The sequence below is a fragment of the Lissotriton vulgaris genome, chromosome 11 (genome assembly GCF_964263255.1).
Source record: "Lissotriton vulgaris chromosome 11, aLisVul1.2, whole genome shotgun sequence".
Taxonomy (NCBI): domain Eukaryota; kingdom Metazoa; phylum Chordata; class Amphibia; order Caudata; family Salamandridae; genus Lissotriton; species Lissotriton vulgaris.
Genome location: NC_141699.1, coordinates 993505807 through 993577895, shown reverse-complemented (window position 1 = coordinate 993577895; position 72089 = coordinate 993505807). Strand labels below are relative to the sequence as shown.

Here is a 72089-nt window from a genome sequence, read left to right as displayed (position 1 = left end):
CAAATCACATTGTTGGACTGACAGTGTCTTTTTTTTTTTTTTTTAAACTTTATTGATAAGAAGGAGTACTAGTCACATATCAAAATTACATTTACAATTTCACGGTGTCATATCGTAACGTTCCTGTGAACATTCTTAAGTACATTTTTGCATATTGTAGTCATATGTAGTACATTGGTTAATTAGTACCTTCTTCCTGTTAGTCAATGAGAACATTTCTATAATATTACATAGTAAATAAACATTCCCCCCCCCCCCCAACCGGTGTCATCATTGCCGATACAGTTCCAATCACCTCTTCTAGCAGCCATTTCCTTAGTGCTTGCACTGTTACACAGTCTAGTCAAGACACTACCCTTTTGTGCGTTTATTCCGAGAATGGTAGGCCCTCTATTCCACTCTTTCACTCCTCCTCCCCTTCCGAGCCCAGGTCATCCCCTTCTGGCAGCGGGTCACAGATCTCACCCCTATACACATTCCATGCTAGCCATATCTTGTTCCACTTGCGCGGTGCCGCGCGTAGGGTGTAAACTGCCCTCTCTGTGATCATCAGGATGTCCATACCTTTAGCCCATCTATTCGCTGTGGGTAGTTCTGGTGTGCCCCATCTTTGCGCTATATCTCGCTTGGCCACTGCCATGGCCAGTGTAGCCCAGATCAGTTCATATCGGCCTAGGTCATTGGGGTCCCAGATGCTTAGGAGGCATTTGCGAGGTTCCGGCAGTATGGAGATGTTAAGTGCCTGTGAGATTGTGCGCATTATCTTCGTCCAGAATTCACGTATGTGTGGGCATTCCCATAGGGTGTGAAATAATGTCCCCTCCTCCCCGCAGCCTCTCAAGCAAAAGGGATGTGGCGCTCTCTGTATCTTGTGGAGTAGTGTCCTGGTGTAGTATATGCGGTGTAAAATTTTTAGTTGTACCAATCTGAACCTGCTCGAGATTCCTGCCTCTCTCGGGGAGGCCAGCGCCTCATTCCACTCATTTTCATCTACCTCTCCTATTTCCTCCTCCCACCTTTCTTTGAGTTTCAGCGTGGGGTCCTTCAAATTATTGATCAGTTTTTTATATGTGAGTGAGGTCGCGCTTTGGATCATGAAGTCTGTTAGTAGCCTATCTTCTAGCGGGGAGGATTCTGGCAGAGTAGTATTTACTGGAATCGCACCCAGTAGTGCATGTCTAATTTGGACATAACGGAATGTTTCTGTCGGTCCGAGGTGATATTGCTGTTGTAGTTGTGGAAACGGTATTACTGTATCCTTGTCCCAAAGGCCCCCCACCGTGGAGATGCCTATGGAGTCCCAACGCTCAAAGCCCTTACATCCCCTGAGATTACCTAAAGATTTCGTGTCCCATAACGGTGTCATTCTAGTGATTTTTCCTGCCCATCCTAGGCGAGCCTGCGCTATGTGCCATAGGGTCGCTGTGTGTTTGGTCGGACCGATTAGATTTTTAAGTTGTTGTTTATTATAAAGTACTGAGAACATGCATTCCGCCCCAAGTTGTGCCCAATCTGCTCGATAGGCCGGGTCCTCTCTCGGGGTGTGGATCCAGTAGTTTATTACTTTAAGCTGGGCCGCCCAGTAATACAGCTGAATGTTGGGGAGTGCTATTCCTCCCTCGTACCAGCTTTTAACCAGTTTGTCGTACGCTATACGAGGTGGGCCCGTACCCCAGAGCAACGTGGTGACTAGCGCCACGATCTGCCTGAAATATCTTGGTGGTACCAGATGTGGTGTGTTTTCCAAGACATAGAGGAGCCTCGGGAGTGCCATCATTTTGTACAGCGCCGCCCTTCCCAGGAGAGTCAGGGGTAGGGCCGCCCAGTGCTTGACGTCTGCCCGTAGGCGATCTATAGGTGGCTTTAGGTTACTGGCAAAGAAGTCTGTATCTGCCCGCGTGATGACAATACCCAGGTATTTAAAGGAGGTCGTAGATATGGTCAGGGGGCAATCAGCCCTCAGTCTCGGTGCCGGGCCTTTCAGTACGTATACGACTGATTTTGACCAATTCAGGGTGTAACCCGACGAGTATCCGTGTGCATTACAAAGTTCTAGCAGGGCTGGGATGCCTTCGTCAGGTGCCGTCATGTAGACTAGCATGTCGTCGGCGTATAGCGAGACTTTGTCCTCCCATCCTCCTTCCCACTTGATACCTGCAAAGAGGGGAGTAGTCCTGATTTGAATCGCCAGGGGCTCTAGCACCAATGCAAAGAGCAAGGGCGACAAGGGACAACCCTGTCTGGTGCCCCTGCCCAAGTGGAACCTCGGTGAAATGTGGCCATTGGCTACTACTTGTGCGACCGGCTTGGTATAGAGTAGTCGTACCCACGCTATGTATTTTGGCCCAAATCCCATACATTCCAACACCATGAAGAGGTACTCCCATTCCACTAGGTCGAACGCCATTTTAGCGTCGAGGGAGAGGATCACAGCCCTTTCTGAGAGGAGGTGTGCACGGGCCAACACTCCATGTATTCTCCGGAGATTCAGCGCCGTGCTTCTGTGAGGCATAAAGCCTGACTGGTCAGGGTGGATTAGAGTACTTAGGTGCGGTTGCAGACGGGTGGCCAGAAGCTTAGCCAATATCTTTGCTTCGATATTAAGCAACGATATCGGGCGATATGAGGCCCTGTCAGTCGGTGGTTTCCCCGGCTTGGGTATTGCGACAATCGTGGCCGTGCGTTGGTCCAGTGGCAGTTCCATTCTGTCCCTGCTGTCTAGATACATGTTCAACAATGGGGCACTGAGTTCTGGCGCCATTGACTTGTACCATTCCACAGGTATCCCATTTGGACCCAGGGCCTTACCAGATTGTAAAGCCTGGATCGCCAGCTGAATCTCGTCTTCCGTCGGGTCTACCTCCAGGGCTAGCATGTCTTCCTGTGTAATGCTGGGGACTGCTATGCCCGTTAGTGTTGCTGCCGCCATTTGTTTCGTGACTATATGGTCTGGAGTGTATACTGTTCGATAATGCCGAGCCAAGGCGCATACTATTTCCTCTGGATGTGTCAGTGTCCGCCCTTCCTCCGTGTGCAGTGTTGGAATGCCTTTCGTTCCATTCTCCCTCTTGTCCAACCATGCCAGCATTTTACCCGCTTTGTCGCCCACGTCATATATTCTGCACTTAGTGTCTGCAATGTAACCCTTTTCTGTCGCCCTAAGGTGGGCCTGGTTTTTTATAGCGCCACTCACGCCCTTGTAGGGTGTCAGAGCATTTTACATCGCACACACATTACACAGAGACAGTGAATCATACATGTGTGAATCAGTGTCACATATCATCATCCATACTGGTAGACAGTATAGTTTAAGACTGCTTGGTCTGGAGAAGGGCAAACTCAGAATCTAAAATGTAACACCATGGTTGGGGTTGTCTTAACTAATAGGAATTGATTTGTATACAAATGAACCCTTTTTGCAACATTAGGATAATGAAAGACTTGGTAAAAAAACATAATGTTCTAACCTATACTTTGCAGTTGGCATGCAACTTTGATGACATTTAATAGACCGCTATTCTATATTAGGATTGAAAGTAACAAAAGGATCTGTGTGACAAAAGCAGTAACTCACTGAACTATTTACACTATGTGCACTTCTGTGATCTATATGATGCACTTTCTTTGCAGCAGGCATATTAACCCTCTGTGCTACCTTATGATGAGTCAAAATGTCCACTAGACAAAACTCCTTCTCCAGCAGGTATGTTAATCACCAGTTATCTTGACATTTTTATTGTTGCCAGGAAATTACTGGAGGCAAGAAAGATAAAGCAGGTGCTTTAACTTCCTCAATATATTTTAAAGCACAACGCCCCCCGGAAGTCAGCACCAGGTGCCGCGGCACTAGTTGCACCGCCCTAGAGCCAGACCTGGTCTATACTATAGCCTTATATCCCGCCGTAGCGGGCTATACCGGCTATTAAAGGCCCGCTGAATCGTTAAAGGCCCGAGCCGAAGGCGAGGGACTTTAACAAAACTGCGGGACTTTAATTGCAGGTATAGCCCTGCTACGAAGGGCTATAAGGCTATTAGAACATTCTGCCACTAGAGGGCAGAATGTTCTAACAAATTAAACAAAGGGTTCTCGAAGCTCGAGGGGATATAAATCCCCTCGAGCTTCGAGAAGCCTTTGTAGAACATTGGAATGTTGCTTTGTGGGCCTTTACCGGCCCGTAGAAGCAGGGAGCACTCCATTGTCTGCAATGGAGCTCCCAAGATTCCAATATTCTAATAGCCATTATGGGCCCTGAGCTACTCCATTGTCTTCAGTGGAATGCCTGACATTTTTAATGTTCTAACACGTTCTATGCAGCGGGTACTATTTGAATTCCTTTAGTAATGCAGAATAATGCAATGCACCAGTACATTGACTAAAGGTTGTTTCCTCATTTAAACACGCCAGTGTCCCCTCCAAATGAGGGAATCCCCATACATGGACCTATTCCATGGACACATTCAATGGACAATACTCGTACTTGGAAGGGTGCGATGTATCTGCCACGTGAATATATGACGTTACAACGCAAACAATTACAACGCATGCTTTTACATCACAACTACCATTACATCGCATGATTTTACCACGTATGCCAATACCATGCATTTTTAAAACCAACCATTCCAATGCATCCATTACAACACATACCATTACAACGCATGATACTTTTAGGGCAACTGTAGGGTAAGTGTTGGATAGTGTAGGGGTAAAAATTACTATTCCCACTCCAGTGAGTGCAACTGTAGGGTAAGTGTTGGATAGTGTAGGGGTAAAATTACTATTCTCACACCAGTGAGTGCAACAGAAGGAAAGTGTTGGATAGCGTAGGGGTAAAAATTACTATTCCCAGCAACCCCAAACCCCATACTTACCCTAAAACTAAAAAATCTCCATTACTTACCTTATAATGCGTTGTAATGGCATGCGTTGTAATGGCATGCGTTGCAGTGACATACGTTGTAATGGCATGCGATGTAAAGGCACTTGCCTTGTAACAGTTGCGTTGTAAAAGCAGTGCGATGTAATGACTGCGTTGTAATGGATGTTTCCCATGACACACTTGGGACTTTAGGTCATAAAAACAAGGGTGCCGTTAATCCTCTTGCCATTGCTAAAGAGTTATGCAGGTGCTCAGGCTGTCAGCATATGCAAAGCCAACACCTTAGCTGGGGATCGAGATGAAGTCCCAGGATCCCTCTTGGAGGTGGACACTCATGGATGGCATCCTTGCTCACCAGAGCCCTAACTGAGCTCTTCAGGTGGGAAGCTTCATGAACATCCTGAGAGAGGCTGTCACTCTCTGAGAGCGCACCATTTACTATCGGGCGTAGTCACATTGCAGCAGTGTGCAGCGGAGCCCAATGATACCTTGTCAGAACTATTGGGCTTATTAGGATTGCGGATTTTCCGCATCCTCTGGGCCAGCGGAAGCCACCGCCGGCCCGGAGGATGCGGAAAATCTGCAGCAGACCCACCAAAGACCCACCACCACATTAGGATGACTGGTGGGTCCTGGTTTCCGTCCGCAGCTTTTCCGCCGTGGCTGGCTTACAACCGCGGCGGAAAAGCACTAATATATTGATGGTGTCTCTCAGACACCGTCAGCCAGATTAGGATGGGCTCTGATACATGCTTTTCCACGGCGGCTTTTCCGCCGTGGAAAAGCATGTGTAACTTCACTACGGGGGCCCGTTGCGGGCCCCCTAGGTGAAGTGGGGGGTGGGGGGTGCACATGGGGGGTACCTATGGTACCCCCCTGCATTTGTATGCAGAAAGCGGCAGGCACTGCGCGGTGCCTGCCACTTTCTACATACAAATGCAATGCGTGCATTTTTAACATGGCTGCGGGTGCAGATTGAAGCCGCACCCGCCGCAATGTTAAAAATAGAGGATGTGACTGGCAGGGTGGCGGTCACATCCTAATTGCACAGGAGGGAACTCCGCATGCCATGCGGAGGTTCCCTCCTACTCTGGGATCGTGGATGGACGCAAGTCCGTCCGCGATCCTAATGGGCTCCAAAGTCTGACAAGGTATCATGTACTATTTTGAGGCAGGCACTGGGGCTGTTGGCTTTTGCCTGGTGCAATCCGGCTGTCATACAGCCCAGACAGGCGTTGGTGAGGCAGGGCATGCTACCATAAACTCTACTCTGCGACTCCATTGCTCCACTCTACAACACTGTCACCCCTGGGGGTATCTCTGCACTGGGGTGTGAGGTCTAAGTCGAAGAGCCATGGCTTGAAGAAACCACAGGAAGAGAGAAGAAACAAACAGAATAAGGCAAAACAGAGGGCAGAAAAGCGAGCAAGCTGAAAAAGCAAACCAGAGGGCAGAAAAATAAGCAGAAAAGGCAAACTAGCAAAGAGGCGTTTATCATCACCACTGCTCCTTTACACCCCAGAGTCAGGTCACCCCTTCCATTGTTTGTCATTCTCCTTCAGAGAGGCTGTGGTCTGTACTCTTGTTATGCACCCACTTTCCTAACAATTCCCTTAACTCTGCTATTTTAAGCTCTCTTTGCCTTTCTCTCAGCTCTCTCTTGCCCTTGATTCCTCTCAATCTCCTCCTCCAGAGCCGGTGTCTTCTCCCGCACGTTCGCTCCCAATCCCTACAGATTTTTATGTAGAAGCCTGCAAGACAGCGCAGCTGTCTGGTTGTGAAAGAACTTCTTGGGGACATTCTGAAAGTTTCCCTGGGAATTCATTCTCCCCATTGCTTACCGTTGGCTTTGTGCTTTGTAGCTCACATTTGCTTACTTTACATTTGCTAGCTTTATTTGTTTTAGGCTGTCCAGCACATCTTTGTCCCTCCGATGGAGCATAGCCTATTTACCACCTCTCTGACTCGCTCGTGTATTCTTCCACAAATGTTTGCGATCTGTAAACGGACCATTACATTTTGTTCTTATTTTGCCACATTTGCTGCGCATTCGAAGACAGAGGTCAAATTAAAATCATTTCTTGGTAATGAGTCCATGCAGGCAAGTGTTAAGAACAGCAACTTATTAGAAACAGCGTATTGTGTGAGACAATCGCTTTACAGGGGGCAATAATTTCCATAGGGGCATATTAGCAAGGTCAATATCACCGCTTTAGCTGGACTTTTTCCCGCTAAAGCGGCGATATTTTTATCGCTCCTATTAGCAAGCTATCGCTAACAGCAGTTAGCGATAGCTAATAGGCGATAGCTACAGGTTTGGGGCCCGCTTTGCATGTCAGCGATATTTATCGCTAATGACATGCAAAGTAGGCGTACCCATACTGTTAGCGACTGAAAACAGTCGCTAACACAGCTATCGCCTATTAGCAAGGCAGGCGACGCGATAAAAAAATTGCGCTAAGCGCCATTATCGCCATAAACTAACGCCTCCTAAAAAGCTGACTTACCTGTATAGTCAATGGGGGTGGATTATCAGATTAAGCCCCCATTGGCGTTAATGTGAGAATATCGCTGGATTTCCAGCGATATTCTCGCATTTCGCCGATATTGCTGGATATTTTAGAACAATGGCGAAAATGTTGCTAATAGCATGTTTTCTCCGGTAAAATATCCAGCGATAAAAAAAAAGTCACTAACCACTTTTAGCGATAAATATAGCTATTTCTTGCTAATAGGCCCCATAATTCCTCTGACTCACAAATATAATTCCTATACTCCATGCTAACTCATCAGACTTCTTGTTAAAGCTTTGAACAACAAGAAATGTAATCCAAAGAGGCTGCCACAACATAACACAGCTGGAAAGTGTGTCTGCCTATACGAATAGGAACTATATATTAAGTTATAAAAGAAAAACTGCTTTTGAATAAAGAAAACAATCTAAACAGCAGGCCTGAGGAGGAGTCACTCATCTTGGTCTGGTCACATACAGGTACCAGAGGATGAGCTTGCATCATGATCGTGACTGTACACAGAATTCTTTGATGTTCCGGTCACTCAGATAGGCCAAAAACTGAGGCTGCACATGTGTGCGCACAAACACAGACACATTCATAAACACATATGTGCAACAAATCTAAAACGTGCCCATTGTAAGTGGCTGCACACAGAGGCTTATCTCGGTACATAAATACACCAGAGAGGAAGTCTGCATCCTGTCTGGAACAAATTCGGTTTACCACTCTTAGCTTAAAGGATTCCTTAAAACATTTTTTGAAAAGTTAGTGAGCAAACTGATGGCGACTGCTCTTTGCAGGCCTTTCAGACAGTCAAGAAGCTACACCTCCAACTACAAGTCCAATGGTTAAAAAACACTTTGTATAAAGAAATCATGTATGTATGTATATGTGTGTACGGTATTTCTACAGCGCAAACCTAGCTGAACGACAGCAGTTCATGCTGTACAAGGTCAGAGATGAGCATAAAGTCAGTGATAGGAGAGTTCCTGGGATTGTGGTCAGTTAATGCATTGTGATATAGTGTTCTTTAAAGAGGTGAGTCTTCAACTCTGTCCTAAATTGAAGTAGTGGTCCTGATGAATACAGGGATATTGTTCCAACATCCTGGGTGCACACATGGAAAAGGCTTGCTGTCTTGGTTTCTCTTTTATTCTTTTTAGTCTACAGCAGTGATACTCAAATTACACTCCGTGGGGCGCGTGAGACCTCATTACCTCTACATGCACCCTCCCCCACGCCCCCCCCCCCATCCGGTCAACAGCAGCACTGGACTGCTGTTTTCTCGACTCAGCACACTTACATTGAGAAAGAAGCAAAATAAATGGGCAATCCTTTATTTCACAGTTAATTGAAGTTAAAGATAGAAAGAAACTAGGTTATCCTTCACCGCTTAACTTTAGAAACACCTTTATTTTGAAAGACATCTTGCAGGAAAAGTGTGAAAGTAAGTTAAGGACTCTTCAAAATTCAAAAAGTTTATTTCATTAAAGACGCAGAACCATTTCACCTTAGGACATCACATTATATCAGTGCATTGAGAACTACTTTTTAAAAGTGATAGTTTTCAAACAAACATGAATTCCCAAGCATTCATTCTCCCCCCCCTCCCATCCCTGACAACAATGTCATTAGTGAACTAAAGATGCAAGCCAAATATTACGACTGGGTTCCTAATATACATGAACAGCAATATAGTTTATGGACTTAAACACAGGAGAAAGTTTTGTGAAGTGCACATCCTGATGTCATATATTTTGACGTCCTTTTAAATGTGATAATAAAGAAAAAGGAGGGAAAGTGAAATAAAACAATTGCCTAGGATCACACAATTTGGTTAAGTGGGAAAGCCGCGAATAATTCCAGGTTTTCTGGTTTCACATTGTGCAGTTCAGCCACTAGATGTATATACTTCACTTTTCCTACACCCACCTTGCTGGCACCCCCACTATCCTGACTGCCACCCAGCTGGCATCAATGCGGCCCTCAGTCCCATCACAGACAAAAAGTTTTGGCCGCTGGGAAAATGTTTGCGAGTACCCATGGTCTAAAGTCTGATTTTATCCTGGCTGTGGGTGTGCAAAGAACCACCCGAGATGGTGAGCTTGTCTACAAGATTAGTGGGGGTGTTGGTCAAGATGGTTTTGTAAGTGATGTAGCTTGTTTTGAAGATGGTACAAGCTGTAAGGGAGAGTCATCGTCATCATCAAAAATACTTTATTTCGGCTATTACAGCCATAAAAGCACATTAAAATTCACAACACATTAAAATCCAAATCAGGAAATGAGTACAAAGTCATAAAGAACACTGGATTATAGACATAATAATATAAGAAAACCCCCGTAGTAAGATAGGAATGCAAAAATCATCATTAAGGGAGAGTCAATTGAGTTCCAACAGGATGGGTGTGATGTGATTATATTTCTTCAGGCCCTGAATGAGACATACAGTGGCGCCTAAGTTCCCCTTAAGATGTGACACTGAGTGCTCTTTCCCTTATTTATGCATGGCATTAGCCAAGACCTATTGATTTTACTAAAATGATATACATAATATGCTAATTGGGGCTTTCAGCCAGTTTTCTTTATCCATTGGGCTGTTGCTGTGTCAATCACATTTTTTTCTGCCCGGTACAGCATACAGCCTGGGGAAACGGACCAGCCATTGGCTAAGTACCCTGCAAAGGATGGCATTCAGTTCTTTCACAAGAGCACATCCACACACAAAGTAGTTCCCTTTAGTGCCAGGGACTACTACAGAATTTGTGTTTTTAAGGCCCCCAAAATATTTTAGCTTTTAGCCAAAAATAATTATTTTGTGTGAGCCCAGCAGCACCCAGAAGCATCCCGACAATAAAGATTTACAAAAGCAACAACAACAAAAAATTGAGAAAAGTCAAAAGGCTTGCAGCCAAAGCCAGAGCAATTGGTTTTTGCCAATGCTTGTTTTGTTTATGGTACCATTTTCCTTATTTCTCTGCCAGTGTTCAGGATGATTAGTCGTGAGAAATTCTAAAATTCTTAAACAAAGAAAATCCACGGGTCTGTAAAAATAACTTTTGTAAAGGATGTTATGTTATAGGCTTACAACAGAGTGCATGGAAAGCTCCATTACCTGCTGGAAACAGTTTCAATGTGTTAAAATACGTACAAAATCCAAATCTTTGTTTTAATGCGTGGAAAAATGGCTCTCATTTACCAAACATGTGATTGGTGCACATATGACAAGAATTACTGCATGTATATCTCCCCCCCCATCACTTGTAAAGTGCTTTACTGAAGAGCATACTCTCCCAGACGTATGTTTACTAACAATGTCATGGAGTTGGACACTTGTGTATAAGGGCTGCAATTAAAGGGCTGCATGTCATTTAAGGGTTTATGGGACCCACGCGCGGGCTGATCTTTTCCAGAGATGAATAAGGCGAATTTCGTCCAGTTCTATGGCTCCCTAGACATACACAGGCCAAAGTGAGTTACTCTAAAGGTCACAGGGTTCACAGAGAAAAAACAAAATGGCAGCACACCCCAGAACTGGGGTGAAAATGGAAAGCGCTTGTCATCCCATGACTTATTATGGCTGGGTGTCCATGGATGTAAAATTTCAGCAGCGTAAGGTAGCTGAAACTTACTCCCCTAGGTCTAGTTATTTTTGAAACATTATTACATTTGGTGCGGCTATTCTGTGTGCGCGGTCTGCCCCTTCTCCCACTGGCTGGGTCGGGACGCTCGTTCTCCGACATCGCAGCCTCCCCACGCACCTCCGGACAATCGCCTCACTTCCGGAATTCCGAAGGACCCTCAAGACTTGGCTGTTGGAATAATCCTCCGTGATTTGCAAGCACCTGGATACCGTATTGGGTGATTAGCCGCGCTTTATAAATCCTGATTGATTGATATCAAGAGCCATTTTTATATTTGTATCAAATACGGTTTTATGTTTGTATTGAATAATTTTATTCACTATTCGCCGCTCTATGCGCTGCACCGTTCAATTTGCCTTGCTCTGTAGCACCTTGTTTCTTCAGAGATATATTGTAAACAATACATTTAATGTATGGTTGAATTAAAGACAATACATCTACAACCTGTTTATTTTTGATTTAAGAGTCCTCTATACTTCCTGCAGATATCCGTTGAATACCAATTATTTTATGACTTTAAGGGCCACATGTATGAAACCTTTTTGCACTCACAAATGGTGCAAATATATCAATTTTGCCATTTGCAAATGCAAATTAGCCTTTCAAGATGAACGAAAGGTTTTGGAGTCACAAATCGACGTAATAACAATTTTTTGTGATTACCTAACCTTGTGAATGCAAATAGGGAATCGTAGTTTGAGATTCTGTAAGTATATGTATGAAGCATTTTCCAAATGCAAACTGTGCATTTAGTAAAATGCAATTACCATCGAAGTCGATGGTAACCATGTCCAAACTTTGAAAAATGGACAAAACAAAACTTTTTTTTAAAGTGACATGTAGTCCCTGCCCAGCAAGTGTGCGCTTTACCTGTGCACATAATTCTTTTGGGGTGTGCTTCAGGGGACCTTAGGCCCCCGAGCACCCTTGACTTTGCATTTGCTAATTTTTGATTACTAATTAGATAATCGCAAATTAGCTAATGCTATTTATTCACACCTATGGGCCATTTGGCCCATATGAACAAATGGAGTAATATTACCAAAAAGAAATTAGATATTTACTGAATCGCTATTAGGTAATATTAAGGAGTCACTAAGGGGCATATGTATAAAGCCCATTTCCCATTCGCAAACGGGCCGATTCTCAGAATCGGTCCGTTTGTGAATGGGAAAAAGCTTTTAGGGACGTATTATACCAAAAAGCCCTTGCAAAATAGGGAATCGCAAAATTTGCGATTCTCTATTTTGCGAATGCATTTAAGGAATTGCAAATTACGATTCCTTAACTGCGATGTAGAAAGCACCTAAGTTGTGCAATTTCTCCTTAAGAAATCGCATATTACCACGAACTTAAAGTTGGTGGTAATTTGCTATTTCTTTGAAAAATGCACTTTTTGGCATTTTTCAAAGTGCCATGTGCACACATGCTCATTTCAGGGGTGCAACAGGGTGTCCTTATGACACCCTTGCACCCTTGAAATTGCATTCGCAATTTGCGAGTACCTAATGGGTACTCGCAATTTGCGAATGTCTTCCCATGAATCCCTATATGCCTCGAGGCCCATAGGAATGAATGGGAAGGTATTCCTTAATTGCGATTCACAATTTGCGAATCGCAATTAAGGAATGCCAAGTAATCGCAAAATATTTGCGAATTTTTTATTACATCCCGTTTTGCGATTCTCAAATAGCGATTCTCTAAAAATCGCTATTTGAGAATCGCAATAAAGGTATTTGATACATATGCCCCTAAATCTTTGGTGAATCCTTACATTCATTGCATTTTGCGATTACCAAATAGTGATTCAGTAAAAATTGCTTTATGGTAAGCGCAAAATGCTATTTTGATGCATTTTTTTTTGGTAAATATATATTTATTGCAGCAAGAACAGGTATTCATGACATATTGTATGCGCCATTCCAGACATTGATCAGTGTACATATAGTTCCCCATTTCTTCCTTCACACAGCCATTTAGCTCACACCCCGGAGGTTGAGCGGCGCAATAGTAGAGAAAGGTCCGTCCTGGGGGTGTCACATGGATCAGCGACATTCTGTTGTCTGGAAGATGGCAAGGCCGCTTTTCGGTCCCCACAGTCCCCCCCACTTTTATAATTTACAACAGTCCCAACCAAACTTCATCCCCCTCCCCGAGCAAACCCCTCCCCCTGCCCAGCTCTCCCAATCCCCCTCTCCGTCCTACCTTCTCCCCCCCTCCTCTCCCCCCCTCCTCCCCCTCTTCCCCCAACCTCCCACCCCCCAGGCGTGTCAGAGTACCACTAATGTGAATCTGCATACCATTCTACTAACCCAAACACGAGGCAGATCGTCAGGAGGAATCAACTAAGATTGTCAGTCATCATGACAAATGTTTTCACTAACAACAGACCCTGAGCGGTCAGTCACACAGGTTCTTGCTATTGGTGCTGAGACATGGATGAGAATTTCTCACAAGTTTTATTCCACAAATGTTTCAGACACATGCTTAATTTGTGATGGTGAGTGCAGGGGGTAGGCAAATGAACTCATTTTAGGGGACCAGGACTTAGTGAACATCATCAGACTTTTTGAGTAAGAGAGACAAAGGCAAAAATGAATGGCAAGAATGATAGAAAAACAGCGACTTGAGTGAAAGCAGGTATGGAAGAGATCCCGCAGGAGCAAGATAAAAAGGCGGGAAGTGGTGGGTGGTGGAACAAAGAGGCTTGAGGTGCAATCAAATCTAGGCAGGCTCAGTATTCAACAATCCCGGCATTCGAGAGCTGTGTGCGTGCTTATCCAAAACATTGAGCCTTTGTTAATATAATAATAATTATTATTGTGTAGAAATCAAGCACTGGGCTATTCTAGTCTTTGTTCTCTGACTCCTATATAGTCTCCCCCACACAAAAAAGATTACATTAACTTATTGTTTGTACAGCTAACTGTTGAGGCCAAACAAAATACTTCAAAGCAACATTTCATGTCTGGATGAACAAGAATTGCAGTTCTGTTTGTTTGAGAGCAGGTTTCTGAGTCTACACAGTCCATTGACTTTAGGATCACATTTCAATGGTGGGGAGTTTAATGAGGAAGAGCCTATCCTATCAGGACGGTTCACAACATGGTTCCTTGACTGACAGTAGAAAATGGACAGAATGATCATTAGAACTTAACTAATAAATGTCAAGGGATCTGGGTTAGGTTTGGTGGGTAGTGGAAAGTCCTGGGATTTCTGTGGAAAGGGGTCAACCAGATGGGAATTCACCGGTTGGAAATTCCTCCAATAAACTGCCCCTATGGTGGCGGAAACTTCACCAGTGGATCCTTCTACAGATTTAGCGCTTCCCATAGAAATCCTAAGATTTTCTACTACCACCCACCTCCTTCAGGGCCAATGCAATTTCCGTTTAGAAAGAGGCATAGATGGAATCAAGTCGATGCAGCAATCCTATTTGTCAACCCCAGCCTTCCACAGCACTCACACACACAAACACAGACACACAACACGTCACCCACTGAATTCGCAGATAACATGAGCTCATTGCCTCTGAGCAAGAGGCTGCATCATCATTACTTCTCATTCAAAATATTCGAATAAGTGTTGCTTCTTTTCATAGGACCCCAGTGACCAGACACCTTATCCCTCAAGGTTTAGTCCTAACAGTTACAGTGTCCCCAGACTCTGAAGAATGGAATTCCTTCCTGATCCAGAACACATTAGTCCATTCATCGGTTTCTAATAGGTAAGGCATAGGTAAGGCTGGTGTCCAAACCATTTTAGCGGGAAGAGCAAAGTTTAGAGAAACAAATACGCTTTTAAAGATACATGCATCTAATTTTCATCACATTGTTCATAGAATGGAGGTGTCATCTAATGCTCTCTTTAAACCTGCCTTTTAAGAAGCACCATTTTTGGGAAATATATAGTGGTATGGTTCAGGTATAGGTCAGAATTATCTACAACGCTTCCAAAATGATTCTGCATTGAGCGTTTACAAAAATAATACTATATATATTAACGCCCAAGGGGAAGTTTCGTGAGATGTAGACATTCGCAGAGGCATTAGATAAGAATGTGTTTTAGTCCCGCTTTTATTTATTTTGTATATAAATGACCTTCATCGTTTTTTATCAACCATCTTCCCGATATCCCTAAAGTTAAAGGTTCCCTTTTAACATCGTTATTATATGCCGACAACACTGTGTCAATGGCCCGCATTCGGAAAGCCCTTTGCCTGTTAGTGCATGGCCTTGTAAACTTTATGGTATTGTTGGACTTGCGCACACTTTTTAGTGAATCTTTTATTATGTAGTTTTGTGTGAGCATATGTTCCTTTTTTTTTTTTTTTTTTGGAGTAATTTTTCATTCAACATGGATAGATCCATATTTTCCCAAGTATCCCATTCATGCGGTGGGGCACGAGAATAATCTAAATAAATCGGCAGACCGCGGCTCCGTTTCCACAGATGAAAACCAGCAATGCTGGTAATTAAACGGTGTAGTGACTGTGAATTATGGAGGTGTCTGCTGCGACCAGGAGGTGGCCCCACCGCACGAATGGGATACTTACCTACTGCACAATGATATCGACTGAATCTCAGAAATAAAATGATGTTAAAGTTTGAATAGCCTTGAGAAAGCCCTGGCGTTATTCGCCACATAGGGTGAAACACGTGTTGGCTGTCTCTGTCATGTTCAATAAAGCTTTAAAAAAATTCTACAAAAAGAGTGAACTGGATTAATTGAGAAATGAATAGATGGAATACACAGTAACAGACGCTGTCATCATAATACAAAGAAAATATGGATCTATCCATGTTGAATGAAAAATTACTCAAAAAAAAAAAAGGAACACATGCTCCATGCTCACACAAAACTACAGTTGTCCATTTTGGAAGCTACTATGGTCCAGAGCTTCTGAGCATTCTTCCTTGGTTGCTCTAAATCCTTTTGGAATTGAGATATAGCCCTGGGACCCCTGGACCTGACACTTTCTTTGAATCTTTTATTATGGCCTGTGGCTCAAAGAAGTATAATCTGGCATCTGCAGCAATGGGTAATTTTAGTTTGAAATGCACAAGCACCTTTCCTTATTTAGGATTAGCATTTGATGACAATAGCTCATGGAGAACACATATTGCAGAAAACAATTCTCCAGAAAAATCAGCTCATTGCTCAGTTTACCATGAATGAAGATAGAGGGTACATCTGTCCCCCTACTGAAGATTTTTAAAATGCAATGTCTCCCAATTGCTACTCATAGGGCAGAAGTCTGGGGCATTGATAAGTGCAATTTAATCCATGCTGACAAAAATAGATTCTGCAGAAGAATCTTGGGTGCCCCGATTTCCACCCTAAATTTCATTTGTCACATAGAACTGAATACCCCTTTTGTCGAAGATTACATTAGCACCCATCCTCTGTTCTTATGGCTTGCTGTGTGGAGAAATACGGAGGTAGGTCTCACTAGAGACATGATTACCGATTGCCTCCTGTGCTATAAAGGTAGGTACATTCCATGGCCGGTGTATGTAGAATCTAGCCTACGTAAGGTAGGTTACACACAGCTGTTTATGAACCCTGGGGGCCCACACATTATTAGTAAGAAACAACTGCACTGTATCTGGATTAATCCATTACAAATTGAGAGGCTAACAACTGAATCCGCTATGCACGTTAGATCAGGTCTTGTGGTTTGTCTTGATTTATTGGCGTGTGTTGTGCTGGCTGGTGGTACTATCTATGCAGCCTTTGTAGATTTAAAATCCGCCTTTGACTTGGTCTCTCTAAGTAAATTGTGGAGGGTATGCAAGGATTTGGGTATGCCCGCGGAACTGTTATCTGTGGTGGAGCACCTACATGCTGGAAATGATGCCCAAATACGTTGGAACACCCAGGGTTGTAAAACAAATCCATTCCCAGTATCCGAAGGGGTGTCCCAAGGGTGCATTCTGGCACCTACTTTATTTTCATTGTTTATTAATGAGGTTATAGATTATTTTTCCGCCTTCCCAACTGAAGCACCGTCCCTTGCAGGTGTCAAAATCCCCCTACTTATGTTTACAGATGATACTTTAATCATCTCCAAGACACAGAGCGGTCTGCAGAGGGCATTAATAAGGTTTGAGGGGTTCTGTAATGATCGTGGGTTGGTGATCAATAAAGATAAAACTAAATGTTTGGTCCTCCATAAACATAGAGTAATTAAGGGTAGGGTGTCCCTAAATTATGAACTTTTGGAGCAAACAGATGTTTTTAATTATCTGGGGATCACATTGGGTAATTGGAATCCCCAGATAGATACTATAGCCCTTAGGCATTGTCATTTAGGTGGTGTTCTGTTGAAGGAATTTAAGTCCTCACATACCCAACCCATGTACCCCCTACTTAAGATTTATAATACCAAAGTTATAGCCTCTGTAACATATGGTGCAGAAGTATGGGGTTTTAATGATTTAAAGCCATTAGTCTTAGCGCAGGACACGTTTGTGAGAAGTGTTATTGGCCTGCCACAGAGCACTCCACTAAGACCAGTTTTAGATGACTTAGGTCTTAGTAGACTGGATGAGGTTGCTAGATTTTGTTCAATTGCTTCCTGGCGAAGACTATGGACTACCCCTGAGTTATCGCATTATGCAGCTCTTCTAAAAGATGTATGGGACTTAGATACCTCATGCAAGATCAAGTGGTTGCAAAATGTAAAAATAACACTGGTAAGTATGGGACTGTGACATTTATGGGACGAGCCTGAGAGTCAACAATTCCCCCCCAAAAAAGATGAAAAGGCTCTATTGGTCTATGGTGGTAAATAATAATATACTAACCGCAAAGTCAACATCACTGACGGGCACATTTTTGGAGTTTAAGCCTTGTCCACAATCTGAGCACTTCTGGGATGTTATCACTAAACCTAGGGATAGACATCTATATTTTCAATTTTGAGTAGGCTCATTACCTGTTAATGCATTTACACATAAATGGAAATGGCATAGTGGAAATGGAATGTGTAAGTTGTGTTTGGAGTACGAGGAAACTGACTCGCACGTTTTATTTGTTTGCCCGGCTTACCAGGCTTCACGGAAAAAAATTACTGTGCCCATTATGTAAGAATATGGGCGTTAGGAGCAGTGCTATTGCAATTAGAATATTGCTGACTGACACTAATGTTTCATGCGTGATAGCATTTGCCAAATTCCTGAGTTGGATGTGGTCAATCCGAGAAAGAAATATGACATAGGCTCATTTTAGCTTATCTAAACTAAAGTCCGCGAAGAACATTAAATGATGCTGAATTGGGCTGGCTCGTTTTTACGCCTGAATATGGTTGTCATTCCAATATAAGGCAGAACCTTTTTTATTATCTCCATCCTCACCTTTTGTAAATCGGTGTATATCAGACAAACCCGGTATTTGATCCTCTGTGCCTCCCATGGTTGTGGACTCTAAGGTTAGCTTTTTTGCTTAGAAATACTAATTGTATTATAGACCTGTTTTATGTCCTTTGATATTTATGCGAATTTTAATGTTTTAGTAAATTATTTGAAATTTTAATCTTTGAAACCACCAGAATGATTGTATATTAATTGTACTGACCCACATACTATAATAAGATTTTGTAATTGTTTTTCTTTTTAAAATGCGGGGATGAGTGCCTTTTATTGTAAATTGTCTTTTATTATCTTAATTGATCGAAATAAAGATTGCTGATGAATCCGCTATGCCGCAAGTGTCACCTTACCTAAACATTAAATAAGGGAGGAAATAGCTCAATCTGTCATGTGCTTTAGGATAGTCCCATCATGTATACCCCATTTTTACATATATTGTCTCATCCACACAACAATAGTGATTCTAAACAGGTGACCTTTTACCTAATAGCTTGCTCCTGTCTCTTGAACACCAGGCTATAAGTATTCTATCATAATCCCTGTACCTGACGTACATAAACATGTCCCCGGGCAGGTCAGAAATATTCTGTATAAGGGTCACCACTTTTTTTCATCTTTGGCCAACAGCCAGCTGTGCATGATCACACTTGTTTAGAAAAGCATTGGTGATTGTTTTCAAACATTTATGATTGTTTTAAAAACACATTGATTCTAGAAAAAACTGCAACTGTTTTTATCTGAACTGGTTATGTTCATCTTATTAGCACTATGGTAGAAATGTATCTACTATTTACTGTATTGGTACTAGCGGTCTCTTTTGTATGCTTCTGTCTCCTGATTGTAGCAGCACATATGTTTTACACAAAGCTGTTTCTAGACCAATAAATTCTTATGGAAACGTCCTAATCGCCATCCTGTGTATTTTCGGAGAGAAAGCAAGCATGAGTGTCCGAACGAAACATACTGTAATGTTTTCTACGATCCCTGAGGAATAAGGGTTGTCATGTTCAGTAGTTGCCAGAGACTACCTACACCACTGTAGTGGCACTGTAGAGCTAGTTGGTCTGATGGCTTACATATCCTGTGGGGGTGCCTGGAAGTGGTTGGGACACCAAGCCCTCAGTTTAGGTCATCCAAAACACGCAGGTCCTGGGGGACTTATAGGAACTACACAACAAATCCTACGGTATCTGAAAAAAACCGTGGGGCAATTGGAGCGCAGTCTGTTGTTTCTTCTCAGGGAGGGCACTGTTAAATAATTATTAAGCTTCCCACTAGATTTTCAAACTAGCTTATTTACCCTTGCCCGTGTGACGGGAGATCAAGTCAAACCACTCTACATTTTCTACTGTCTTGTGGTTATTCCTTGTATACAAAGAATATCCTACTCCCCTTTATTAAGAGGCGTTGCTTTATTGATAATAGAGTTGTGTATAGTAAGTTGCTTCAACTGAATGATGATGAATGAATTATCCATGTAGGAATGTTTCTGAAAACCACTGTGCGGACTCGTCTTACCAAGACAACCTTGTAGTTTTAATGTTAGGGCACTGCTGCTGTTTCATCTATTTAATTATTTTATGAATGATAATGCAAAAGCGTATTAATGTTTTTATCATACTTTGTATGCACTTTTATGGATACTTTTGTACCCGAAGAAAAGAATTGATTGATTGAATATATGTATTATTTTACATAACATTTCATACCACACTTCTGCTCTTTCTAAAAACGGTAAAATGCAGATGTTATCATTTACCAATTTAATGGCACTCAATTCAATGACCTTGGAAGTATGGACGGCTTAATCGGCCACAGAAGGTTTCACATTTGTGATCTGCGGATCTCTGTACATGGGAGCTGGGAGCCTTTGGCATTTCTGAGCCACCTACCAGTAAGAGAGCACAATGTACATGTGATTACAGGACATGCAGCCCCATGGAGCTTCAAATGTACATTATCTGACTATGCACTGCACTTCAGAGTGCCATTGGTACTCTCATAAAGACCTTAAGGAAGTGGAGGCCTCCCCAGAAGTCTTTGACTTTGTGTTGGGGCTGCCTCTATCTCCAGAAAGGAGACATAGGGATGCAAAAAGGGTGGGTTCTGTCTTTAATTGCACCCAACTTTAGTGAGACTTTTAATGCTCCACCTAAAAAGCCAAGTTGGGTTTGCAAAAATATAAATAGTGATGGTGGGTCCAAAAGCAGGCTTATCAAAAAGCAACAAGTTGACAAGGATTGCAGTTAGCTAGGGAATACATATTTGGAACACCAACAGCAGAAACAAAAGTGACAAAATCCCATTGGTGGTATCCATCAGCTCCTAACATCAAAACTACAAAATAATTTTCCAAAACCATTAGTCATTTCTTATCCGGGAGCTTCCACTTCATGAGCTTTTATAGTGAGAACTGAAGTGAAACAAGCTTCAACATATGAAGGGATTCCTTGTAATTCTAAAATGTGCATCAAGTGTATGCATCTTCCTAACATTATCATCAACACGCTCTGTCAGTGCCATCTTAATTCATGATGCCTGCGCCCCTTGAGCATAGGGGCCACATGCAGACCAGAATTTAACACTAATTTTGCGTTAAACATTTTTATTCCTGTGAGTGGTTGTGTAGGCAGAGCCCAGTGCACTGCTTTGCTCAGGGGCCTATAGTGCTGTTAAGACAGCCCTGCGCTCTGTTACTGGAATAACCCATGGAAAAGATAGCATCTCACATTCCGGTCAACGTGCATCATTTATGCGATCTATTGCCAACGCCAAACATTAAATGACCTCTGTACATGCTTCAGGAATCATAAATCAGCAATAACTAATTAGAAACGTGAGCAGCCCTTAACCATTCATTATAATGCTGCAGATCATTTGCTATCAGATTTTAGGATTTTCCATGTGGAACATGTCTTAACGATAGAACTTCCGGACTCCAGAGAAAATTTCTGGTTCCACCTGAAAAATTCAAGTTATTGCTTGAGCATAACCGTAACTGATGCCGCCATGTTTTCATACTCATGCTAACAATGCCTAATGGAAGTGCCACCCTCTTTTTCACACCTTGGTTCACAAGCTGAGTAGTTATATATGATCTTGCTCTCCTGAAAAAGTTTACATTGTTATTACAACTGAAGTTCATCTTGTTTCTTTCTCATGAGCTCAGATTTTGACACCTGTACACTGTCTTTGTCTTCCATGTAATCTCCATTTGAAGCCACTGGTAGCTGGCATCTCTGGGAGTGAGGGGTGGGCACATGAGCAATTTTATTTTTTTAAATTACAACTTAACTTACCTGAACGCTATGCAACGTCCTCCTCCGGTCCTCTTCTCTCCCCGGCACTGGCAGCAGCAACTCCCTTGACCAATCAGGGTGCTGCTCTCATGCTGCATGAGAGCAGCGCCCTGATTGGAGGGAGCCGCCTCACTCGGTGCTCCACAGCACTGTTGAGGCTATGGCTTGCTCTAACCCAGATGTCTTAAAATCGCTGGATTAAAGCTGTTTTAAAGTAAACATGTGTCAAGACGGCCGGCCAAAAAAGACAGGCGCACTTTAAACAGTGCCATAAAAACCCACCCTCCTCCCTGCTGAGTGACATGCTGCAGTCACTCAGCAGCAGCCCCACCCCCGTCCTAGCGCTCTGTTCGGGATGTGGAAGAAAAATAAAATGGTAATAAATTACCAGTCTATTTTTCTGGGGTTTGGGGGGATTTTAAGTGGGGCAACGCTCCTCTGCTCCAATGGAGGAGCCGCCCCTGTTCAAAGCTCCCATGCAGAAATCTATACATTTGTGCATGGTCTTTGCTCATGAGATTTTGCTGAGAGACACTCTGGTCAACTGAATCTGTGATTAACAGTTAATACATTTTTCTGCTCAACTCACTGACTAGGTCCATAAAAATGTATGCAAAGTGCTTTCTGACTGTGCCATATGGAGATTTGTACTAAAAATGAAGTGTCCATCTGGTTAGATGGCACTTGGATAAAGTGTTTTCGGGGAGGTATGGGGTAGAAGTCCTAAGCTAGCATGAGCTAGAAGTCTGTGTATAATACATGGCATTGAGAAGGCTCTAGAAGAGTATGAGGGGAGGGCAAGGGATGCTGGAACTCTTAGTGCAGACTCTAGCATAGGAAAACATGAACGAAAGAAGGGGAACAAATGTAGCTGCCGCTGAATCTCTGCATGTCGCAAAGATTGGGCTGGGGATTCTCAAGGGGACAGATGTACATAGAATCCCATCTGCGATATCCTAGTTGCAAATTTTAGCTATTCGCAATTAGAAAATCACAAATGGCAATGTACAAATGTGTGTCACACTCATTTAGCGATTCCTAATGGAATAGCCATAGACCTACCTCATTAACATTCATGAGCTGGGTCGCAATTTGCGACCCATTGGGAATCGCTAACACTGCAAGGATGATTGCCTCCTGGGGTCAGCAGATCACCATGTCTGTGATTCCTTTACACTAAAGCAATTTTTTTAATGCAGGGCGACATTTCAAAAACAAAAATGAAAAGTTTTCTTTAAATTTTTAGGTCGAGTGTGGGCAGAGCATGCTCTCCGATCCAAGGCATGCAGTATTAAGGTATGGACGTGAAGCTCCGCCCAGTTTTTTCATAGGCTTGTGTCATTGTCTATTGTAAATTGTAGCTTTTCATCAGTCAAAAGGCTTAGTAGTTCCTCCTTAGTACCACCTTTTCCCATTTGGTAAACTCCCATGGCGACACCCCCTGTTACGTGTGTTGTTGCTCGGTAGGCTTTAATTGCAGCCTCTGTGCACTATTTTCTCAAAGAGCTTTGTCCTGCCAGCTCTTGCCAGCAGGAAAAGGCAGGACAGCTCTCTCCTAAAGTATTTGCAATGCAATAGGTCATGCATTTGCGTGAGTTCAAGCTCTTGGCATTGTAAATGACAATGCCTTTTATTTGTGTTTTTTTTTTAAAACACATAAATAAAAGGCATTGTCATTTACATTGCCAATAGCCCAAACTCTCGTAAATGCGAGACCTATTGCATTGCAATAGGGGACCACTGTAGGACCACTGCCTGCTCTGAAAAAATGTTTGTACTACCTTTCACAAAGGGGATGGCGTCTGCTCCGGACCCCTTCCCATTTCCAAAGGTTTACCAGGAACTTGACCGTGAATGTTTTGCGATTGTATTTTGGTAGCGAAACATTCTTAAATACCACTGTTATGCGGTATTAGGAAGGGACGCCCTAAAAACGCACCTTCCTAAAACTGAATCGCAAAACCTACTTGCAATTCGTTAATAGGTTACTGAATTGTATATTGGGTTTGGTACATCAGAAAAAGGTTCCGTATTTCTGGCTCAAAAGTCTGTCAGTGTCCAGGCATGTATAACTCTCCACCACCTTCCACGAAAACAGAAGTGAACATCTCTGAGTCCTACCTTTCCCTTCTTGCCCTCTATCCCACCAGCTCCACAGGATAAGCTGTGGCAAAAGGCTGGCAGGCAACTCACTGTGCAGCTGATAATGCATAAGGGTGTAATAAGGAAATGAAGGAAGGGAGATCCAAGTTTGCAAGGCCCCAGCAAAAGCGACTTCTGCCCTTGCGACGTTCCACCCACATTGAAAAAGCATGTTTATTGAAGATTGGGTTATGTTCATTAGCAATGAGAAGAAGAAGTACTTGCTAGATGTAGGTACCTTTGACATTGAGCACTTGAATCATCTTAAGAAAGGACTGAAGGGTTCTAACTATAAATCTAGTCCAGCACAGTAAGTGGCCCTTCCACAGACCTGCCTCCTTAAAAGTTTTACCAAATCACTACTGAGAACTAAGAAGTGCTAAAATAAAAGGAGGGGGATATAGAAGATACTCTGAGCTTCCTCGTGCCAGCAGGAGGTGGAGCGATGCACTGCAAAGCCTGCCTGCGCACAATGCTTCACCAACCATTGGGCTGGCAGGAGGGGTGCAGTCAATTCCATGCAAGTGAATGCAGTGATCATGGTGATTGTGGCGACTGCTGTAAGTGACAGTGTGACTGGTGCATGAGCACGATGGGATGTTCACGGGGTAAAACCCCGCTTACTAGCCTCAATCCGAAATCACTCTGTACCCCAACGATCTGAAGCAACATATCAAAGTAGTCAGGCTCATGGCTATCATTCAAAAATCTAAGGTCAGCAGGGCTAAGAGCAAGGGTGATAGAATGAACAGCCTGACTACAACAATATACTTCCATGGAAAGAGGAGAAGATGGTGATAACCCCACTAATATTGCTTGTGTTCTGCCTGATGCCCTTCTATATTGCAAGAATGACCAGGCCACGGGGTAGCGAACCTTTAATCACTGTCCATTTACCCTGGTCGCCATCCACGGCCGGACTAGTACCAGAAACCAGCCCTGGCAATCTTGCTTGACCGGCCCGGGGTTTGCTGCTGAGAAGCTTCGGGCCTGTTGGTGGTGGTGGTGCTAATGTCAAGCACCACTGCTGCTTTTGTTACAGGGGCAGGGGCCGATATTGCAAAACTGGCCCCCAGTAACAAACCCGGCTCCCACAGGTCAAAAACCAGTCCCGACCCATCTGGCCCACCGGGAAATGCCCAGTGCCCTCTACGACCACTCCGGCCCTGTCTCCAGCAAACTTACTGAATATCAAATGCCAAACCGCAAATGTACAGTATACCCCACAAACATGCTTTGAAGAATTACAAACTGTGTCCGAATGTTATAGCTAAAACTGTCAAACAATTTTTATGCTTTATTATTCAAAGCCAAGTACTTTGATTGATTGTTAAGCAAGGCTCCATGGCCATGACCAGCAGCTGCCCTGATTGCTGCTAGAGATGCCCCTTTGAATCCTGTTTTTGGTGTATGTCCTGTAAAAACCGATTGGACCAAGATGAATAATTACAAACAGAATAAAGCTGAAACCCCGGCTGATTACCCTGATCCTTTAAAAGTTGTGCCTGTTATGTTGGTATTGCTAATGCTGCAGAGATGGCTCAAGAAGCCAAATGTTCAAGGGCTGTTGCACAAGGTACAGAGGCAGGTGTGCACAGTTTCCATAGAGGGGTAAACAAAAGACCTTTCTGAGCTGGCTTCAGGTGCAAATTGTGTTGCTGTACAAGAAAGAGTTCAATTTTAGCTAATAACAATTATTTTAACAAAGGTAGGAGGGAAGGGCGGAGGAAGAATGGGGAGGTAACATGACCAAGGCAGGGAGGTGGGGGGCCAGATGGAGTCTGGGGTGCGGATCATGCGATTCTGTGCCGCCTTGTGGTTTTGTGTGTTTTAATTACGTGCATGTGAGGCAATGAGACACAATTGTCCTATTTTGTCCATGAGTTCACACAATCAGTCTGAATAACATGACATTACCAAGATGTCACCCTATCCTACCAATCGAGACAAATGGAGGGGAGCCAACTGCTCTGTGAATGCTTTAGTCCCTGTAGATCCGAAGGGGCTGTTCAGATGATGTATCATTAATATAAAGCCAACTTCTTGCCTTTTTGATACTGGTGCTAGCAAGGCTGCATAGAAAACCTCTTTCTGCATTGTTCCTGTAATCCTGCGCTATAATTTTGCTGCGAACTGTGGCATAATGACCTGGCATGGCAAAGTGGCATGATTTCAGGAATATCGAATAACAAGCGTAACACATAATTCATTAAATTATGCCAATTGCACCTGGGCCTATTCATGTCTCAGAAAGGACAAAGGAACACTGGTTGCAGGCTATTCTGTTTGTATCCTACATGAGACTGTTGAAAGGTGATGCTTACTGAATTCGTATTCCATTCAAGTAGCCGAACTGATTGCTTTTACTTGTGCTTGTGTTCAAGCTGCTAAGAAACCTCTAACTATATTCACTGATACACAAAATGCAATTGAGGTCTCCCATTACTTTGGGCTTTTTGGATGTAGCATGGGTTCCTCACCTCTGTTGGATTCCCATTCATAATTGAGTTTCATATAAAAGGTTCTCTTGATTCTCTTCAACTGCTGTCTAAAACTGTTAATTGTGCTGCTCATCAGTCAATGGGAGAATAGGTGTCTGGGTGCCACGTTAAGTAGCTTAACGCTGCCTTGTAAATAAGGCGAGGCCCGTCGCGACTGGCATTACTCGCAGGTGGGGGTAGGAGGGTTGCGTTTGGAGGGAAGTTTAATTTAACACAAAAAAAATAGACTTAGCAATCCCCCTGCCGGGTCCTGTGTCTTCTCGACTCCCTCTCCTGCTCTCCTGCCTCTGGCAGGAACAGGAAGCAGGCATCCAGGCTCCCTCCCGACCCTCCTCTAAGCCAATCACAATGCTGCAAGCAGCGTTGTAATTGGTGGGGATGCTGCTCAGCCAGGGGCTTACGGGGAGACCATGTTCTCCGTGCAGGCTGCATGAAACCTGCACGGATAGGATCGGAATGCGCATGACTGGTTTGGGCGGCCCCAGAAGGCCGACCAAACAGTCATTGAGCCCTCAGGAGTGGGCACACAACTCCACCCCTGCCCTGGCAGCTCGCAGAGCAGCCCCGAGCCCACCCGCAACCAAACATAAAATGGTAATAACGGAAAGTTATTACCATTTTATGTTTCTGCTTCTCGCACTGAGAGAAAGCAGTGGGGCAACACTTTTCCGTCCGAGTGGAGGAGCCGCCTTTGGGCGGGCTCCTATCGCCACCGGAACTTCACTAAAAGTGACGTTCCGGTGGCGATAGGGGCTTGTAAATATGAACCTCTGTATTTGCCCCAGACAGCTTAGTCTCACACGACAACCTTAAAGGATCTTGCGAAATTACAAGAATTTAACGCTTGGTTAAAGTATGACTGTAAAAAGGGACTTGGGTGGAGTATAGAGAGGCACGCTATGCGGAATGGTCCAGTTGTACCATGGTGTTGCCCACATTAGCGAAGATGTCATGCAAGTACTCACTGATTTGCTCCCTTCATCCCTTATACTGCCTACAATATGTCCATTTCTCTCCCCTTTGCCAAGCCCACAACATTGGGAAGGCTTTCAAAATCACCCCGTTACCCATGCACCACCTCAATGGGACCCCTTCCTCCACACACAATTTGATGTCATGGAAATGCCTCAATGTTGTTCTTACGCCTACGTTTTGGGTCTAGGATGTATGTTTGCCAGATGGATTAAAGCCTTCCCATGTGCTCAGAGGAAGCAACCACTGTAGTTGATAAACTACTTAGAGAAATGGAGTCATATATACAAATTACTAGCCACAAAACACTGGTCCAGTAAATAATTTTACAAAATGAACTACGTAATATTCGGTTGGTTTATAAAATTCTGCTTCAGAGAGGGTTGTAACCTGACCTCATGATTATTATATAGGTAAGTCAGGATTGTGACTTACTCCAATTGGTGGCCTGCTAATGTCAGCTGACCACCATATCTGTGATTGCCTTTAATTAAGTAAACTTTTTTTTTAAAGATACACCATTTTCCTTAAAGGAAATATAAAAGTTTACTTTTTCTCAAGTTTGTTTGACAGTGGTTTCCCGGAACACTGCCTACTCTCCAACAAACATTTTGTAACATTCACAAAGGGAGTGGGTTACAATTGTAACTCTTCTGTTTCGCAAAGGGGTTAAGACCCAAACTCAGGATTTAGTAATTCGTCAATGTTTTGCAACCTGATTTCAATGTCAAAACATTGATACATGTCATACATATTTGGTATTTGCAAATGGCGTCCTTTCTGAATACTGAATAGGTAGAGAGTTGCAATCTCATTTTAGGAGTCGGTAAAGGTTTAGGGATATTGAGCGACATAGGAACCAATTTGGTGTCATCTTTGGTTCAAGAATTATGCAAAGTTTTAGGAATTAAACAATACTTTAACTGTGCTTACCACCAAGGAACATATTTATGAGCCCCTTTGCATCGCACTGCACAATGCAACGTGGTGCAAGAGCGACGCAAATTAAAAATGAGATTTATGTATTCACCGAATTCCACCTTGCATGGCCCTGATTGACTTCATAAATCATAGAGTAATGCAACACAGCACAAATCTCTGCATTGCATTACTTTGTGCCAGGAAAGCGTTTCCATTGGCGTTGTGTGGGTGTTCCCACATGTTTTTACTGCCTTTAAGCCTGCTAATAATGGTTTATTTTATTTGTGGTCAGAACACTGTATAATAGAATATTTTTTGGGTAATGCCCTTTGTCAATTTTCCACATAGATTTTGGGCCACATTAGCGAACAATAATAGAGAGGTGGCACCAATGAACACAACTAACATCATAAGATTTTTAATCTGAAGGTATGCCATAATAAGTTAGACATATTTTATAAACATATATTATTTGGAGCTACCATTGAAAATACCTTTCAGTGTTCTTCTTTAACCCCAAGGTTTTTATGAGTGGAACATCTTCATTCCCTCATTCTTAAATATATTGATTCCTCCAAAAACTTGTGAATCTGAACACTAGCAATGTCTACAAAGTTTTTTAGGTATGTGATTTAATTGCTTTCTATGTAATTAATCAAGATGCCTGGCAATGATTAAATCGTGATGTGAAGTTAAGCTGGTAAATGGTGTTGTTCATTCAGGCGGAACAACAAGTCTTTATGCTGTGGAAGCCTGAGTGATGTTAAAGTGATTAGTAAAATCTTATTATAAGTCTGTAGTCTTTTTAGTTTTGGTATATATGGAGCCAGCAATACATTATTTTGATAATAACACAATGTTTCTGTTGTTTAGAAAACTGTCCTGAAGAAAACGTACAATTAACTACTCGCCGAAACGCAGCGTTGACAATTCTGTTTTCTTGTGATATTGTTATTGTATTTTTTTATTAGATGTTTTTAATCCTGATTGTGTATTCATTTTGAAATAAAATATGTTCTAATTTTTTTATTGGCATTAGTTTTTTCTGTGTTACATTGACTCACTAGTAGTGTATAGCGTATGATTGTATGGATTGATGATTTCACTCTGAGCACCAGCACCGGTTAATACCTTAGTAACAAATGTAACTGCTGAGTAGGGACCTTTTGTGTTTCATGCTCCCAAGCAACATCCATAGATTCTGTCACATTATCAGATTTACAATAAGTGGTAGACGTGGAAATGCATCAACAATTTATGGTACCCCAGGTGAAGCGTAACAAGGAAAATATGTTTATTATCTTCATTCTTTTCCTATTTCTATGTGTGCTGCATTCTCCAGCACACATAGAATCGGGAAAAAGACTCGGGAGATTGTTTTTGTACAAGAAGGTGCCCCTTCCTGCACAAAACAACCCTCTTTACAATGCAGGCACCCTTACACCATAGTGCTTTATTGACTTAAATATGGCTCTTATCTGCCCTTTCTCTGTCACACAGTGCACTAAGGTGATGTACTGCGCTACACTGTGTGACTGGACCATAAATATGGCCCCAAGTCTTTAAGGAGAGTAGAAAGGTTTAAGAGGATTTGAAAGAACAAGATTGATACAATTTGTGGTAAGACTATTCAGAAACTAAGTGTAAAGTACTATGGCACTACCTGTTCTAATTTTCTTGGTGTGGAGATCCTTGCCCATACTGCAGAGTCTCCGCACACGTTGATGTATGATTTAGTAATAAATTATGGACGGACGGGGATTGCTGGAAAAGAGGAGGGGTAAAGGGAAGAGTAAAGAGGGGTTGTGAGAGTGCTACAAAGGGGCATAGAGAGGGGCATGCACTCACCCACAAAAGAGTAATCTATTCACAAACTGCCATTCTATAGTTACTACTTCCAAAATGGACCCCAAACAATTGCAAATGTACTCCAGCTCTGAGGTAGAAATCCAGCACCACCCATAGTCAGTCATAGATTTTGCAAAACCCTCTCATGGAAAATAATGGGAGTAGGGACCTAAAATGAAAGCACATAGGAAATATTGTTACATTAAAATAGTTCAAAATATAAATAATTTCAATTTAGCGTAGTTTAATCAAGGTAACTTTTTTATTAAAATAAAGTTACATTTGTTGTAATTAATTCTGTACATAATTTTGACATAATTATCAATACCTGCAAAAGTCATCTTTTTAACTTACGGTAGGATTTTTAATTTTTTTAAACAGTAAAAAAAAAAGTTTCAATTATTATATTTAAATGAATTCTCTACATGAATTGCTTGTGCACTGCTTACCAGGTGAGCAGAAACAATTAAAAATGTGGCATGCAGCAAATAAGGATACGCAAAGGGCATGTAACAGCATGTACCATACACGCACTGGACGATTTTTGGGTAGATCACATAACATGACCACTGAAAGTGCTAATTTAGGACTGGTCTCTGCTACAGGTTTGGGGTAACTGGCATTTGAAACAGTTAGTTGGAGCATCGCTATTTTACCACTTGCGACAGTTGTAAATGTTTTTTTTTGGCAATGGACCCTTAAAGAAAAGTGCTGATTTAGACTGAAAATGTGGCAGTATTTCTTGAAATATGAGAAGGAAATTGTTGGACTCAACATCTTTAGAATGTTTTTTTCCCAATTCTTTGCCTTCATCCTCCTGTATTTGCTGACCTCGTTTTTGCTGTCCTTAGAACAGTGCACACTTTACCACTGCTAAACAGTTCTAAAGTACTTGTGTTCTCTCCCTATAACATGGAAACATTGGCTTACACCCAATTAGCACATTTACTTTACTGATAAGTTCCTAGTAAAGTGGTACTACATATAGCCAGTAAATTAAATGCTACTACTGAGTCTGCAGCGCTCATTGTGCTACCCACTTAAGTAGCCCTTTAAACATGTCTCAGGCCTACCATTGGATCCTATTTGTGCAGTTTAAATGGCCTTTTCAACCTGACCAGATAAACCATATATAGGTCACCTCTAGGGTAGGCCCTACATAGCCCAGAGGTCAAGGTGCAGTTTATTTAAAAAGTTGGACATGTACCTTTAGGTTTTACATGTCTTGCTACTGTTAGTGATAAAAAACCTACATTCATTTTTCACAACTGCAAGGCCTGCCCCTCACATAGAATAATATTGGGTTGGTTCCGTACGTTCAAAAAGGGATAACTTTCAATTGGTGGTAGATGGGAATGTTGAGTTTGGTATCTAAAGAATTATAATTTTAAACACTCTTTAATGGTAAAGTTAAATTTTAAGTCACAATTCTGAAAATGCCACTTTTAGAAAGTTGCCAATTTCTTGTCACAACCATTTGGTGCCCTCAGCCTGCATTCTAGGTTATATGACTTGGTGAACTGGCAATTGGTCTTTGTGTATTGCGCCCAGACAGTGGGGCAAAGGGAGAATAGGTGTTGGAAGGATGGGCCATTTTTTGCTTTGATGAGGAGGAGATGTCACCTGCACATCATAAAACCTCTACCTGAGCACACTCACAGTGTTTTTCACTAGTCTTTTGAGTCCCTTGACAAGCTGGGGCAGGACAGGGAGGCAGGAAGTACAACCCAGCTCTGAAGGTCAAAACTTCCAGAACCTTCTCATCATTCAAAGTGGATACCAGGTATAAATAGTGGACCCTTAGACCCAACTCTTCAGTACACCTCTGGACCTGTCAAAGACTCAGAAGGACTGCTGTGTTCAAGTGCAAAGATTGGTACTCTGCTGCCCGGCTGCATGAGTAGCAACATCTTGTACCCAGGACCCCCAAAGTGACTCCAAGGGCTACTTGGCTGGCTTCTTCATCAGAGCCTCAGGGACAAAAAGGCTCCAACCACCTGCAACCCAGCACCTGTACCCGTTCTGCTATAGAGTCTGCCCCCCAAGTGGTGCCATTCCTGTCCTGAATCCTTGAAAGTTGGCCTTAAGGTGGTCTACCAGCCCAGCTGTTGACTCTTGGGCATAACCGATGCATCTCGAAGCATCGCCTCTTAGCGCCGCATCAGAACCACTGCAGAGAGACGCATTCCTCACTTTTACACTTTTCTTTATTGAGATTTTCATAATACATGAAAAACAACTATAATAAAGTACAAAGATCCCCACAAAGTACCTCACTTCAACAAAAGAACTAGGCTAAATATGATCCCGATAAGTAATAAGAAGATCATAAAAAAGAAAGAGAAGAAAAATAAAAGCCAATAGGAAACAGATGAGTCATTGTGTGTAACAAGCACAATTTAAGCAATACTTAGGGTAACCCTCCCCATGTAAAACATACTCCCATCAAACAAACATATAATGCCAGAAGTGCCAAAAAATCATCCCACACTCTAATCCTAAACTCAAAGAACTCCAACCAATACCTCAATTAAAAAGCTAAAAGAAGTAGTTCCTTGACAGAAGAAAACAGTCAATGATCACAGAGTCTAAAAAAAAGACCGCAAACTTCATTAAGAACATGGATTTGATCCTGAACCTTGTAAATTTGACGTTTACAGATAGCCAGCCTATAAAGCTCAGCTATACATTCTTGATGCCTGGGCACCTGTGCTGTAGGCCAATGTCTCAAAAGGCGGATCTTAGCTACCATAAGGGCCATCGATATCCATTCTACACCAATAGGAAGTCGTATTATCCAAATCCACCAATTCATGTAACAAAGAAAATTTGTCTGACTCCACAAAAAGTATAAAATTAGTTGAACTTAGTGTTTCCCATAAGTAACACCAAGATGTAGCTAATGCAGGGCATGACCAAAGTACGTGATACAGATCACCTGCTGTGCTAGAACATTTCCAAAATGCCGCACTGGGAACTAGATGTGCTTCATACAATTTTAAAGGAGATCAGTTCCAATCATCTGTAGTTTTAAAATAAGCAAATTTTAAGCGTGTGTCTCTAAGCAAGTGATCATTGTGTTCTAAGATTTCCTTCCAGGTTCCCTCTGAGTATTCCACTCCTAACTGCTCCTGCCTGTAGGATTTAGCCCTGAAACAAGTATCTTGTGAGTATCAATTTCTTATAAGTATTTGGTGCATAATAGACACACCGCACATGGAAAATCCCAATAAGGGGTAGTCCACAATCCGCCAGCCTAGGAGATGAATGAGATCTTTCCCTAGTTTACAGCTCAAGCAGGCCCACACTTACTTCCAGAGTTGTGACTGGGGAAAGTAAAGTTCTGATTTAATGACTCAAAGAAACGAAATGAGTTCCCATCCATGAGATCTCCAATTCATTTAATTCCCCATTGTTCCCTTTGCATTCCTGATGCAGGAGCTGCAGTTCATCGGAACAGCCGCTGTGTGACGCATCCTCAAAACAGGACCCCGCATTGCAACCCTGGCAGCGCCTCAGAACCATTGCTGTTCAAAGCATCCTCAATGCAGGACCTTGCATTGCGGCCCCACAGCTCCTAGGAACCACTGCGGTGCAATGCATCCTCGACGCAGGACCTCGCAGCCGCCATTCTGCGATGCATTGTCAACACGGGCTCTAGCAGCACTAGGCAGCCTGGATTTAAGGTACTTTGCTCTGCGCGCCTGACTTGGTCCCCGTATCTGGCCCATGCTCCATCGTGGTCAGTCCGAGCTTGTAGCATTGTCCTGGTTTGAAGCGGCCAGATAACCAAAGTTGGAGCTTTGTGCTAATAACCCCTGTTTTCACTTAAATATTTAAAATTGCATATCTCTGGTTCTACTGACTGGATTTTTGTTGTTTTGGCCTCAAATAACTTATTACATTTTGCCCTATTTTGCTAAATTGTTGTGGAATTTTTCTTGTGTTGTGTTTTCACTTTATTACTGTTTGAAGTGCTGCATAAATACTTAATACATTGCCACTAATTTAAACCTGTCTGCTTGTGTGCCAAGGTACCAGAGGGTCAAGCACAGGTTGATTTAGGGTTTGTTTGTGTTTCACCCTGACAAGTATAATGGTTGCTGCGTGAGTAGGGTTTTACCCCCTTCAACCAGTAACCCAGCACAACAGAACACTACATTAGGGATAAAAACTACAAGACAGAAGCATAGTAGGGCACAACACAACAAACCTTTTAAAACAGAACTTATTGTACCAACCACAGTACAACACAGCAGCACAATACAATAATGCACAATAAAAATACACAAAACACAAAATATCTACACAACAATTAAATTTAGCATAAGAAATATACAGAAACATTCTAGTCACATATTTCCAACCCCACAAATCTGCTTTCATAGTATGATGCGAAAGGGATGTTTGCACCGAGAACTGCTTCAAGTTACCACAAAGGACCACTGAGAGGGACAGAATATGGCGAGGCGCCCGCAAGACTTCTATATGTCACATATATTAATGGACCTTGGGATGAAAGAGAAGTCCCCTGATAACATTGGTGCCCACCGCGCCACAGGGACCTGTAAGACGCCAACTTCGAATGACACGTAATAGGTATATCCAAACAAAAGGAGAGGCAGGGAGAGTAGAGTGACACTCTTATTCCCCGATAATAGTCAATAAACAAGAAAAGAGTGTCCAATGGTAGTATACGACCACCGTCAGGAGCAAGTAAACGGCTTCACTTAAGGCGTTAAAGAAAGCCCTCACTCACCACCTAGTGATCACTAGGTGGTGAGTGAGGGCTTTCTTTAACGCCTTAAGTGAAGCCGTTTACTTGCTCTTGACGTAATAGGTATAGTCAAAAGTGTTTTGTGATCCGACTCCATGTCTCAAGCTATAAATGCTTGGTACAAACTTGAATCAGATTAAATGCAATAGGATCCTTGATACACCAAGGGTTCAACTCTTACAACATGAGTTGGTCTGTGAGTCAAAACCTGTTATAACAGCTCTATTCATTTTTTGGGGTTCACAAAAATGCCCAGATGTACACCTGAACATTTCAGGGCACTAGCCTGTTTTCTCTCACCCTGCAATTCCAGATTGTCTGCAAGGAGGATATCTGCTGGTTGGAATGTCCACTCTCGATTGTATTAATCAGATCTTTTATTTGCAATCATTGATAACCAGTTTTCAGTGGAGGTTAGAAAATATGGTGAGTGCAATGGCGCCAAACTTACCATAAATGCAGCACTTCTCCTCAGCATGGCACATTTTCCCCGCGTCCACAAGCAGGAAGGGAAGGACTTCCTTCCTGCTCAATGGAACGCAAATCCAACCAATCCTGGAGCTGCTCTCATGCTGTTTTCAGCAGGAGTGTATACAAACAAAAATATCCAGTATCTCTGATTCAAACGTATTTAATAACGGGCCAATGGATTCAATACACAGGGTTGTGTGATTTATTTCACATGTTTTTTAATTATTCCGTAAGAATCAATATCATTCAAATCATGTCATACATTAAAGGAAACACAAACTAGTGACGCTTTAGAATACAATACACAGATTACATAAACAATTAATGAACATAAACAGATATTCACAAAAGAGTATTGAACATCAGAATATTGTACACAATTGAAGAAACAAAAAATCAACAAAAAGGCAATCAGCATAGTACCAGTCCATGATTCAAAGTGGCAGTTAGGCAGAGTAACAAGACAGAACTCTCAAACAACTACATTGTCTCCAGGGGCGTAACAAACGCCCCTGCAGCCCCCGCAGTGCGGGGGGCCTCACTCTCTACAGTTAATAAAGGGGCCCCCAGAAGGCCCCGGCCCCCTCAGCTCTTCTGAGAGCTGTGAGAGAGGTCTGCGCTGAAGCAAGCCTCTCTCCCTCTGCATCTGAAGCAGGTGCAGCCTGCTCGGAGCAGGGCCGGCTCTAGGCTCATGGTGGCCCTGTGCAGGGAGCGTAGGTGGGGGCCCCGGAAGAGGGGGTCCGGACGGGGTGGAGACTGCACTTCCTGAATGTGACGGGTAGAGTATCTGCACCTCTCAGCACTGCTGTAACCTATTTAATGGGAGAGCACCGGCACTTCTCAGGAGCAAGCAGGTACTCTAATTAGTGAGTGCCTGCAATTCAATATTTCCATTTCACGCACTGAGGCCTGAACAAGGGGTATTTTGGTCGTCTGCCACCTTGCTCCTTTGTTTTAGACTCAGTACAGGGGTTGGGCTCAGGACGCACAGGGATCCGTGTTTTTGAGATGGAGCCTGAGACCAGGGATGAGCCTTTTAAATAATACCTAATATAGAATTATGGCGTGCGTCACTGCCGGTGTCGGCGCGAACAGGCAGCACTGTCATTGTAAGACTGTTCCCACTCGAGGCCTGCACATTGCACAACAGTGCCTGTCAAATAATATTCACAGATTGAATCTATCTTTGTTGTGTCTAATAACACACCTGCAAGTCTGCTGTCCGCTTCAATGAAGATAACAAAGAAAGTAAGCAACCTTTCCCGAGAGAGATTAATAGGCACGCAGCAGCAGTGCATTAAAAACCCATCCCTGCCTTTGAAGGGTTAGAAATCCTCGAAACCGGCTGCACGCTTTCTACTGGATTTAGAATGCAATGTTTGGCAAATTTGGACTGTTTGGCAATATAGCAAGGCACTGGAAGTTGGGGATGGGCTGGGCTGCCTCAAAAAGGGCATGTGTGGGGCATAGGATTTAGGAAGCATTAAGCCAGCTTGGATTTAGGAAGAATTAAGCCAGCTTGACTCGAGCCTGGCTGGTGGTGCACCCGCCCGAAGAGGGCCCTGCCAGTGCCACAATCACATTTTTAACTTAAACTTAGTCAGTATATTCATAAGGGAGTAAATATGCAACAGTTTTTAAACAATTGGGCCACAACCACATACACGAGTTCAAGATTCTTTCACGAAATGACAACCAATGAAAGGTTTCAAGAGCTGACACAACATTGCCGTATTAAGGAAGGCTATGGGAGAGGTGGACCACCACAAGCATGAATAAAATGTAACCCAAGAGACTACTAGGAATTCTCCTGGTTTGGATTCTGACAGACACATGTAACTGATTGTTTTAATGTCTATCTTGGGACGTAGATCAGAGAACTGTAAATATGATCTACACTTGTGTGTCATCAGTAATCTCTGTAGAGGTCACATCCTTACCATAAAGAGGAAGAACCGTCTGAGTGAAAGTACACAATCATATCAGATCATCATATATACAGTATATATATTATAAATTAAAATTATACAGTTTAATTAATTCTCAGACTCTCTCTATAGCAGTCTCGTCTCAGAGTCAGACTCCCACCGTTCCAAATTGAAGGATCGGGCCCGGGGAACCTTTACCAAGTCACACAAACAGAACTGTCACACTTTGCCTTTTATATCCTTTGGCTACTTCTAATTTGAACATCTGTCTCAATAGGTTAAAGTTATTTCCACAGTCCAGGCGGTGTGTTTTCCACAGCCCAAGTATTGTGTTTTCCCTGGCACCCACAGTGTCGCTTCCACACTTTCCACAGCCCTTAATGGTGTGCTTTCAACAGCCCAGGCGGCGTGCATTTCACAGCTCTAAAGAGTGATTCTACATACGAGGGTCCAGGGAGTATGCTTTCCACAGACCAGACAGTGTACTTTACACACCGATGTGATGTGATTTAAGCAACACCAGCAGCGTGCTTTCCACGGCCCAAGGAACGTGCTTTTCACAGTCCAGGCAGTGTGCTCCACAGCCCAGGAGTTTGCTTTCCCCAGGCATAAGCAGTGTGCTTTTCACAGACCAAGTAGTTGCAGCCCAGACGGGGTGTTTTCCTCGGCCCCGACAGTGTCCTTTCCACAGCCCTAAAGGACCGCCCCAACAGCCCAGGCAGTGTGCTTTCCATAGGGCAAGTAGTGCGTTTTCCACAGACCAAGCAGTGTGCTTGCAACAGGCCAAGCATTGTGCTTTCCACAGCCCCAGCAGCAGCATTTTCACAGCCCAACGGGCTATTATGTACAGCCCAGACATAAGGCTTTCCGTGCCCAGACGGGTGCGCTCCACAGACCAAGCGCTGTGCTTTCCACTGCCCTAAAAGAGTGCCCCCTACAGCCCAGGCGGTGGGCTTTCCATAGACCAGGCGATGTGCTTACCACAGCCCAGGCACTGTGTTTTCCACCGACCAGGCAGGGTGCTTTCCACAGCCCAGCAGCAGGATTTCCACAGCCCAACGGGGTATGTACAGCCCAGACAGAAGGTTTTCCGTGCCTAGACGGGTGCGCTCTACAGACCAAGCGCTGTGCTTTCCACAGCCCTAAAGGAGTCAAGCTGTGTGCTTTCTACATCGTAGGCAGCGTGTTAATTGCAACCCCAGCTGTATGCTTTCCATTTCCACCGACCTAGCACTGTGCTTTCCACAACCCCTTTAGTGTTCTTTCTACAGCCAACTCAGTGGCCTTCCACACCTTAGATGGGGCGATTTCTGAAGCGTTGTCCTCAGCCACGCCAGGGGTGCTTTCTACAGCCCAGGAGTGGTGCATTACCGCCCAACAGTGCTTTCAGCATCATACGCAGTGTGCTTTTCTCAGCTCAAGCACTGCCCTTTCCACAGCCGAGGTGGAGTGCTCTCCACAACCCCAAGGGAGTACTTTCAACTGCACTGCAAGAGTGAAATAATTAAAACAACAACGCTGCAGTGTCATTGCTTGGTGGTATAACCGGCTTCGGGAATTCAACCTGGCTGATTTATTAGTGTGTGTGACGGTGCAGATTGCGGACCGGGGTCGGAGCCGGAGGCCGCCAAATCCTGCCAAGGGGCCGCCAGTGCCAGTGATCCTTCAGATCCGATCCTCGTCGTGGCGGCCCCTGAGGTTTGGCGGCCCTGTGCAGGTGCACACTTTGCACATGCCTAGGGCCGGTGTTCTATAATCCGCTGCTCCCATGATTGAGCGCCCCCCCTGTCATTGTGCGCATGCGCACCAATGGTGCGCATGCGCACATTCATTTTTATGACGTTTCATGACGTTTCAATACCCCGCCCATCAGGGACTGCATCCCCGGTTTGTGCGCACATGCGCACATTAAGGTTTGTGCGCACATGCGCATGCGCATATTCATTTTCTACATTGCCAGGAGGTGGACGCTCCTCCGTGAATGCGGCAGCCTAGGTAAGGATGGTCTCCCCTCCAGGCCTTGTACTTATGCGGCCCGTTTCCCTAGGCAGTGCCGCGGCCTCTCGTGGGTGGCAGATCCAACAGGCTCGCAGGTCGCGCTCCGTGGGAAGACGCCACAGTGGCGTCACTAGGGTGGTGCGGGGGTGCCTCTCGTGGGTGGCAGATCCGACAGGCTCGCAGGTCGCGCTCCGTGGGAAGACGCCACAGTGGCGTCACTACGGTGGTGCGGGGGTGCGGAGCTAGTTACTTAGATGTCCTAAATTTATTTATGCATTTTTATATAGCGCGGACTTTACCCGGAGGCGTCAGAGCGCTTCACATTAGGAACAGAAATGAAACATAATGAGAAACATTACAGAAGAGCAGATTACTAAAACATACGTTACTTACATAAGGTAATAGTGACAATTGTGAGCAAACAAAAAACATGAGGTAGTAAAAATTGTGAGCAACCAAAAATACATGAGGTAGTAAAGGTAATAATGACAATTGTGAGCAAACAAAATACTTGAGGTAGTAAAAATTGTGAGCAACCAAAAATACATGAGGTAGTAAAGGTAATAGTGACAATTGCGAGCAAACAAAATACTTGAGGTAGTAAAAATTGTGAGCAACCAAAAATACATGAGGTAGTCAAAAGTGCACAAGAGGAAAAGTGACAAGTGGGCAGTTATAAGAGAAAACAGAGTATAATTTGAGGTATAATACTGCAATAAGTGCTAGGCACAAGAACAGGCGTTACGTAGGCAAGGTGGCACTTGTGCAAGTATCAAAGGTAAAAACATGTGAGAGGTAGCAACCGTGGGTTACAAGGGCAAAGTGTTGTGTGCATGTTACAAAAGGGCACCGAACACAAGTACATGGAGAATACTGCAAAAAGGCAGACACTCCCACCACAGGAAAACACTGGGAAGGCACTCCCATGGTCATGGAAAGTAAAAAATATCAGTAGTGGGAAGTCTTCCTCCGAATAGCAAGAGGACGTGAATTACTTTTGGAGGTGTCTCTGGAGGAGGAGAACTTTGAGGTCCCTTTTGAAGGCCTGGGAGGAGGCGGTGGTCCGGAGCTCAGGCGGAAACGAGTTCCAGATTCTCACTGCGTTGCCTGAAAAGGATTGGGCCATTGTTCTTTCCTTCTTGAAAGTGGGAGGTTCAAGCAGTAGATTCTCGGCATTGCGTGAAGGTCTACAGCCTCCAGAGAGTTTCAGTTTATTCACCAGGTAGCGGGGAGAGGAGGAGTGCAAGGCTTTGTGGGTGATACAAGCGGTCTTGTAGATAGCTCTAGCCTCGAAGGGAAGCCAGCGGAGGGTGGATAACAACGGTGTGATGTGATCGCTTCTTTTGGCCCCATAGATGAAACGAGCTGCTGAATGGAAGACAGACTTAAGTGGGGACAGGTGAGATTTGGGGAGGCCAGTAAGAAGAGAATTGCAGTAGTCTAGTCTGGAGAGGACCAGCGATTGCACCAGGGTTATAAGGTCCTGCTCCGGGAAGAAGCGACGGATTCCCCAAAGAAGGCGCAGTTGGTAGCGAGCAGATTTTGCAATAGAATTGATGTGGGGAGTTAGATTGAGTTTTTTGTCTAGAATGACACCAAGAGATTTTGCGCTGTCGACAATGATGGGTTTGTTGTTTAGTAGATTCATCTGATCCATCCATGATTGAACCGGGGGAGGAGAGAGTGAGGAGGAGAAGAGGAGGAATTCAGTTTTGGAGGGATTCAGAATTAATTGATGAGATGACATCCAGTTTTGAATGGAGTCAAGAGTAGATTTTAGGATGGAGAGATCATGAGTGGAGGCAACCTTGAGGTAGAGTTGAGTGTCATCTGCATAGAGATGATAGTGAATCCCGGATTTGCTTAGGAGGTTTCCCAGTGGTTCTAAGTAGAGATTGAACAGTGTGGGTGCAAGTATAGAGCCTTGGGGAACACCTTGACCCACCGCCACAGGAGACGAAAGACTGTTCGCTATTTTGATCATTTGAGATCTGTCAGAGAGGAAGGATGCAAACCATTTAAGCACAGTGCCCTCCATGCCCATTCTCTGTTGAAGAATATTGAGGAGGATGTTGTGATTAACAGTGTCGAAGGCTGCGGAGAGGTCAAGGAGAATTAGCAGACAGGACCCCCCTGAGTCGAGTATCCTCAGCGCATCATCAACCACTTGCAGTAGGGCTGTTTCAGTGCTGCAGTTTTGGATGAAGCCGGACTGACAATTGTCAAGAAGATCATTGTCCTTGATATGACGAGAGAGTTGTTTGGCTACACATCTTTCCGCTATCTTTGCAAGAAAGGGAAGGTTAGTGATGGGGCGGTAGTTATTGAGGTCATTCGCATCAGCAGTGGGCTTTTTCAGCAGAGGGGTGACCTGCCCAGTTTTGAAGGGGACAGGAAGGGAGCCTTGCCAGAGGGAGAGGTTGATCAGAGTGGTCCAACAGGGGAGGGAATGGGCATAGAAGTCAAAGGCAATGGCACTGGGGATAGGGTCAAGCGAGTGGTTGGAGGGCTTTGTTTCGCGTATGCATTTGAGAAGGGCATCTTCAGATATGGGGTCAAAGCTCTGCCAAATGGCTAAGGATTTGCGCTCCTCTGGAGGTGTAGGATGAGCAACCTGATCCACAAGTGATTTCACCTTTCCATCGAAGAAAGTAGCGAAATCCGCTGCTCTCTTTGTAGAATCCTCCACCTTGGAGGTTGGGGGAGAGCAGCTCGGAGTCTTGATGAGATCGAATAGTTTTTTGGGTCTATTTTTGGCGGAATCAAGGAGGGTTTTGAAGTGCGTCGCTTTCTCAAGGAAGATGTGCTTGTGGTATTTGGATCTTGCTGTGCGAAGCAAGGCTAAATTGTCAGTGGAAGGCAATTGCCTCCATTGCTTCTCCAGGAATCTTAGCTGCTTCCTTTCCTCATAAAGGGATTTGTTGAACCAAGGTGATGAGGGAGTGGGCCTTATCCTTTTGCTTTTGAGTGGAGCGACGTTATTAATTTCAGCTTCAAGAACTGTGAGGCATTGGGAGGTGAGATCGTCAACAGCTATGTTCGGGTCTAGCCTTGGAAGTGAAAGCAAAGCTGATTCACAGAGGGGACCGACATCAATGTTTTTGGCATCACAGAACCAGGAGATGGCCCTCTTGGGTTGGCCAAGAGTTATAGAGTGTGAAAGTTGAAGAGAGAATGGGATGAGGTGGTGGTCAGACCAATCTACATGAATAGGGGTAGTAGTAGAAAGCATGCCTGCTTTAGAAATAACAAGGTCCAGGATTGCGCCCTTAGAGTGGGTTGGTTCAGTGCAGTGTTGGATAAGATCATTTGCCGAGAGGAAGGTGGCCAGTGAGTTCGCAGAGGAGTCTTGTGGTGCGCCCCAGTGGAGATTGAAGTCACCCACGATGGTCTGATTGTCACTTTGAGAGTATTGGTCGCTGATGAAGTCTTTGAGATCTTCTATAAACGAAGAGCTACTGCTACAAGGCGGGCGGTAAATGATATGGAATCTGAGCGGTGAACGGTGTTGCAATTAAAGCTCAAGAGAAAGGCACCTGCTCTCTGACTCATCACAGCGCGGTCACGCGCCCTCCAGGGAGTGGACTGAGGTCGCGGAGACCGTGCGTGCGCCGCAGTGGTGAAACACAATACCTACGACGACATCAGACAGAGGCCACCACCTTCTTCTCTGTGATATCGCGTCGCAATTCGCCTTCGAATTTGGGATGCCAGGGTCGACTGTGAGACTAGAGAGAAATAATATTTACATCAGATAGATGCCAAGTTTCAGAATGCTTATGTGTGAATTTTTTTTAATTTCAGTGTAATTATGAGTGACACGATTCGGCCACTCTTTCTCGCGAGCAAATTCAAGCAATGAAGACCAGGGTACTAGGGTCCACACTCTGCTCCTCAGTCAATCATAAGTCTCTTTGCTCGGTCGGTTGCAAGGCCGTCCATTTTAGTACCTTGCGAGAACCACTGAGCCTGTCGCCATTTCTTACATCCCTCCCTGATATAAACACTCCCCGATAATGCTCCACTCAGCCCGTGGTCCATCTACCAGGCCCAGAGGGCTGCCCAGGTCATGCCCAGGTCACTGTCCATCTGTCCCTGCATATACTTGGATTAAGGAGTCTGCTGTCCACATGGGTAAAGATTTGCGTATTAAAAAGGCAAGTCTCATCTGATGTGGTTAATGAGCATTTGCTCTGTTTTTTAAAGGAGGCATTTGATCCCACCTCTACTGCTCTCAACTTATAATACCTAGGAATTGGGGAGACATTCAAGAAAATAGTAGCGATGCAAGTGGGATTGGGGAGGGACACACGCATAACCACCCGTGGTACCCTGTTACTGCTCTCGTGTCCATGAGGATTTATACTGCTCAGATGCTGTCCCACCTTAACAGATGTATACTCTTCAATGGTGGTACTGCGAGAACATGCCCCTGCCCATTAAATTGCACACTCGTCAATAGCAGTAGTACCAGATGTTCTCCCACTAGCAGGCTGCATACTCTTCGATAGTACTATTGCCCAGACATTCTCGCGCCCAGGAGGATACATACTCCTCAACGGTGGTACTGCTCTGATGCTCTCCTGCCCAAGACAAAGCAAGCATACTCCGATTTGAAAGGATAAATGCTGGATTTAGATCTCCGGACGGTGAGAGCCTAACTTAATGGCGGCCATTCACCAGTGTACCACCTAGCGCCTAAGAACTTAAAACCTGAAATTCTTAACGAGGCATAGCTCTCTCAGTGATTCCTATCATAATGTCGGTCTGATGTTTCCACTGCATCTAGTGCATATTTTAAGCAGGTATTGGCGATGCTCTTGCAGGGCCGGACTGGGAACCAGAACCGGCCCTGGCAAAGTGTGTTAAGAATACAAAACTATTGAGTGTTCTTAACTTCTTTATTCCGACCAACACGTTTGCTCCTAACATGGAGCGAAGCGGCAGTCAGCTCGGCGATCAGCTGGTAACTGTCATATGTGACAGTTATCAGCTGGTGACCTCACTGCTAAACGGTGTCCTCGTAGGGACACTGGGAAGCACGTCTAGTAAGGTGTCCTAGGAGGGACACAAGTATTATAAACACAACACATCCCCCTCCTTTGGGGGTGATGGGAACAGTAGAAACAGATAGAGAACATAAGGTTCCACTATCCACAAATGTAGTCCTTAAGTTTAGCTGGCGGTCCTAACAGTCTGCCGGTCCTGCTAATGTCCACCGGTCTCGCCCCGTCATGGGTTGGAACGACAGGTAGTCTGCGCCTTGCGCCTGCAGGTCTGGATGAAGGAACAGAACGGTCCGCTCGCTGGGTGTTTTCATGTGTACCTTAATCGCTCCCGTCCCCAGGGGTGGCAGGAAATTCAATGTCGGATTCGGTGTCAGAAAAATAAAGTCCTCCCTTACTCTATCGCCCTCCTTCCCTATCTTATCTATCGCCCTCACTCTATCTATCGCCCTCCCTCTATTTATCGCCCTGTTCTCTTCTCTTCTCACGTGCTGATCTGCTGCTCTCTTCCACCCCACCTCCTTCTTTAACTCCCTGTTCTTTTACTGTGCTGATCTGCTGTTCTTTCACCCCGCCTCCTTCTCTAACTCCCTGTTCTCTCACACACAACCAAACCACACGCACAACCAGACCCAACCACACACATGTTTATAAGCATTTTATCTTCTTTATTTCTCAACTCACTAATGCAAATGAAAACCTGTACAGCAGTGTCCTTGCTGCAGTTTTCATAATTGTACCCAAGAAGTATCTACACCTACCAGAATGGCAACAACTGCTGCTTAGCCTACGAATTCCTTGACCACCCAACATTGGTTCTTGGATTATGCCTGCCATTATTATAAAACTGTTAACACATTTTTGGACACCATGTAACTTGCCTTATCTGCATATTCTCTGCTAATTTTATGTTATCAATTTGCAGGATTATGGCGGTATTCAGAGACCTGGAATTGTTGTCGACTACCAGAAAAGTCTGGTATTTGGTGGGCCTGCTGGAAGGTGGATGAAAAGAAAGATGATGCAATCGCTTAATAAACCCATTGGAGGGGCGTTTGTCGGCAAAAAACCTAAATTGAGAAAACCTGGATCAAATGGCAATGCGGTCAAAGAAGGTATGTTTCTAGATAGACAGCTTCTGTTTTTTAGGTTTCGCCTGGCGATCCGCTGCATAGCAGTGTTCGCGCAGGCAAAAACTTTTGTTTAGCAGTATGGGTGCTTTGTCCCGCCTGCTCTTCCATTGGCTAGCTCCATAAATGGAGGCTAGCCATTGAAAGGGACATCTGTCTGTTATTGCCCTCCAATCTATCTCTCGCACTCCCTCCCTCTATCTCTCGCACTCCCTCAATCTATCTCTCGCACTCCCTCAATCTATCTCTCGCACTCCCTCAATCTATCTATCGCCCTCCCTCTATCTATCGCCCTCCCTCTATCTATCGCCCTCCCTCTATCTATCGCCCTCCCTCTATCTATCGCCCTCCCTCTATCTATCTATCTATCGCCCTCCCTCTCTCTATCTATCGCCCTCCCTCTCTCTATCTATCGCCCTCCCTCTATCTATCGCACTCCGTCTATCTATCGCACTCCCTCCCTCTATCTATCGCCTTCCCTCCCTCTATCTATCGCCCTCCCTCTATCTATCTATCGCCCTCCCTCTATCTATCGCCTTCCCTCCCTCTATCTATCGCCTTCCCTCCCTCTATCTATCGCCTTCCCTCCCTCTATCTCTCGCACTCCCTCCCTCTATCTCTCGCACTCCCTCCCTCTATCTCTCGCACTCCCTCCCTCTATCTCTCGCACTCCCTCCCTCTATCTCTCGCACTCCCTCCCTCTATCTCTCGCACTCCCTCCCTCTATCTCTCGCACTCCCTCCCTCAATCTCTCGCACTCCCTCCCTCAATCTCTCGCACTCCCTCCCTCAATCTATCTATCGCACTCCCTCAATCTATCTATCGCACTCCCTCCCTCAATCTATCTATCGCACTCCGTCTATCTATCGCACTCCCTCCCTCTATCTATCGCCTTCCCTCCCTCTATCTATCGCCCTCCCTCTATCTATCTATCGCACTCCCTCTATCTATCGCACTCCCTCTATCTATCGCACTCCCTCTATCTATCGCCTTCCCTCCCTCTATCTATCGCCTTCCCTCCCTCTATCTATCGCCCTCCCTCTATCTATCGCCTTCCCTCCCTCTATCTATCGCCTTCCCTCCCTCTATCTCTCGCACTCCCTCCCTCTGTCTCTCGCACTCCCTCCCTCTATCTCTCGCACTCCCTCCCTCAATCTCTCGCACTCCCTCTCTCTATCGCCCTCCCTCTCTCTATCTATCGCCCTCCCTCTCTCTATCTATCGCCCTCCCTCTCTCTATCTATCGCCTTCCCTCCCTCTATCTATCGCCTTCCCTCCCTCTATCTCTCGCACTCCCTCCCTCAATCTCTCGCACTCCCTCCCTCAATCTATCTATCGCACTCCCTCAATCTATCTATCGCACTCCCTCCCTCAATCTATCTATCGCACTCCGTCTATCTATCGCACTCCCTCCCTCTATCTATCGCCTTCCCTCCCTCTATCTATCGCCCTCCCTCTATCTATCTATCGCCCTCCCTCTATCTATCGGCTTCCCTCCCTCTATCTATCGCCTTCCCTCCCTCTATCGCCTTCCCTCCCTCTATCTCTCGCACTCCCTCCCTCTATCTCTCGCACTCCCTCCCTCTATCTCTTGCACTCCCTCCCTCAATCTCTCGCACTCCCTCCCTCAATCTCTCGAACTCCCTCCCTCAATCTATCTATCGCACTCCCTCCCTCTATCTATCGCCTTCCCTCCCTCTATCTATCGCCCTCCCTCTATCTATCTATCGCCCTCCCTCTATCTATCGCCTTCCCTCCCTCTATCTATCGCCTTCCCTCCCTCTATCTCTCGCACTCCCTCCCTCTATCTCTCGCACTCCCTCCCTCTATCTCTCGCACTCCCTCCCTCTATCTCTCGCACTCCCTCCCTCTATCTCTCGCACTCCCTCCCTCTATCTCTCGCACTCCCTCCCTCAATCTCTCGCACTCCCTCCCTCAATCTCTCGCACTCCCTCCCTCAATCTCTCGCACTCCCTCCCTCAATCTCTCGAACTCCCTCCCTCAATCTATCTATCGCACTCCCTCAATCTATCTATCACCCTCCCTCTATCTATCGCCTTCCCTCCCTCTATCTCTCGCACTCCCTCCCTCTATCTCTCGCACTCCCTCCCTCTATCTCTCGCACTCCCTCCCTCTATCTCTCGCACTCCCTCCCTCTATCTCTCGCACTCCCTCCCTCTATCTCTCGCACTCCCTCCCTCAATCTCTCGCACTCCCTCCCTCAATCTCTCGCAATCCCTCCCTCAATCTCTCGCACTCCCTCCCTCAATCTCTCGCACTCCCTCCCTCAATCTATCTATCGCACTCCCTCAATCTATCTATCACCCTCCCTCTATCTATCGCCTTCCCTCCCTCTATCTCTCGCCTTCCCTCCCTCTATCTCTCGCACTCCCTCCCTCTATCTCTCGCACTCCCTCCCTCTATCTCTCGCACTCCCTCCCTCAATCTCTCGCACTCCCTCCCTCAATCTCTCGCACTCCCTCCCTCAATCTCTCGCACTCCCTCCCTCAATCTCTCGCACTCCCTCCCTCAATCTATCTATCGCACTCCCTCAATCTATCTATCGCACTCCCTCCCTCAATCTATCTATCGCACTCCCTCAATCTGTCTATCGCCCTCCCTCTCTCTATCTATCGCCCTCCCTCTCTCTATCTATCGCACTCCCTCTATCTATCGCACTCCCTCTATCTATCGTACTCCCTCTATCTATCGCCCTCCCTCTCTCTATCTATCGCCTTCCCTCTCTCTATCTATCGCCTTCCCTCTCTCTATCTATCGCCTTCCCTCTCTCTATCTATCGCCTTCCCTCCCTCTATCTATCGCCCTCCCTCTCTCTATCTATCGCACTCCCTCTATCTATCGCACTCCCTCTATCTATCGCACTCCCTCTATCTATCGCCCTCCCTCTCTCTATCTATCGCCCTCCCTCTCTCTATCTATCGCCCTCCCTCTCTCTATCTATCGCCTTCCCTCTCTCTATCTATCGCCTTCCCTCTCTCTATCTATCGCCTTCCCTCCCTCTATCTATCGCCCTCCCTCTATCTATCTATCGCCCTCCCTCTATCTATCGCCTTCCCTCCCTCTATCTATCGCCTTCCCTCTCTCTATCTCTCGCACTCCCTCTCTCTATCTATCGCCTTCCCTCTCTCTATCTATCGCCTTCCCTCTCTCTATCTATCGCCTTCCCTCCCTCTATCTATCGCCCTCCCTCTATCTATCGCCCTCCCTCTCTCTATCTATCGCCCTCCCTCTCTCTATCTATCGCCCTCCCTCTCTCTATCTATCGCCCTCCCTCTCTCTATCTATCACACTCCCTCTCTCTATCTATCGCACTCCCTCTATCTATCGCACTCCCTCTATCTATCACACTCCCTCTATCACCCTCCTTCACTCTATCTATCTATCGCCCTCCCTCTGTATCTATCTATCGCCCTCCCTCTCTATCTATCACCCTCCCTCTATCTATCTATCTGTCTATCTATTGCCCTCCCTTACTCTATTGCCCTCCCTTACTCTATTGCCCTCCCTTACTCTATTGCCCTCCCTTACTCTATTGCCCTCCCTTACTCTATTGCCCTCCCTTACTCTATCGCCCCTCCCTTACTCTATCGCCCCTCCCTTACTCTATCGCCCCTCCCTTACTCTATCGCCCCTCCCTTACTCTATCGCCCCTCCCTTACTCTATCGCCCCTCCCTTACTCTATCGCCCCTCCCTTACTCTATCGCCCCTCCCTTACTCTATCGCCCCTCCCTTACTCTATCGCCCTCCCTCCCTCTATCTATCGCCCTCCCTCCCTCTATCTATCGCCCTCCCTCCCTCTATCTATCGCCCTCCCTCTATTTATCGCCCTGTTCTCTTCTCTTCTCACGTGCTGATCTGCTGCTCTCTTCCACCCTGCCTCCTTCTCTAACTCCCTGTTCTCTTGTCTTCTCACGTGCTGAACTGCTGCTCTCTTCCACCCCGCCTCCTCCTCTAACTCCCTGTTCTCTTGTCTTCTCACGTGCTGATCTGCTGCTCTCTTCCACCCTACCTCCTCCTCTAACTCCCTGTTCTCTTGTCTTCTCACGTGCTGATCTGCTGCTCTCTTCCACCCTACCTCCTTCTTTAACTCCCTGTTCTTTTACTGTGCTGATCTGCTGTTCTTTCACCCCGCCTCCTTCTCTAACTCCCTGTTCTCTCACACACAACCACACCACACACAACCAAACCACACGCGCTACCAGACCCAACCACACACATGTTTATAAGCATTTTATCTTCTTTATTTCTCAACTCACTAATGCAAATGAAAACCTGTACAGCAGTGTCCTTACTGCAGTTTTCATAATTGTAGCCAAGAAGTATCTACACCTACCAGAATGGCAACAACTGCTGCTTAGCCTACGAATTCCTTGACCACCCAACATTGGTTCTTGGATTATGCCTGCCATTATTATAAAACTGTTAACACATTTTTGCACACCATGTAACTTGCCTTATCTGCATACTCTCTGCTAATTTTATGTTATCAATTTGCAGGATTATGGCGGTATGCAGAGACCTGGAATTGTTGTCGACTACCAGAAAAGTCTAGTATTTGGTGGGCCTGCTGGAAGGTGGATGAAAAGAAAGATGATGCAATCGCTTAATAAACCCATTGGAGGGGCGTTTGTCGGCAAAAAACCTAAATTGAGAAAACCTGGATCAAATGGCAATGCGGTCAAAAAAAGGTATGTTTCTAGATAGACAGCTTCTGTTTTTTAGGTTTCGCCTGGCGATCTGCTGCGCAGCAGCGTTCGCGCAGGCGAAACCTTTTGTTTAGCAGTATGGGTGCTTTGTCCCGCCTGCTCTTCCATTGGCTAGCTCCATAAATGGAGGCTAGCCATTGGAAGGGACATCTGTCTGTTATTGCCCTCCTTCTATCTATCGCCCTCCTATCTATCTATCTCCCTCCCTCTATCTATCGCCCTCCCTCTATCTATCCATCGCCCTCCCTCTATCCATCGCCCTCCCTCTATCTATCTATCGCCTCTATCTATCTATCGCCCTCTATCTATCTATCGCCCTCCCTCCCTCTATCTATCGCCCTACCTCTATCTATGGCACCGATGGGTGAGGCGCACAGCCTGGGATGATGACGGGCTGGTTAGACCGGGTGTGTGCGCTGCTACCAGAGGGCGACGTTCGAAGATTATGTCACTGGCGGGCAGAGATGGGGTCTGATGGCCAGGGTGCAGCTGGCATACGTCTGTGGCTTTCACTCGATTATTGTGCACCCCCTGCCTGCCATGCTCTTCTGCGCTCTTCTCCCTGGCAGGCTACGGCAGCCAGGGCAATGCCTCATTGTCTTTTGGGAGTGGTGGGCAGGTTGGCGCTCTCTTGTAAACGCCAGGCACGCCGCCCAGCGGCTGCTCTCTGAACTGCCTCCTGTTGAGTTCAGACGGAACCAGCCATTCCCTTTTCTGCCTGAACCTGGTGCCCAGAGCAGGCGCCCGTGGCCCGCCCGCATCCATCCCCCCGAGGCCTGGGCCGAGGCTGCGCCGGTGGAGCCGCATTCCAGAGGAGCCAGACCCGGCCGGGCCGGCTCCGAGCTCGGATTCCTTCAGAATGCAACTTCCGGTTGGGCGAAGTTTGTTGTGATGGAGCGCAGCAGCCAGGTGTTGTAATTACTCAGTGAGTGTTTGTCTGTCGGAGGCGTCCTGAGCTGGGATATGGCGGACGGAGAGCTCACCCCCTCGCTGCCACCCCTTCGGCTCACGAACAGGTGGGCGCTTGATTATTTTGTAATACTGGGCGGGTGAGAAGCGGAGTCGGTGCTGGATGATTGCGAGGTTTAGACGAACGAGTGGCTGGGATGAACCTGAATCTCTCACCCTGCACTGGACCTCCACACCCGTCACTCACACTGGATAACGGCACCCGTCACTCACACTGGACCCGAGCACCCCTCATTCACCCCCGCACACGTTATGCACCCCCGCACACGTTATGCACCCCCGCGCATGTTATTCACCCCCACACTGGTCCTCGGCACCAGTCATTCACCCCTACACTGGACATTGCCATCACCACAGGACCTCTGCAGGAATCACTCACAACTACACCGTGTCTGCCTCCCGCCACTAAACACTGGATCTGAACACCCCCACTCACCCCTGGATCTGAGCACCTGCTACTCACCCCTGGACCAGAGCACCCGCCACTCACCCCTGGACCAGAGCACCCGCCACTCACCCCTGGACCAGAACAGCCACCACTTACCCCTGGACCAGAGCACCCGCCACTCACCCCCTGGACCAGAGCACCTGCCTCTCACCCCTGGACCAGAGTACCCCTACTCACCCCTAGATCTGAGCACCCGCCACTCACCCCTGGACCAGAGCACCTGCCTCTCACCCCTGGACCAGAGTACCCCTACTCACCCCTAGATCTGAGCACCCGCTACTCACCCCTGGACCAGAGCACCCGCCACTCACCCCTAAACCAGAGCAACTGCCTCTCACCCCTGGACCAGAGCACCCCTACTCACCCCTAGATCTGAGCACCCGCTACTCACCCCTGGACCAGAGCACCCGCCACTCACCCCTGGATCTGAGCATACGCCACTCATCCGTGGACCAGAGCACCCCCCAGTTGAAAATTAACTTGGGTGAATCTGAAGGAGCTACATTTTAAGGTGTATTTCAGAGTGCACAGTCTGTTACGATGAGACCCAGGGGCTCATTATGTCTGTGGTGCATTGAACCTAGGGGGCAAGTCAGAAGTGCTCACTATATCCTCGTTGGCTATTATTACTAAACCTTAGGCTTGCATTAGAGTCTAATGGGCCTCTTTCACTTGGACGCGACGTGTTGCTTGTATCTGATTTAGGATATTACATAAAATGTGACAATCGTGGCAGATCTGGTATTAACATTGTTAAATATTTCAGGAGTTACTGGCGATTAAATTGTGGAAACATGATTTCTGGTATTTATGATGCAACTCTTCCCCCCAGCAGCAAAGGGAAACTGGAAACCGTCTCGTAAATTAGGTATATATGCGCGTTTGCTGTCCTACCTCCAGGCTATTTCAAGCAATAATTGTTTAATAAATAGTTGAAATATTGATTTGTGACAGGAGGAACACGCTGTAGAAAATGTGACTCTAGTATGTAAGGCATTATGTATTGCGATAGGAATGGGGAGCTCACAGAAGTCCGCACATACTTCTTATCCTTTGAATACACACACACACCCACTAAGCAATCTGTATCCTGTGCTCTACTCATTCCCAACACGCCAGATTTCTACTCACCTTTCACCCTCAGCTCTTACCCCTTTGCCCTCAGCTCTTACCCCTTTTCCCTCAGCTCTTACCCCTTTGCCCTCAGCTCTTACCCCTTTGCCCTCAGCTCTTACCCCTGTGCCCTCAGCTCTTACCCCTGTGCCCTCAGCTCTTACCCCTGTGCCCTCAGCTCTTACACCTGTGCCCTCAGCTCTTACACCTGTGCCCTCAGCTCTGACCCTGCCCTGTGCCACACATTGAATTGGAGATCTCTGCCTCGTTCACAGTTGCTAGATGGACCATATCAGTAATATTCATTGGCAGTCTGGGATGGGACAAAAACCTGACTGGAGGTGGTTGGGGTTTTTTGGGGAACTTGGACGATCACATTGTCACTGTTAATGTGTACTCTCCAGCCTGGCACGCTGCTGCAGCCGGTGACTGCTCCTCTGAACTCTTCTCTCCTTCCCAGAGCTTAACACCAAGAAGCTTGGCTTTGACGAGTTCTTGCCCATGCTGCAGACAATTGCGAAGAACAAGGACCAGGGTACCTACGATGACTTTGTGGAGGGGCTGAGGGTCTTCGACAAAGAAGCCAATGGCTCTGTGATGGGCGCTGAGCTGCGACATGTACTAGTCACTCTGGGTAAGAGGCCATTTTGGCACAGTACTATTTTCAAGGCAGAGAGTAATTGACTGCTGAACTCCCCAGCCCCCCTGCAGTATTCAGGGCCCCCCTTTCTGATTCCGAGCTTAGATTTCTACCCGCGTCTGGATATTACAGTTAATGTGCCCTGTTTCAGCCTTACAAAGTGTCCTATCAATCTCATTTAACTGTACATTCTTTTGGGGCGAGGGAGGACGGGGACATGGTTGGGTTACAAGTGGTTTTTGGATTGCCCATTCTACAGGCTAGAGCTTTGACTGACTAATAGTTAGTCTTGGTGAGCCATGTCCTGGAAATTGGTGGCACCCTTGTCTTGTGGGTAGCTGCCTCTTCAGAACATCTGCTCTGTCTGGTTTTACCCTGGTGGCTGGCTAGTCTCACCAGCCAGTGCTGCTTCTGTGGCGGAAGTGTATTTGGTGGGTAAGTGCTGGGTCTGAAGCTGTGCGTGCTGCTGCATTCTTGGCAGTTAATCTGGAAGGTGTTTGATCGAAGCCTGTGTGCATTTTTGTCCTTTCCTTTGTGCAGGTGAGAAGATCTGTCTGTGTGTGTGGCTCTGTCTGTGTGTGTGGCTCTGTCTGTGTGTGTGGCTCTGTCTGTGTGTGTGGCTCTGTCTGTGTGTGTGGCGCTCTGTCTGTGTGTGTGTGGCGCTCTGTCTGTGTGTGTGTGTGTGGCGCTCTGTCTGTGTGTGTGTGTGGCGCTCTGTCTGTGTGTGTGTGTGTGGCGCTCTGTCTGTCTGTGTGTGTGTGGCGCTCTGTCTGTCTGTGTGTGTGTGGCGCTCTGTCTGTCTGTGTGTGGCTCTCTGTCTGTGTGTGGCGCATAGCGCTCTGTGTGTAGCGCTCTGTGTGGATAGCTTCTTTTGTCGGCTCTGTGTGTGGGTGGCTCTGTCTGTGTGAGAGTGGCTCTATATGAATGTCAGTGCAACCCATCACGTCATTAACAATTACAGACCTTCACATCGCCAACACCTTGGCATTGGTTTGATAGTTGAAATAATTGGGCAGTGTGGTGGTTATAATATTAATTATGGGTATCTCAAATAAAGGCTTTGTCAATGTGAAGGGCATGTCTTTGAAATTGGATGGCCTCTTCTCCCTATTTCATTTTTTTCCAATTCCTTGGGCTCTCTCATTGACCAATCTGTGTCCTTCAAAGGGCATGTCCTGAAAAGAGCACAGACATCGGAGTCCCAGCTTACATTAAAGCACATTATCTGCTCCCCTGGTCTCTTGGCTGTGCTCTTTTCCCCTTGGGGGTTTCAGGTCACGGCCTGCTTGGTGGGGTTTGATTGCTTGCTTGTGGAGGGAGCGAGATTGCGGGTCATTCCCTAATAAGAGTCCCTGGTATTTTTTAAACGCTTATCTGGCACACCCTGGTGGCAGAGTAGTTTCAAAAGGGTTTCTGTCCACATTGAATGCCTTCTCTTCTAGGTTCCAACCAAGTTATTGTAGTTGAACTAGCAGTATGTGTATAAATTAACGTTTATTTATCTAAAAAAAATTCCAGGCTTACAAGGAACAAATAAAAAGGGAGAGCGTACTCACTGCTACAAGTATCCTAAACAACCCAACAGTCAAGTCCCGGTTCGAACAGTATGCAACGGTAAGATTTTTAGGAGCCATATCTGAAGACATTGAACCTATTGACTCAAGTTGAATAATTGCTTGGCCAGTTAAATCGGCAGTCCAACTTTTTCTATGAGAGTTACCACAATGGTGAGTGACCATGTCTTCCAGAATTATTGTTCTGACTACTCAGATGTCTGTCACAATTAAAGTTTTACAACCCACTGAAAATGCCAAAGGTTCCAGGGACGTTAGTTTCATTTTTACCCACACAACCATAGAAAAGTCAGCACTTAAAATTTTAATAGGTTTTTAAAAAAAAGCAATTGCCCATGAGGGGGTCCCTCCATGTGTCCTATAGGTTCAGGATACCTGTATCCTGACTCGTGTTTTCACACTGTCAAACCCCCAATCTTCCAGGGTATTGGTGAGCTGCCAGTAGATTCAGAGCTATCCGTTGGAGATGTCGGCTTTAAATATAAATGTAATCCAGCAAATTCTTTATTGGTATTTCTAGTAAGTATATTTCTGTTGCAGTCTTGTATTCAACCAGAAATATGGCCATTCTGCAGTTCTACTTAAAAGCGAATTTCACACCACACATGGGTAACCCTTCAGCCACAGGCATAAAAGCATCAACAGCTTACCTTCTCTTTCAATAAAACTTCTCAATCTGCCCAATCTACCTTCTCTTTAGGAATGCTGGAAATCTCACTGGATGGAAAGCAATTTCCTCCAGCTGAACGCTGCAAAAACTGAGGTTCTGCTCTTTGGAGATGCCCCCTCCTCTGGTCACCTTCCTGGTGGCCCCCAGAACTAGGCACACCCCCGACCCCGGCAACCACAGTCAAAAACCTCTGTGTTCACCTTCAACAGTCCCTAAACATGAAGAAACACGTTACTCACACAGTCTGATCCTGCTTCCACACCCATGGCTTACTAAGGAAAGCTTTTACTTATGTCCCCGACACAACAAGGAAAACCCTAACACAGGCCCTGATACCAAGCAAGCTGGACTATTGCAACGCCCTATTGATTGCAGCAAATGAGTCCTCCTTAAACCAATTGCAAATGATACCAAACACAGCTGCCTGCACGGTTCTGAATGCTTCCCCCAGATCAGCTTCCTCTCCCCTCCCTCATCAGCTACACTGGCTGCCCATACGACAGCGCGTGAAATTCTAGATCTGCTGTCTCACACACAAAGCTATCTGGGGCAATGGCCCTCCCGATGTAGTAGAGAAACTTCGCCGCTATTACCCGGCTCGGACTCTGCGCGTCAGCTCCCAATCGCTCCTCAAAAGCCCCAACATAAAAAAGGCTAGACCCGGAGGCAAGTCCTTCTCGCACCCTTCATCTGGAATCAACTACAGCTGGCCCTAAGACAGTGTCTGGACCATCTTAAATTCGGAAGACTCCTGAAAACTGCCCTGACAGAGTGAGGGAGTGAGAGTGGGAAAGGGAGACAGTGAGGGAGTGAGAGGGAAAGGGAGGGAAAGGAGGGAAAAGGAGTGACAGAGTGAGGGAGTGACAGGGGGAAAGGGAGACAGTGAGAGGGAAAGGAAGGGAGGGAAAGTGAGTGAGGGAAAGGGAGACAGAGTGAGGGAGTGAGAGAGGGAAAGGGAGACAGAGTGAGAGGGAAAGGGGGGAGGGAGTGAGAGAGGGAAAGGGAGACAGGGGGAGGAAGACAGAGGGAGGGGAACAGAGTATGGGAGAGGTAGGGAGAGTGAGGGAGGGAGACAAAGAGAGAGCAAGAGATGTGTGTATCCCGGGTCTGGTGGCTCAGTGGACGAAGGTGTCCGCTGTAGGGACCAGTGATCAACCTCATGGTCAGTTGTTTTTTTTTGTTGCTCTAGCCCTGCCACCTCCCACTGGTGCGGCCCTCGGACACAAACCACAGTGTAAATTTGGCCCCTGAGAGAACGTTTGTGAGTACCCATGACCTATGCTGTGCTTCCAAGCGCTGAGATACCCCCCTGGGGGTGATTCAAGAGCTATACAAATTAAATAAAATCATTAATTAAATCAAACAGGTACACATGCTGCAAACTGATAAGTTAATTACCATCAACAATTAGCTTGCAGCCTGTAATGCTGTGGATGCACTTCCACCCTTCCTGCCTCCAGGGCTCACACTGCATATTGAATGTTCAGATCTGTTTACTCCTAACTCAGCTTTGCAAATAACACTTCTTCCGTACTGAGTTTCACCCAAAAAATTTTAGTTTCGCAGGAAATTAATTTCTTGGAAATGTGATGCCCACCCTCAATATCCCAGTCATCGCCCCCTCTGTACAAGGACTCCTCGGAGCTCATGGGCGTTCATAGACCTGGCATGGATTTTTCCATCCTATGGCCTGTCTGGACATACTCTAAAATTTAGAAGTCCTGCATATGTTCTCCCCGTTGTAAGATGCCTTTTCTAATAATACATTCCTTCTGCTTTTTTGTGATATGAAATCTGAGTTCTTTACTTGCACTGTACACAAGACTTTTGCTGTTACTTTTGTAATAGTTAGTGTGCATTTGTTCTGCAAAATTTTGCTAAAGATGGTTTAAAACTTGTGTTTACTTTTAGGGTGAGAATCCCTTTGAAATCGTTGAACAAACAGGAGAATCGGTAGTTGAGGAAACAACTGATGCGAATGATGAAGACAATGAGCAAAACGAAAAGGAGGACATTGATGGTGAAAACGATGAAAATGAGGAGCAGATAATGTGGAGGCAGAAAGTGCAGATGCGGATGATGCTGCTGACCCAAATGATTACTCTGGGGACTTAACCACCACTGATGAAAACTAGTTGAGAAACTGCCCTGAAAGACCAAACACTTTAGCACACTGCATTGGTGGACTTAAAGAACAATTTTCCGCAAAGTTGAGCAGTTCGTTCACCCTGCATGCATTCCACTTCTGTTTTAATTGCCTATGGGCAAACCGGTTTTATGTTTTGTTTTTTTAGTATATTACGCACAGCAAATGCTTCAGTATTCTTCCAGTGTAAATTGATTTGTTCATGGTTACGTTTTGAGTAATTTTGAGCAGTTGGAGTTCTAAACATTCCAATGTGAATTTTTCCAGTTTTTAGCGCCCAATGTAGTGTTGTATATAATTCAAGCTGTTGTAGCAAAGAAACCCTGATTATGTCCTGCAGTAATAAAGGCTTACAACAAGATTATACACTTATTTTGCACCTCTCCTATATGGTACTGTCTACCTCAAAGAACGGGTACACTCAAGGTGGTGTTTTATGCCCGGAGGTAGCGCCCCAGGGGGGAGCACTCGCCTGTTTAATGCTGATCAAAGGCTCTTTGCTGAGGTGTGAGATTGGAGAGGGTGCCGAGGGTATTCTGGGTGACGAGGTGTCACTGTAAGGCCTGGTAGCCTCTAGATAATCAGCAGAGGTGGGAATGGCAAGAAACATCCGCTCTGCCTATGGGGGCCTTGTGACACCAGCTGGGTGATTCACCCACCGAGGTGTTCCTTTCTTGCTTTAAAGCGTTCGATTTGTCTTGTGTTTTTTCTGCACTTTTATTTAGCGCGAACTCTATCTGAAGGTATTGCAGCGCTTTAAATGAACACTACTTACATCACACAAGGTCACTTTTTAAACAAGAAAAACAAGCATTTTCGGAAATTATGTAGAATATTCCATTTGTGGAGTGCTGCAGTCTGGGCCGGAGCTGAATTTTAATCAGGGGGGACTGCAGTGATGGACTGCAGTGTGTCTGCTGTTATACCAATGGCATAAATCACGCCGAGCCAGACTCTGCACCCACAGGCACCAGCTCCCGAATGTCAGGGTGGTCCGGAAGCAGCAGGAAAGGTCAGAGGTGCCAGGGAGAGGGGGCTGGACACACAGGAACGGAGGAACCAAGGAAGCAAGAAAGAGCGGGGAAGACGAGGGAGGAAAGGAGAGGAGGAAGAAAATAATATGATAAGGAAGAAGGAAGAGGGGCGAAGACAGGGATAAACAAAGGAGGGGGTTATGAGGGAGGAGAACAGAAGTGGATTGACAGAATAAAGACTACGGAAGTAAAGCGCGAAAACGAAGGAAGCAGTAGAGGCGGGCATGCAGGGTGGAAGGAGTAGAGGGGAAAGATCAACAGGATAGAACGAAGAGAATGGAAGGAATAAAGACTGGAAGCTGCACATTGGGGACAGAAGAAATAATGAGCAGAAGTAGAGACGGAGAAAGGCAGACGGACAGAGAAAGAGACTGAAGAGGATGGGGCAATGTTGGAAAGAACGAGGAATGAGGTAAGAAAGAGAAAACCGGAGCGAGAACAAGGAAGGTGGAATGAAGAAGAGGAAATCAAATACGGAAGGCAGTAATAAAGAAGATATGAGAATACAGGTGATGAAGTTGTAGAAAATATGGAGGAAGGGGAAGAAAGGAGAAAGTACACCAAAGCATGTAAGAAAATAAGAGATGCATCGAAGATGAAGAATGGGAGACAGGGAGATTGACAGAGGAATACATGAAGGAGGAGACTGAGAGAAGGAGATAGAAATGGGAGGAAAGTGAACAAGTCGGTGTAAAGTGGTAGGTGGAATGAAGCATGGGCCGCAAAGAACACCAAAAAAAAAGCGAGAAAAACTAGCTCTGGCATTGCGCGGAGTGGGGCGGGGGAGCGGCTTCCTTTCAACTCTGATGCCGAGGCATGGTGTGGGATGTGGCTGGCGATGCGCACGCGCCTGGCTCACATGAACTGAATTGAATCCGCAGTTTGGGGAGACTTTTCGGAAGCCTTACTATAATCTCGCCGAACAATGCTTACTCATTGGTTTAGCGAGACCTAACAATTAATGTGTTCGTCTGTAACACAACTGGTGCTCATGTAAAGCGCTCTGATGCCTTCAGGTCTAGTTCACACCCCCCCACCCACAAATGTATAAACTTCACACAGGATGACTTCCTTCAGGATGTCCTGCACTGCTGCAAGCTCCTCAGTCCAGGGCGGCACCTCTGAAACTCAATTCTTGCAAGAAGAATTGACAACCACCTCAAATTGTGAAAGCCTTCAAACCTGGCTGTTTATCTCCTTCGACGCTCATGACGAGCTCAGCTCGTCATGGTGTACACCTCCATACACTCATGACGAGCTGAGCTCGTCATGAACAATGGGATCCAATATAACTCAGCACAGGAGGAAAATAACACTAGCATCGATGGTGTTAAAGTTCCTTGAAGCTGTGAGACAGCATGCTGCTGAAGCACAGGGGGCACGGGTTTTCAGTCACAGAGGTGTAGTTTGGTCAGTAAGATTGGGGGTGTGAGCTTCAGATTTCCCAACAATTGCGCTGGCATTTAATGTTATAATACATTATACAACAAGCAGGGTGCATGAGAGGGGCTAAAGTGGGAGTGGAAAGGGAGACAAATGAGGATGGGTAGCGGTACTAAGTGAGAGAAAACACAATATTTTGTAAAATAACCAACATTTATGAAGACTTTTAAAACAGAGAGGGAGACAGTGTATTGTTTGTCTGCATGTATGCAAACATTCCTGGTGAAATCCGACCGACACCTCACCATACCAGACTTAAAGCATCTGTACCCAACTATTTACCAGAAAATGCATTTATTAGGGAGCTGTAGCACCACAAACACCCCTCCTCCTGAAGGTACGTCCCTGTGCAGTTGCATGCACGACCCTATCTGTACTCACATCTTTCTCCAGAATTTCAGATTGAAGGGCAGGTACATATTTGCCGCACAATGATTTTACAATGTCTCTGATTCTCACACAAATCACGCTCAGTACTTCCCGTAAAAGCCAGATTACATCCCACATTCTTTCAGCCATGCACACAGAAAGAGCCTCCCTAGACCGTGTTGGCAATCAGAGGGCATCTTACATCATCGCTAGTGGTATAAAGTGCTACATTAATTCTGCAATACAGAACAAATCAAGTCAAGTAGCCAATAACCGAGGTAGAGGGATAGGGGCAGAGAAAGAACAAGAACATGAGAGAAGGCAGAGAGACAGCCAGATAAGCAAAGACAGAGAAACTGAAAAGTGGAGTAGAGCAAGAGAGATAAGCGTTAGGGAGAGGCAGAGAGAAACAAAGTGAGGGGGTGAGTGCAAGGGAGGCCTGGACAATAGGATTCCTGCCTGGAGAGGTGGGAGCACCACCCCAGACTGGACTTTCTGTATTGGGACAAGGAGGGTTGACAAGAAACAGACACTGCCTGGAGCAAACTAGGTGCTCCATGCATAGCCCCAGCTCTGGCGCCAAAACTGGACGAAGGAAAGGGGGTGTAACCACCGCCCTTCCTGGTCCCACCCATATCAATCAATCAGGAGTTTGTTAAAGCGCGACTACTCACCCGTAAGGGTCTCAAGGCGCTAGGGGTGGGTGGGGGGGGGGGGTGCAGGTTCCATTCCATCAAGGAGGGGGTCTGTCGAAGAGCCAGGTTTTGAGGTTTCTTGCGAAGATGGGGAGCGATGTTGTCTGTCTGAGGTGGAGCGGAAGGGCGTTCCATGCTTTGGCCGCGCGGAAGGAGAAGGAGCGGCCTCCCGATCTGGTCTTTCTGGTGCGGGGGACCACGGCGTAGGAAAGCTGGGCTGATCGTAGGGTCCTTTGTGGTGCGTGGAATTTGAGTCTGCTGTTCAGGTATGCTGGTCCGGTGCCGTGGAGGGCCTTGTGTGCGTGGGTGAGCATCTTAAAGGTGATTCTCGCCTCAACGGGGAGCCAGTGGAGTGTGCGCAGGTGCTGGGAGATGTGGCAGTGTTTTGGCAGGTTGAGGACCAGTCTTGCGGCGGCGTTCTGGATGTTCTGTAGCTTGCGGATGAGGTTTTTGTTTATTCCGGCGTAGAGTGCGTTTCCATAGTCGAGTCTGCTGGTGACCAGGGCGTGAGTGACTGTCTTTCGGTGTTCGAGGGGGATCCATTTGAAGGTCTTACGGAGGGTGTGGAAGCAGGAAGATGAGACAAAGTTGATCTGGCGGTCCATTTTGAGCTCGGAGTCCAGGATGATTCCCAGGTTGCGTGCGTGGTCTGTGGGGGTTGGCGGGTTTCCGAGGGCGGTGGGCCACCAGGTGTCGCTCCAGGCGTCGGGGTTTGGGCCCATGATGAGTACTTCTGTTTTGTTGGTGTTTAGTTGAAGGCAGCTGTTTTTCATCCATTTGGCGACGGCTTCCATGCCTTCTCGAAAGTTGCGTCTGGCGGTGTTGGGCTCGTTGGATAGGGAGAGGATGAGCTGGGTGTAGTCTGCATATGACACGATGTTGAGTCCGTAGGTTCTGATGATGGGGGCAAGTGGAGCCATGTAGACGTTGAAGAGCGTCGGGCTGAGGGAGGAGCCCTGGGGGACTCCGCAGGTGATCGGTGTGGGGTCCGAGAGGAAAGGGGGGAGTCTGACCCGCTGCGTCCTGCCGGAGAGGAAGGAGCAGATCCAGTCGAGGGCCTTGTCCTGGATTCCTGCAACGTAGAGTCTGCGTATTAGGGTGCGGTGGGAGACTGTGTCGAACGCCGCTGATAGGTCGAGGAGGATGAGGGCTACTGTTTCTCCTTTGTCCAGTAAGGTGCGGATGTCGTCTGTTGCGGCGAGGAGGGCGGTTTCCGTACTGTGGTTTTTTCTGAAGCCGGATTGGGAGGAGTCGAGGATGTTGTGTTCTTCAATGAATGTGGCAAGTTGGCTGTTGATGGCTTTCTCGATGACTTTCGCTGGGAACGGGAGCAGGGAGATGGGTCTGTAGTTTTTGAGGTCGGAGGGGTCCGCTGAGGGTTTCTTTAGGAGGGGGTTGACCTCGGCGTGTTTCCAGTCGTCGGGGAACGAGACGATCGCCAGGGAGCGGTTGATGGTTTGGCGGAGCATGGGTGCGATGGTGTTGGCGGCTCTGTTGAAGATGTGGTGGGGGCAGGGGTAGAGTTTTAGATTTGGAGGCCAATGACCTAATTTTAGCGTGATGAGTGACCACTTGCGCAACAGAGGAGCCTTGTGATTGTGTTAGTTCCTGATTATGTGAGGCAGAAGATATTGAAATCGGATCAGGCTGATCTGTGGGTATCAGAGCGTGGGCATGAGTACTACCAGGTAAAATGTTATCTTGTGCCCACGCACTGTAGAGGGTTGGATTATCTACACGGGGCATTTCATGTTCCCGAATGGTTCTGACAGCACTACTTCCCACAGTCCCTTGCCCTTCAGTCCCTTGCCCTTCGACATTCACCTGAGCTGAAGACTGAAGACTCTCCCTTGTGGCCAAGGAGTGACCACCCTGGGCAACCAGGCACCATCCAGCGTTTAGTTGCTTCGACAGTGAAATGGATCCCAAACAAAACAAATAAGCTCCTGAGTGGCGCCGTGTCTGGCTGCCATAATTGAAGACACATGGGCTTTGGTGCGCATAACAAACACCAATAGGCCGTAGGCGGAGTTAAGCGACCGCCTATGGCCTATTGCGTGTTTTGTTATATAACAGCACGCATGCAAAGCCCAATCACAATGGACCTTGAAATGCACATGCACGACCTATGTGGAATTTCAAGGTCCATTTTTGAAACCCTAGTAAAAGTGCTTTTCGCTCGCTTCGCTTGCAAGCCCTAAAAAGGTGAAAAAGATATCGTACCTGATGAGAAGACACTGGGGTAACACTCTTTTGTCCAAAACTGAAAAGATAGTGCAGAAATTATATGTTAGAATGATTAAGGAGCTGCAAAGAGGGTATACAAACACCATCACCCTAGTCAACACACACTGTCAACCAAGATTAGGCCTGTATAAGTTCCCTTTTGACTTAGGGAGTACACAAAACAACGGGGAGCAGAAATACTACCTGCAACCCATCAACGCCAGCAAAACCCTAGTCAACGCACACTGGCAAACTAGAACAGGCCTGTATAAGCTCCCTTTTGAGTTAGGGGGTACAGGAAACAACAGTGAGCAGAAATACTACGCCAGCCAAACCCTAGACAACACACACTGGCAAAGTAGATTAGGCCTGTATAAGCTCCCTTTTGAGTTAGGCGGTACACAAAACCACGGGGAGCAGAAATACTACCTGCTCCCCATCAACGCCAGCCGAACCCTAGCCAACGCACAACAAACAACTTAAACAGGCATGTATAAACTCCCTTTTGACTTAGGGGGTACAGAAAACCACGGGGAGCATAAATACTACCTGCTCCCCATCCACGCCAGCCAAACCGTACACAACGCACACTGGCAAAGTAGATTAGGCCTATCATCACTGGATAGTATGTATGAAAAGGCCATTATCAATAAGGGAAAGTAGGGAAAAAGCCTTCCCCTGAGGAATATTCTGATTTGGGAGGGAGTGAACGGAATACCTAACGAGAAATATTGGCTCAAGCCTATCCATTCACCCTCTGTTGGAAAATAATAGTCTAAAACCCGGTCCATTGGAAAAACCGAGCGAAAAATCAATATGCACACATTTGGTATAAGAGCGCCCGCCATGTGGGGAAAATTAACCCCACAGCAGAGTCCCGTGTCATATATCCACCAGCTAACCTGGCCCTCCCACGTTGAATGAATCGCAAGGGACTGAAGAACCTGGAGTTATAGGGGAGCGCCAGCAACGCAGTTAAGCGCCTGACAATTTTCAGTTGTTATCGGAAACCCTGAACCCAAAAAAGGTGATTGCTTACTTGACGGCGGACATGCCAGAAACCTTGGTAATCAGGACACAACCCTTGGCCATGGGTGTTGAAGTCGGCATGGAGGTCTTCATACATCAGAAATGCTAGGATATGTTTCTGCTGACAGTGAAGGTGTAATAATAATTCACATTGGCAAAGCGCAAACGATCACCCGTAAGGGTCTCGAGCTGTAAATGTAAATGTAAATGTGTTTCGATTTATATAGCGCACTTTAACCCAGGGGCCTCAAGGCGCTTGCTTAGGGAACCCGTCCTGGTATTCCCCTGTGAGATACCCCAGCCGGGTATCCACAAGGTGAAAGCCAGGCATCCCGCCGCGAGGGGCCGTAGTGGAGATTAAGCAAGCTATTACCCAGAGTCGCAGTGTGACCCCGTGAGTCGAGTAGGCACCAATGCGAGAATTGTAAGCACGGGCGAATTTTGCGAATCTCGCATTTGCGAATTTTGCGGATTTGCGAACTCGCAATTCGCAAAATCTGCGAATTCTCGCGAATTTGCGGATTTTTTTTTGTGTGTTCGCGCGGGTTTCTGCCAGTTCGTGAGGGTTTTGTACAATTTCGCAAACGCGAACTTACCTGTCGGCTCGCAAGTTTTGCGAACTTGTTGTTTCTACGTGTCCAGCCTGTTTGGGACACTCTTCTTCATCACTGCCACTCTCTGTCACCACTGCCACTCTCTGACTACTCATGCCACCCTCTGGCCCACCCATGCCACCCTCGGTTTCATCACAGCACCCTCTGGTTGTCCAGTCAGTGTACATTATTGTGGCAAAGCAAAGCACACCTTCCCTGCCTCAAGTGACCTGAATTAATTTGGGGCTGATTAATGTGTCACAGAATATTTTTTTAGCTGGCACCTGCTTCCTTAGTGCTTCCTGATTAGTGATCTTTTGCACTTGCTAAGTGCTTTCATTGTTGCAAAATTAGTTACAACACCTGCCCTGCCACAACTGACAATAATGAATTAGGGGCTGATTAATGGATTTGAACTTCCAGCCTGGCTCCTGCTTGTCTCCCTTAGCTGTAATTCAGGACCTTTGTGGCATATGTGTAACTATTCTGAGGTTCAGAGCAGGGTCACATAATAGTTGCAAGTAGGCAACTGAACTCTGGAGGGGCCCCTCAGGAAGCAATACAGGAAATGGCTACTAATGATGAGCCTGAACTTTTGAACCTGGTAAGTAGTTTCAGTTTTGCTAAGATCGTATTTCTGCAATTTAGCGCTTATTCGCGGGGCGCGAAGTTGTACTGGGAAGCCGCGAACTCACGCGAACAGTGCGAGCAAAATCCGCTGCTCGCGGATTTTACGGGAGATTCGCGAATCTCGCGGATTGCGAATTTACCGAAAATCCACAAAATCCGCGAGTGAAACGGATTTTCCGCCCATGCTTAGAGAATTGTCGACTCCGTGGAATTTTTTTTTTTAGCCCGAGACCCGCCGAGGCGGGGAATCGAACCCTGGTCCACGGCTGATCTCAGCTTCTAGGTCTGCCGCCTCTAACCACTGAGCCACGCTTCTCCACTCCACCCCTCCACTGTAGGGGTCGTCAGGAAGATTAAGCAAGCTATTGCCAGAGTCACATGGTGCCAGGCTAATCTGGCGCCGAGGATCGAACCGTGATCCCCAGATTCCAGCGTCAGTCGCCTTAACGCCACACCCCTTTCCAATATAAGGCCTTAGAAGGGTGTCTAAGGGAAAAGGAGTCAACCCCTCCTTTAGTAGGAGGAACAGGAACCTCCTAAGTTGGCGGTAGCTCCGTTTACAATATATTGGAAAGAGCCAAAGAGGCTAATGGGAACGAAGGTAATAATACCAGCACACCAAAGCGCCTGAAGGAACCCTTGCACGGAGAGCTCCAGAGTGAGCTTCAAGGGGAAGTATGTGAAGGATTGCACCCTCAGACAATGCCAGAGAACGAGATAATGGATGAACCCCCTGAGGCATAGGGGAACGGAAGTGCAGCTGGAACTGGCCCTGATATTGTGTATTCCCGAAAAGGGACCGGAAGCAGAAACCCTGAAGCATAAGGGGTTATAGGCGAAAATGGCGATAAGAAGGTGCAAACGTAAAGGACCGTTATTATGACGTATCCCCGGGGGTCTAGGGGAAGGCTAAACTTGCCCCAAAAACTCCAGATACCTTGCCCCAAAGTTAATGGTGAACGACCCCCCATGTGGCATGGATAAATCATCCATTTCCCAGAAAAGGGATTTACATCTCTTGGAGGAGAAGGGGTGAAAAACGTACCCAAAACCGTATCGTGGACCCTGCAACCCGCGGAGTCCCCAGAGAGACCGAACTATCTAGTACGACAGTGCTGGATAAATCCATCGTATTTAAGATCTAGAATCAGGCGGGAGTGGATGTAAATGGTAGGAAGAAGACCGACCTTGGCGGTAGGAGAAATGAAATAGGAAAAAAGAAAAAGGATAAGAAACAAGACAAAACAACAACGCCCAAAGGATATGCGTAAATAATAATGATGGGCGGTCATAGGGCTTACCACACCGTGTTGAGGACTGTATACCTGGGGCCCTGGTGACCGACACTGGGATGGAAAAATCCCGATTGGCACCAAGTGCATTCTGGGGCGAATGCTCCTTTAATGTACGTTTCATCCTCCTTGTAACTCACCCAGCCTTGTAAGGGTGTCCGAATGTAATATTGTAGTGCCAAGCACCAATCACGCCCGTGTAAGGGTGTCAGAATGTAATATTGTAGTGCAAGGCACCAATCACGGAGGAGTAAGAGGGGGAGCCAACCCTTTGCACACCAGAAGTGAAATTAATAATATAACCGGCTCCTCAGCAGAGCTGTAGTCGAAATCATTGCAGCCCACAAGGGCGTAAGAGCCATGTCTAGTTATAAGGAGCGTGTGCGCACTCCAAGGGCCCTCCTGTTGTTACAGCCGGTAAGGCGTAAGTCAAAAAATTGCTCCGTCTGAACTTGAAGCATTAGGAGCCTAGGAGCAATTTGGGAACACGAGCGAAGGGCGTAATCCAAACTGGTATAAGTGGAACCTGATTGGGTTACGCCCCCCGGCTCGTAATCGTCTCTAATCCGCACTCAGCCACTTGGGAAGGCCTGTCGCGGATAAGCGAGAAACTGCGCTATGATAGGAAGTAGTCCCCGATGTACTCATGGAAGTACATTGTGAAGGTACTAGTTTGGGACAATATATAGTACCTACCTGCACTGAATACGTAACCCTTGGCATTAGTAAGATACCTTACCATCACCCGACAGTGGTGTAGTAGTAACGCTGGAACCCCAGAGCGGGGCCAAGCTCTCCCAGCCCCGTCTGGATTTAGCGTCCAGTTGGGCCATCGTATGTAGAGTCAATCTATAACATGAGAGCACGCCATCTCCACACCAACGTGAGCGTCTTAAGGCTGCGTGACTGGAAGTGTTAACCATTTCGTGTTATGACACAAAGACATCGTCTAGGCAGTTGAGGCATGAAGCTTATAATGCAAATTGCACAGGCATTGCAACTAGAAGCGCACATTGGTAAAACCCCACCGGTCAAGGAACATTTCAAGTATCCCGCCCGTGGGCGAAAACAATTCCTGTCGGGAACACTTAGTAAGCGTGAGAAACCAAGGGACAGTAAATAACACAGAAAAGCTGCAAGGTCCCTTCTATTACAGGTGGAAATACATATGAACACATATAACAGAGATCCGTCAGGCCTTTATTGTAAAAGGGGTGTAAAACGGGTATAAAAACTAAGTCTAATAAGGCCACCCGCGTTGAGGATAGACCGCCGTATTTTGATCTTAATTTGATTTTGATTTTGACTTAAGACTGACTGCTCCTCCAAAGACACCTCCAAATCTAATTCACACCCTCGCTATCTTCTGAAGGAAGACCTCCCATTATCGAAAAGTCTATTGTCCTGGACTATGGAAGTTCCTTCCGAGTGTGTTCTGGTAGTTTGAATGTTTACCATTTTTTCCAGTATTATCCTTGTACCGGTGTATGGTACCCTTTTGTAACTTGCACATGTCACTTTTCTCTTGTAACACACTGTTTGCTACCTCTCACATTTTGTTTGCTTTAGATACTTGCACAAGTGCCACCATTGCCTACGTAACGTTTGTTCTTGTGCTGGAGTGTCTGCCATTTATTGCAGTATTATACCTCTACTTGTACTTTGTATGCTTTTGTAGCCTGCACACATATCACTTTTTAGGTTTCGACCTGGCGAGGGGCACACAGTGCCCCTCCCAGATCGAAAACTTTTGTCTACAGTAGGGATGTTCGGACCGCCTCTGTTTCCCATTGGCTAGCTCCATAAATGGAGGCTAGCCATTGGGAGACAGAGGCTGTCAATCACGCTTTCTCGGGAAAACGCGATTCGGGGGCGTTTCTCGGGCTTTTTTTAAGTCCCGCCCCTTTGTCCCAGGCCGCGCTGTGATTGGCTGCCGGCCCGGGACACCCCCGTGACGTCATTTCCCGGGCCGCGCTGTGATTGGCTGCCGGTCCGGGACACCCCCGTGACGTCAGCCAATCACAGCACGGCCCGGGACCTGACTTGTTTTATTATCTCGCCCCCTCACCAAAGCAGGACCACCTTACACTTATGACACATCTCTAGTGTGTTAGGAACTAGGTTTAGCGCCATGCCTCCAGAGGACTACAAACTGGTAGAACATTAATGCATGGCCAGGGATTGTGAAATCCACTGATGCGAGTACTTTTGAGATGGTCCCTGAGGCTCGTAACAGGCCATCTCCTACGTAAGCCATTGCTTGGCTTACTGTTCTTGACATGTGACCACGCCCCCCTTGTTTCATTTTGGTTCCTGGTTGCTGCGCGTTTGGTGTATTGTCCAGCTCTCCGTCCCGTCTTTAATTATGGGTTTATCCAGCCTTGGCCCCGGACTCCTGCGGACCTCCTTGGCCCCCTTTCAAGAGAGGTACATTCCTGTTGGCGTGCACGTCGCTGTTCCGCTCCGCCCGCTTCTAAGCCGGTCAGTGCACCACACCTTTAATTTTGGCATCTCCCTTTCGCCTTTATTCGAGTTGCTGCTCCGCTCCTGTGAACTTGGAGCCGGCCAGCACGCGACCCCCCCCAGCCTCATATTTCTTTGCTCGTGAGCTCTGCCTGCACGCGCATTGCTGCTACGCTCCTAATTCCTGAGCCGGTCAGCACGCCGTGTCATAGGTGTCACTCCTCAGAGTTCCCATCATTTCTTTTTATCGTATGTTTTGCTGCTCCGCTCACGTACTCAAGCTGAGCCGGCCAGCACACTACGTTTTGGAGAATTGTTTCCTGTACACACTCACGTTGTTGCTCCGCTCTGCCCGCTACTTTGAGCCAGTCAGCACATGATTTTTCAAAGGCACTTTTTGTGTAGTTTCCCAGTCATATTATCCCATTCCCTTCGGCCCTATAACTCATCTATAGAACCTTGAACCTTCCCTATCCCATTCAGTTGTTTTATACACCACCACCCAATATCCTCCTACAAACCTGGCAGAGTGATGGATGTGAGTATCCCCTTAGTGTAGTACATGCAAAACAGAAACATCCTAGATACATCAACTACTGGCTCCTGTTTCTTTCACGATATTCAGGGATTTTCCTCTCCCTTGGCCTTGTTTTTTTAGCCGTCTCTCTCCCGCCCGCCCACTGTCCGTGCCTCCTCCCTCCCGCCCGCCCACTGTCCGTGTTCGATGCCTTCATAAATAAAAGAAATAAATAAAATCCCCCTCCCTCCCGTTGTCCTGCCTTCTCCCTCCCGCCCGCCCACTGTCCGTGCCTCCTCCCTCCCGCCGCCCACTGTCCGTTTCCGATGCCTTCATAAATAAAATCCCCCTCCCTCCCGTTATCCTGCCTTCTCCCTCCCGCCCGCTGTCCGTGCCACCCCCCGCCCACCCACTGTCCGTGCCACCTCCCGCCCTCCCACCCACTGTCTGTGATGCTGTGAGGAGAGGGGAAGGTGTGTGGGAGGGGCAGGCGCGAGACGGCGCGTGCCGTGCCTGGAGAGAGGAGCGTGGTGCGCGAGACCGGGGGACATGCACTTCTCCATCCCAGAGACCGAGACCCACAGCGGGGAGGGCGGGTCCTCCTACGTGGTGAGTGATTGGGTCCCTGAGGGCGCCCGTGCCTCTCACCCCTCTGCTTTACTCTGTGCCCTTCTCACCCCACCTATCTCTGACTGTCCCGCTGTCTGTCTGCGGGTGTTGTCACCCTCTCCTCCTGTGTCCAGCTGGCGGTGCTCCTTTTGATTTTGATTATTCTGCATCTCTCGTGCCCGTCACCCCTCTTCTTACCCCGCCCCCATCATGCCAGTACATGAGCATCCTCCTGTCTGTACCCCCACTCCCCCTCTGCAGGGCCAGTCTCCCCTTCTGCCTACAATAGACTAGAGTCGACTCTGCACTGGCATGGCTTCCGTTCTGTTGTGCCCGAACACCATGCAGCAGCCGGTGCCCACGTGAGGGCCACAGTGCCCGGGAGGCTCTCAGCACATCCCTTGGCGCCTACCTACCGACTGCCCCCAGTGCCACGTTAAGGAGGCGGAGTCATCCCCCACCTGCCCCCCAAGTCTGCCCCGTTCGTCAGAGCATCAGATGCATTTTTAATATTATTTACATAGCGCTACCCGTACCCCCTTGTGGCCTGAAGCGCTTCCTCACTTCTTAAGTGGCTACTCTGTGTATGTCTAGCGCTTCCTGGCCCTGTCCTGGTCACGGAAGCGCTACCGTTTTCACTGACCCCCTGGGCGCTTTTCGTGGTGCAGGATTCGTAGCCTGTTGCTTGTACATTGGCCTCTGTGGGGTAATTGGGTGCAGCATGGAAGGTTTTGTATGTAGTGCTCGCAGCTACAAGTTCTATCTTTGAAATGCTGCAAAGAGCGAGTCATCTTATAATACAAACTTGGAGCGCAGCATTTTATTAGCCTCAGAAGGATGAAAGGCCCAAGTGGCTCCTCCAGCGTGTAAGCTGCAGGTTGCAGATACATCTCACTTTCAGGCGCATTAACCCACTGAGCTATGCCGACGGGCTTTCCTGCTGTTTCTGTTTAGAGATCGGATGCCTGATGGTGAACTTTAACTGCAAGTCCTGCCTGGCTTCCTCCCGCCACACTGGCCCCGGGGATCTCACGGGCCGTTTACAAAATATGAACCAAACAATGCAATCCACTAAATATACCATAATGCACCTTGACACCACGATCTTCGCCCTGCTCACCTGGCTCCGGCCTCCATCCGGAAGGCCTGTCCTGCAGCGCTCCGTGGGCCCCCTGCCGGGGCTGGCCCCCTCCTTCTGAGCCCCTCCCCCCGTCACTCACCTCTTGGTGGGAGCTGATTTAGAGGCTGTTCCAGTTTATTTACTGCCTTTCACTGAGTGAAACGCAACCTTTGACCCCGCGCACTCGCCAGGATCAGCAGGGGACGACCCTCACCTGGGAGGGAAGGATGGAACAGGGGGCTATAATTACAAGGAAATGGCGCAGCGGGGTGTTGCGGCCAATTTAGCTGTGCCATGCCGCGTCATTTAAAACAAGCGCTGGCGTTGCCAATAGGTTTCGCATTTGGAAATTTGGAGCTATTGGTTTTGTAAATGA

The 72089-nt window shown here is 46.4% G+C and overlaps 1 protein-coding gene across 3 annotated transcripts; it reads left to right on the top strand.

Moving 5' to 3' along the window:
* Positions 1–33348: 33348 nt before the first annotated feature.
* Positions 33349–58065, top strand: LOC147683838 (myosin light chain 3, skeletal muscle isoform-like). Of its 3 annotated transcripts, XM_086944237.1 has the most exons (6): positions 33349–33782; positions 45202–45391; positions 49925–50115; positions 53124–53297; positions 54822–54917; positions 57459–58065. In XM_086944237.1, exons 3-6 carry the CDS (start codon positions 50094–50096, stop codon positions 57461–57463), a joined length of 297 nt encoding a protein of 98 aa, XP_086800363.1. In that variant the 5' UTR covers positions 33349–33782; positions 45202–45391; positions 49925–50093; the 3' UTR covers positions 57464–58065. The 3 variants fall into 3 exon arrangements, 2 of the variants coding, with proteins under 2 accessions (XP_086800363.1, XP_086800364.1); XM_086944238.1 differs by lacking the exons at positions 33349–33782; positions 49925–50115; positions 54822–54917 and adding an exon at positions 39249–39267; XR_015300972.1 differs by lacking the exons at positions 33349–33782; positions 45202–45391; positions 49925–50115; positions 54822–54917 and adding an exon at positions 51711–52418.
* Positions 58066–72089: the final 14024 nt, after the last annotated feature.

Bases quoted from the DNA above. Each gene is read 5' to 3' on its own strand.
- LOC147683838 (XM_086944237.1), top strand. From the start codon at position 50,094: ATGGCAATGCGGTCAAAAAAAG. The intron at 50,116-53,123 runs GTATGTTTCTAG...TCTCCTTCCCAG, and splicing joins GGCAATGCGGTCAAAAAAAG to AGCTTAACACCAAGAAGCTT. The intron at 53,298-54,821 runs GTAAGAGGCCAT...AAAAAATTCCAG, and splicing joins ACATGTACTAGTCACTCTGG to GCTTACAAGGAACAAATAAA.